Source organism: Daphnia pulicaria, chromosome 1 (genome assembly GCF_021234035.1).
Source record: "Daphnia pulicaria isolate SC F1-1A chromosome 1, SC_F0-13Bv2, whole genome shotgun sequence".
Lineage (NCBI taxonomy): Eukaryota > Metazoa > Arthropoda > Branchiopoda > Diplostraca > Daphniidae > Daphnia > Daphnia pulicaria.
The window spans coordinates 16,161,160-16,233,248 of NC_060913.1; the positions used below are offsets into that span (position 1 = coordinate 16,161,160).

General features: G+C 39.0%; 2 protein-coding genes across 2 annotated transcripts in view; both read left to right on the forward strand.

The window, feature by feature from the left end:
• Positions 1-10,694: 10,694 nt before the first annotated feature.
• LOC124326037 (Krueppel-like factor 4) lies at positions 10,695-15,908 on the forward strand. The gene is made up of 4 exons (XM_046784614.1): positions 10,695-11,683; positions 13,280-13,573; positions 14,249-15,095; positions 15,168-15,908. Exons 1-4 carry the CDS (start codon positions 11,597-11,599, stop codon positions 15,461-15,463), a joined length of 1,524 nt encoding a protein of 507 aa, XP_046640570.1. The 5' UTR covers positions 10,695-11,596; the 3' UTR covers positions 15,464-15,908.
• A 55,782-nt stretch (positions 15,909-71,690) lies between these two features.
• LOC124342749 (Bloom syndrome protein homolog) overlaps positions 71,691-72,089 on the forward strand; it is a 2,399-nt gene continuing 2,000 nt past the window's right edge. The window contains exons 1-2 of the mRNA XM_046795930.1: positions 71,691-71,726; positions 71,818-71,870. Of these exons, the coding sequence (XP_046651886.1) occupies positions 71,691-71,726; positions 71,818-71,870 (89 nt within the window). The remainder of the gene's footprint in view (positions 71,727-71,817; positions 71,871-72,089) is intronic.

Consider the following 72,089-nt stretch of genomic DNA (forward strand, 5'->3'; position numbering starts at 1 on the left):
CGGTGATTTGATTTTACGACTTGAAATCTTTTATTCTCTGATTCGTTTCGTTTGGAAATGTTCATTTTCATCAATCTTAAATAGGCACCCGCGTTGATTGTCATTACAGCTCGTTACGATCCCCGAGAAAAAAAAAGAAAAACGGAACACAGACACAGCATCAGCAGATTGAACCTGTCGGGGGGGGGGGGGGGGGATGAAAGAAGAAGACAAAGATTAATCAACGAATAACCATTTGGAGAAATGTGTTTGGAGAGATCGTCCCCTTTTTCTCTCCTCTCTCTTTCTCCGATTTCTTCGAGTTCCTCCTCCTTTGTGGTCAGAGAAATGATGGAAGTTAATTCGATTGTTAGTCAAAAAGTCGTCACTGCTGTTATATACGAGTTGCAGCCAAAAGCGTGTTTTCGCCCCATAGCCTGATGCCCGCTGCCCGCCGCCTGCCCGGCGCTATTCTAATTGAACTGACGGACCCGAGCTCGTTTACTTAGACAAATATAGATCAAACGTTTCTGAAGAGTTCCAGCTGTGCTGCTGTGATTGCTGCGCTGCTGCCCCGCTCTTTGTTATACATATACATCTACATATAATACAAAACGAACATTAGGCAATCGTTATTTATACACACGGAGGACGGGTATACATGTGATGACCATCAGGGCTGCCCAGCTCTCCATAGTTTGTATAAACAAACCGTTGGCCGACTGTCAAAATTCATATGTGATGCGCTCTCTTTTCTCTCTACACTTTGTAGACGAGAGATTTGAGGGCCGCTGTGAGACGGCTGGGGTCTAACATGCGATGGATAGACAAGACGCAGGCTGTGTATGGTCTATATATGTATATATTGCATCAGTTATTTCTCTTCTTTTTGATGTAATAAGATTACCACGGAAGAAATGCATTCATCACCTCCCGGCGATTTGTCTTTTTTTTTTCTTTCTCACTCCTCATTCTCAATTTTCTATTTGACCCTTTTTTTTATTCAGTCTCAATCCTCTTCCTATTTGTGTGTTATAAAAACTGGACTTTGTTAGACTTCTTGATGTATCTCTTTAAAAAAAATTATGTTGGAACTGGAATCTCGATATTATTTTCACGTTCGATTAGCGACTTTTATCGGCCTCTATTTACATCACTAGCGCTGATTTAAGACAAACCGATTTCGAACAAATGAACTTGAACAATTATAACTAGGTGTACCTTATTGCATTCGATATTTTGATTTTTACATATACGTTGAGCTGTTATCACGTAACTCCAGCCACTAGATGCGACACTCTGAATGCCCACAGCAGTTTGTTAATAATCTGTACTTTAACTTACGATTGATTTGATAATGATGCGTAATACTTCATGATCCTTCAGTTTAGTCAATAGCTACGACATCGGAATATCTTGACCATCTTGATGTATAGGGACTGGTCAGATGTCCAATGGATCGACTAATTGGTAGAACTTAAAGGCTGATTGTATTTAACTCATCAGGGGCTGATTAAAGAAATAATAATACCCGAATATGAATGGAACATTGGTGAATGAATGACTGGTGACATCTTGTTTATTCTTTCCCAAACATGTTCCTCACGAACGCATCAAAAGGTGAATTAAGATTGTTGAAGATCACCCACTATGTCATTGAAATATTGTTCGTTGTTCAATTTTCATACAGTAATGAGATATATCCACTATCCAATCAATTTTAAAAGAAATCTAACAATTTTCTGTCGTCGGGACAGTCACACCGGGACAACGGACACTCATTTTTTACGTACGTTTCCGCTAGCCTAACTCCGCTGTTTTATAGCCTGTGTTGATCTTATTAGTCTCAAAGTCGTCTTGACGAGGAGTATAGATTGATTTGAAAACGGATCATGTGGCGCAGTTGTCAAATGGACACAGTTCCTTATTCAGCGTCCATCAACTACAATCGACGCTGCCGAAAGATTTAAAAAATTAATTAATTGAGAAACCAGAATCCGTGTCCACAGCCGGCTGTGGTGACGTCATACTCTTTCGTCTATTTTCGCTTCGGTCGGGTTAAACCGTTACGTAATATGTCTACTAGCAGACGAACCGTTTCACTCTGTTGTGTTGCTAGTGTGACTGACTGACTGCGAATGCAAATCAAGCACAAACTCAAGTTTGCTTCATTCATCGTGATTTACCCATCTGAGTGCGACTGTCAAATTAATCCTCGTGGATAAAAAAATGCTCTGTTAGCGAATGGCGACTACAGTCGATCAATGTCAGTCGTGTAACAAAAATGAAGTTCCAATCTATGAACTTAATATTAAGCATATGATGTAACTTAGTGTCTAGTTATTAACGCAGTAATTATGAACTGATGAGCTTTAACAGAATAACGTTACTTTTCACTTTCGTTACTCAAGATTCCACATTAGTTTTATTTTTAAGTTGCGATGTGTCTTCTCAATAATGCAATTGATCGCTTTACGGAACTGCTTGGTATGAAAGCTTTCACCATTATCATTGTCATATTTAACAGTGGTGAATTAAATAATACCATTAGGTATCCGTGAACATCAGCGATATAGTTGATCATAAAATTATAAAATTTAAAATTCTATTTATCAACATTAAGTAGTATGCAATTCCAAAATAAAATTCAGTATACATAAATCTAATTATTGTCAGCCGTGTAAAAGATAGAACTGATTGGTTGATTTGATTTGCCACGCAAGGCTTCCATCAATGTAGCTCATAATTCATAAACCAAAAGAAATCAAACGCCATCATGGAGAAAACGAATCAAATACCTGCACTTACTCGGCGAAATTTGACGGAGCCCAGCAGCAGCGTCACCAACCTTACAAAGGCAACCCACTACGTAGCGCGCGCTAGAACATTAGTCTTTTTTTTCTGCATGGAAATTATTATAAATATGGAAGTAAAAATTGCTATATCCAAAAGGCGGGCAGTTTTATGAGCGGTCGATCAACTATAGAATAAAACTTATGGGATATGTATATTTTTCATCATGACAATGTTTCACTTGTCTTTAGCGAACGACTAGTCAACTGTTGATAAATGCCGCTATACTATAATGAAATATTTCATTTTGAATCCATGAACTTTACTTGGATAGCTAGTGATAGTGAATCTATCCATGCAGAAATTTACGCAATATTTCAGAACTAAGGTCAGATGTCACTTGCGTCACTTTGACACGCCAATCTAATTTTTATTATGTTCAAGTTAATCTCTCAATTTAATTCGTAATGCTATTCGGATGAAATGGTAATATGAATAATTTTATAACAATAATTTTACAACAACTGTAGTTTCACCATTTACATAATCTCAGCACGTCGCCACTTTGATGAAAAATGTTGAACGTGTGATATGAATGACGTTTTTGATTAACAATCAATTTTTTTTTTCCTTGATGACGGTGGCGGTAGGAAAAGTCAAGCATTATAAGAATCGCGTCATTAAGAAGTAGACTGATAAATCTGCGTAGGAAAAACTTGCATTGCTTTCATTGTGATAACTACATAGAACCGAAAAGCTGACACAATTTGCTACGCAAGGCATCGAACAATGCAGTTCATTAATTCAATCGAATGAAATCGCAAATGTTATGGTAGAAACACGTCAAAATATTTGTTAGCGAGACTTTTTGACTTTTTCTGACTGCATCTTCAAAAGCCCTTATGGTGATCAACTTCACCACTATCTTCAAATCTTGCTGTGAGTTGCACAGTTATGCGAAATTCACTCAATAAAACTTTGATACTTTTAAAGAACGTTTTCTAATCGAAAGCGGCCGAGAAAAAAAGGAATAGGAACTGACTAGTCTACGGCGTTCCCTGTATTTATTTCAGTATATGTTACAACTTTGGTCTAAGCAGTTACATCATTCAAATGAATTTCGACCAATATCGGATAACACTCCCATTTGTTTTAATTTTTTCTAACGAGCATTATTAATAATATTACAACGCGGTTATTTAAACTTATTTTTTGAAAAATATGTAGATATTAAGCTTATTTGACCAGGTTTTTATAATGACAACGCGTGATCTAGAGTAATGAAAAAATAATATTTATATTCTGGACTGTAACCCAGCAAAGTTTACATTCATTAATCACTAGTGTTTGGAATGTATTCAAGTTAATAAGAGGCTGAAGGAAATATTAGATTTCAGCTACATTGCCAACTCTTTTAGAACTGAACATTTAAACCAAACACTATGTGTTAAACTTAACTTAACAAATTAATTGAGTCACAGTTAAATTATACTAAATCAATACCATAATTCAAGTGGTGATAGATATAGGTTTATATCTTCAATTAAAAGAAGGCAGATGCGTGAAACATTTTACTAATTACGTTTCAACGTCAATATTATTAGCTAAACGTATAGTTCATAAATAAATATATCGGAAAAGTGCAATCCATCCGGTGAAACATTCAAAAGTGTTTGAAATCTACAGCAATTTGTCAGTGAAATCACGGACGATGCCGGCATCGAACCGCGGCCCGTTTGGCTGCTTCTGCGGCGACACAAACCCTTTCATTATTATTACGCCACTGCCACTACTAAACAGCTCCTCCGACCCGTGTTAAGTTCCGTGTACCAGCCCGTCTACATATGCTAATCCAACATTTAAAAGAGAAAAGCGCGGTCTTTTCAAAAAATCAAAATTCAAAAAGCGTGTAATTTTACCGACTATACCCCCACACACAAACAGAAAGAAGAAATAAAGAAAAGAAATAATTTAGGGAAATTTCCTTTTTACTATAAAAAATAACGAAAAATAACCGCCGTGGAGGATATCTATTAATCTCGTAATAAATGTTTCTGATATACGACGCCGATACACAAGGATAATTTACCATTCTATTCCTCCATATGGCTCATATGCCATCGACATCAGCATCACAAACGAAATCAACTCTATAAATCTAGACCTTCTTTTATACAAGTAGATTAGAAAAACGACGCACAAGAGAAGGAGAGAGAGTCTTGTACATACAAAAGGGCCTAGATCACAAAAGACACACGTATAGACATGGCCATCATGTCGGAGAGAACGATCAATATGTTTTTTAAGACATCTACTCTCCTCTATATAGATAAAGGGATATATAATATTCTAAATACGTATTTGCATATATACACTGTATAAATTTATGAATTATATAAGCTCCCATTTTCATTAGTCGAAGGTTGTTTGCGGCCGGCCCCTTTTTCCCTCGAATTTTTCTTCGTCTTCTTCTTCTTTTTTTTCGGTTGAAAATGTGCCGCCTATATGGTTGGATAGGAATATACTACGTGGGGGATTATAAACGACCCTTTGATGATATTGTCTTGGATAAATCAATCGACCCTTTGCCAGCGCGCATGTTAACAAAAATATCTCCTCTGCGCTCCTCCGTGTTTGTGTGTGATGCTGGCGCGATGAATAATTCAATCTTGATATTTTCATTGAAGAAAAAAAAAAGAAAAACAACGGCAACACAACACTGTCGGATCTATTCTCCTGTTTTATAATATAGAAAAAGAGATTTTCTGTATAGGGACAACGGTGCGGTCCAATTAAGGTCATCTCCATCTCGACAGCCTTTTCGCTCTCGTCTCTCGTCTCTCTTTGGGTCCGCGGAAAGAGTATAAAAATGTCGATTGATCCAAAAGAGATATAATATAATATTTAATATCAGAAAAAAGAAAGAAAAACAACCAAAACAACTTATACAACTTGGGCTGCTGATGATGCTATGGCGCAATAAGAAGCAAAAAAAGAAGAAAAAGGGTTGAAAAATATCGCCCTGACGAGATGGATAGTTTCGTTTCTTCTCTCTACACACATTCAATTAGCTGACGACCTACCGCCCGTTGAGCTTGGCCCGTCCGGCCGTTATATTACACACACACACGTATATATACACTATACATGTCTAAGATATAAGAGCCGCCACTTCTCCAGCTGGAAAGATAATTTAATGGTCGAAAAAAGAGATCCAACTCAATCTGAACCGTTCGTCTTCTTGTTTCTATCCATTTTTTAATACGTTCCAAAGCATTTTATAGCTCATCACGCGCCGATTCAACACACACAACAACCTGTGCTCATCTCGTACCCAAAAACGGGCAAAGCTTCTTAAAAAAAAAATTTAATAAATTTAAAAATGGAAAAGGAAAAAAAAAAATTCCAGCGAATGACGCAATCCGATTGCGTATAACATTTATAAGAAACCAAAAAAAAAAAAGAGTTAACAAATCAAAAGTTTCGGGTATTGTTGTTGTTTTGGGTTGAAACAATAATCAAAGAGCTGACTCATTTGTTTGTTCGAGTAGATAAAACATAACTGGGAGGCTTGGCACTATCTCCACTTCGGAGACGGGGGGGGGGGGGGGGGGGGTTTGATTGGGTTTTTCACCTGTTGCCACCAAAAGGTGTGATTGTGTGTAAAGAAAAAAATTCACAAGAAAGAAAAAAGTTCCAAAAAGAAAAAAAAAACAGGTCTAAATGGATATCACATGCTTCTATAATAACTAATGGCTATGCAATCACCATATCAGCAGCCAAACCCATGAAACGCTCGGCTGTGCTGTGTGTGCTGTGCATATCGAGAAAAAAAATAGAAAAAACGTCCGGAGAGAGAGAGGACCGCACCCTCTAATTTTCGCGCCCTTTTGTGTAATTGTGCACATTGAGTCTTTTGCCTTCATCATCTACAGCCACAAGAAAATAAACGGACAGACACACGTATATAGGGAGACCGGCCGAGACCGGCATAAGTTTTTCCATCCGACCTCTCCATCATCATAAATCATTCATCAACACCTTGCCCAGTCAAATAACAACTCACAGTTCAGTTTAGTCTGTGTAACACATATATATACGTCATCATCGCGGGCGAGTCGTCTTGTGTCTATGTCTATGTTTGTTACCGTCTCAAAAACCCTGTAATATTAGCCAGCAAATTGCTCTTTTATCTCCCTCAAAATGGTGATCTTTTTTTCATCCCCTTTGAGTCTATTATCCCAGATATTATAATGACAGCCTCTGCGGTGCCCAGTTGGGTTGCTGAGCAGGTGTGCAGTATCGCCGTTTGAATTTTCGCGGCTTTTGGTCGTCTAATGACAGGGGGGAAAAATCAAAACGGAGCCAGCGCGCGCGTGCGCTGGCTTATAGTTTATTTATTTTTCTTTGAAATAAACTGTTGGATATATTTCGGGAGTATATTTTTCCTGTTCTTCTTCTTTTCCATAAAAGGGGGGGGGGGATGACGGCTAAATGAATGGGCCAGCATCAAAGGGATGTTTAATCACATGCTATCGAAAATCCCTCCCCTTGTGTATACCTATATACATATAGAATGGAGAGTTCTCACAGCTCGGCTATATACATCATTTCACGTTATAGAGTTCGTTTCCAAACCGAAAATAGCAGCGCTACTAACTAATATCCAACAAGAAGCCCACATATAATATCTCCGACTCCCTTTTTGCTGGTGAAATTTCGTTTTTCTCCCATGTATTTCTTCCATCTCAGCTGTTTGTGTGCTGTATAGAAAAATCATCCATTTCAAATCAAAAGGGGTCGGATATGATATCACCGCGCATTCCATTCGATGTGGGTAACTTGATATATTGGTGATTTCACCTGCTGTTATTCTTCACCTATGGCGGAATTTCGTTTTTCTCCCGGCCGGGGTGATGAGATATCACACCCTTTTCATTTCTTTGATAGCAGGTGCTTCATATGGGCGGAATTGCTGTACCAGTTGACTTACTGCCGATATTTTTGATTGCGAGAGACCTCGCTCGGCGCTGTGAGATCATCACCGCGCGATTCTACTTTCGTGAAAAATTCCTTCGGGATCGACGCTAAATTTTTTATTTTAAAAAATAATAATAATTAGGAGAGAGAGAGAGAGAGAGAGAGAGAGAGAGAGAGAGAGAAAAAAGGATGAAATTTTTCATCTTTGTAATTTGTATAATTACGGTATTAATCAGATCGCCGAGGAGCGATGGGAAACATGCGCTGCGGCGATCGCTCAGCGCCGGCCGTTGTGGCTCGCGCTCGCCCACCCACCTCACTTTTGTAACATGCAGATTGAATCGATTACGCAAAAGAAAAAAATAGGAAAATTAGACGTGTTACGGATTATTATTTTCTAAAAAAAAAAAAGACAAAAAAAAATTATTTATTTTTGGTTTTTTGTTTTAACAGCAGTAATTGCCGGCCAGGGTTATTCTAGATTTATTATCAATCTTTTGCTCTCCATTTTGTATAATATTTCAGCGGAGAAATAAATATAATTCAGGCAACAGCCTTTTATTTTCTCCTCCTTATAGCTCAAGGGCTGAAATCATTTTTCCGTTTTTCTCTTCTTCTTCTTCTTCTTCTTTTGCTTTTTTTTTGTTTCGTCATCAATGTCCGAATAGGTAATGAGCTCTCTGCTCGAGGAGGTTTATTGGAAACGGCCGGTCCGGTCCGAGAGAGTATTTAGGACTCATCAAAAAGCCTTTTGTGAATTGAATATTCAAAGTTATAGACATAAGAAGCGGAGCAGCAGCAGCTAGCGATTTATAAATCTATAAGCAACGGTTAGTTTATAGTTATAGTAGAGGCGCTCTCCTGCCATGGGTGTGGCTCCCGTTTCTGTGGTGACTTGAATGCGCTGCTCTCCATTGATCCTCGAAAAGAAAAAAAAAAGAATCATATAATTTGTTGATGCATGGGCCGCCCCATTCACGTGAGAGAAAGAAGAGAATATGCCCGGAATGCTACGCGAAGAGTTCTCTAACTGTTTGTTTAGTTTTTCAAGTGGCGCGCCAGTTTTTTCCACAGAATCCATCCATTTGTGTGCAGAGAGTTTTTTCAAAAAAGAGAAGGTGTTCGATGAGGACTGGTCTATCCCACACTTGAGAAAAAGGTGTCGGATAATATTATTCGTCTCTTTTCCCACGCTGTTTTTTTTCTTCTTCTTTCAAAATGTTAAAATTGGAATTTTTATTCATAGAATGGGTTGTTGGGGGCGATAAATATTACACAGTAGTTGATGGTGATAAAAGACTGCAGGACACACTCGGCAGTATCAATATCAACCGATCGGTTTCTCTCCATCAATGTCTTGTTTGTTTTTTTCTTCTTCTTTTCTTTTTCTTGTTTGTGCGTCTGTCAACTGGCTGGTCAACAAAAGCTGCGGGCGCAACAGCGGGAGAGTGACGCAACTTTTCAACGTTTCCATGGGCCCTTTTACAAACACACAACACATTCATTTGCTTTTTAATATCAGATTCGCGCATATTAGACTTTCCCGCGATGAAAATCTGATTAGATTCGGGCCCACTGGGCATCGACCAGACGCCTTTCTCTCACCTTTTCGAGACAATTTATTAAGAAATTATTTCTATCATTTCAAACAGAGTTGCTTTTTCATTTTTTCGTTTCTTTTTTCTTTTGAAGTCAAATCTCCATAATATGTCGGTCGCCTTGTTATATTTCTCTTATTTCTCCTATAGCGTCTGCTCACATGTCCGTCCCAAGTGTTTTTAATGAAGTGCGGCAGGCCAGGAGCGCATCAGGGTCTCCTTCTCATCCACACCACCTGGAAGAATGAAAGAAAAGGACCCGTTTTTATTTTTTCCTTTTTTTCTTATTCTTCTTTCATCTCTGATTTTTCTTATTCGATTCCTTTTTTTTTCTATTATTTCTTTTTTTTTTGGGGGGGGGGGGATGGAATAAATGACCACTTATATCTCTTAAGGCCAAACACGCAAGCGACCGCGCTCTCCGGCTCTACCAGTTCATTTGAAGTTTTCAAAGAATTTAGTGCCCCCAGATAATCTATTCCATTTTGAAAAAAAAAAAGAAATATTTAACCATTTTTTCTGTTTTTTTTTGTTTTTCTTTTTGCTGGTCAACAGTCTGACGGCCACAGCCACTGAATGTACCAGCAGTCCATAACATATAGAGAGACTTGTGCTGTGTGGAAGATAATATTTCATTTCGTCTAGTTGGCGGGCGATTTGAAAGTTTTTCCTGATCCTATCTCGCATTTGGCTTCTTCTTCTTCTTCTCATCTTTGGCACCTTCGACCTGCCGCCCACCTGATTATAACTCAGCCGGAGCACACGCTCTTTTGATGGTATACACATGTGTTATCCAGCTCCATCTCGTATTATATCTATTTCCTCCACGCTTTATACAAACCTGATTATACAGTATAAAACCGTCAAGATCGAAATCGTTCGAAATTTTGGTTTTTTCGAAATTGTTTCGGGATTTTTTGAGAGAGAAGAAATCGACTTTTGCAGTTTGTTGTTGTTGATGGTCTTTTGATTTAGTGGGACAAAAACAAACAGGTCAAAGAAGAAGAAGAAAAATAAAGAAAAAAAAAACAGGTGTCGTGTGTGCGTGTTTAATTGAGAGTCACGCGAATGAACGCGAGAGAAGAAAGAAAAGTTTTTCGACTCTCTCACCCAAAAGTGTTTCTCTTTTTTTTTTTTAATTTTATTTTCTTTTTTTCTCTACAAAATTTGATGGCGGCGGCAAAAACCGAACGACAGTTCACGCGCTGCAAGAGAGAGAGAGAGAGAACCCCCTTTTTATTCAAAGTGCAAGAGCTCGATCGCCGATTGGCTGGAATTGACGTCATGCGCAAACGCGGATGCCCCAAGAGAAAGAAAAGGAGGCGAGGACTATTGCGACATTGGCTCCTCCTCCTCCGTCAGGGGGGAAGGTGTATAACGAAGACAAAAAAAAAATCATGAACGCACCGATCGGGAGTAAAGAGAGAGAGAGAGAGGGGGGGGGGGATCAACAACACAACAACAACACACACACACACACACACACACACGTCACAACTATTTTTTTTTCTTTTTCTTTTTCTATTTTCCACAGTTCTAGCATCTCCCTCTACCGGGGGCTGCCAATGTCTCGCCCAACAATAGCGGCCGGTCCTGCGCCAGAGCTGAAAGTATTGCCCACCTGGACAGGTGCTCCGTTGCTCCGGCCGACTAAAACTGAGACTAAAACAGCCCCACCAAAACAATAATTTTATTTTTTTCTTTCCCCAAGCTGTTCCGTTCCATCCGTTCCTCATTTTCAAAAGGATAGAGCACATCACAAGACACACACGGGAGACATTGGCCGGCCGAAACAAATAAAAAAATCCATCGGAGAAGAACAAACAAAAAACTTGGCGGCTGCTGACTGAAAGAGAGAGGACAACTTTATTAGTGTTGTTGTTGTTGTTGTTGTTTTTGGTGGTGTCATTTCGGGAGAACGCAAAAAAGAGACAGACGGACGGCACCCCCACAACAGATTCGTCGGCTTCTCTTTTTCTCTGCTTCATCACCGCCGTGCGCTGCTGGGCCAGCATGTCGGAAAAGCCTTTGAACATTTGCCCGGCTTCATTCGTTGTTGAGTGTCGACACTTAAACTCGTCGATCGCCTAGCGACCGCCGCCGCTTCGAAAAATTCATCGAACAGTTTCGAACTTTGCTCAGTTGTTTTTTTGGTTGGTTGGTTGGTTCGTTGTTTCTCTTCCGATTTTTTCGTGAAGTTTTTTGTGTTCGGGAGGTGGTCGCCGTTGTCGGTTCCTTTTGCGAGGATGGCCGCCGTCGTGCCGCCGCCAGCCGCCCACGGCCAGCCGCAACAACATCATCAACGACACAACAAGATGACCGATCTCACCGACGTAAGTGCAATCTCTTGTGTGCACATTCTGTTTTTCTTATATAACCAGCACTACGTTCTTTCTTCTTTGGCTATTATTATTTAGAGGAGCAATTTCCTTTTTTAAACCTTGTTTGTTTATGTTTGCCCCCTGGTTTTATGACAGTTTCCAGGTAGAATATAGAATAGACTGGCCAAGTGTCGGATGACCTCTGTCGCCCAGTCGGAAATCGGGAAAACCGAACGGAATTTCTTGTGTCAAAGAATTTCTTTTATTCTGATAGGCCTGACAAAATTTAATTCGATTGAGTTATGTGCAAAACAAGGAGCTTCAATTCAATCAGGAGAATATATAACAGGTTTTGAGTCCACCATCAATAGCGTTGTCCATGTATAGCTCGATAGATCCAATTTCAGGTTAAAGATTTTTACACCTAATTATTTATTACACAGCGCCAAAAATATTTCCCAACCGTTTCACACTTTTTTTCTTTTCTGTTTTTTGTTCTTCCCCCTCATCCGCTGCTGGACATTTTTTGAACTGGTTTCCCTTCATCTTATACGAGAGCGAGGAATAATATAATAAGAACATGGACCAAGATTTGCTTTAAAAACTCCCTCCGGCGGTCTCTTTAAAAAAATGAAATTTTTAAATAAGTCGCAGATGAGGAACGAAGAATTCGAAAATACCTTTAAATCAATTTTCCCCATACATCAGACATACCTGTCGTTTAGGCTTACATATTGGTGATTGTCTATACACATCATCCGATTTCATCATCATCACCGCCAAGTAGAGATAATTCTCGGAATGATGATGGAGTGATTGGGGGAACCCAAAACAAAAACAAAAAAACAATTCCGGAATTTTCTTTTTTCTCTCTTTTATTACATTTCGACATGGTCCAGTCACACACACCAAAACAACTTTATAGCCGTGAATGCATATCGCATATATACAGCCAATTGATTAGAGTTGTACACGAATAATTTAGAATAAATCTAAAGATTCAGCTCGTTCGTTCCTCTTTTGTTTTCTTGTTTTTTTTGTTGTTGTGCGGCTCCGTCAGCGCATATCAACATCAGCGCGTATCGTGACATAATAAAGGAAACACGAAAAGAAATGGCGGGATCGATCATCATATCGTCGTCAAAAGCTCAGCCATCATAACCGACGCGGCCAAGTCGTCAAAACTTTGGCTTGTTTGTTGTTTGTTTATGCACTATAGACGTCGTTAAGGATTTGTGTTGTCCAGAGCCCGTCGATTAAAGTCTTGGCACGAGCCACATTATGACTCTGTCTACTGTCATTCGTCTTTATACAGACAGTATACTCTGGGTCGTTTCGTATGGTGTCTTTTCAAAGTTACGCAATAAGATAATATAAACCCCCGGACGGCGGGCAGATGTTTTTCTGTTTTTTTCGTCTTCCGGCCGCCATAGGCTCAGCCGAGTGTGACTTTTGACGCGTCTACCTCCTTTTTTTAAATTTTGATTATTATTTCAACAATATAAGCTCGTCCGGTTATTTTGATTTTGATTTGATTAGGAGGAAAATGTAAGAAGAAACTCAAAACTGTAAATGAAATTTCCTTTTGATTTGATTTGATTCTGCCAGATGTGGCAAGATATTGAGAGCGTTTTGCTGGAAGAAGGTCCGCCGAATAACAGCAGCGCCAGCTCTTGTGCCACCGCCAACTCGGGAGCCCTGGGCCACCCTTCCGGCGGAGTGGACCCTCTCGGCCCGTCCGTCAGTGTCCACTACCATCACTACCATCCGATCCATCATCCGATTGCAGCTCATCATCAGATGAGTCTAATTCATCCAGGATTCCAGCCGCAGCAGCAGCAGCAGCACCAACACCACCATCACAACAACAACCTCAACAACAACCACCACCACCACCATCAGGTATATTATAAAAGATACGTGTAATAATAATGAACAAATGATCAAGTCGAAGCCAACTAACCAGCGCCAGCAGATAAACACACAACTGTCCGTGCTGCGCAAAACAAATCGTTTTCCATCTGATTATTCGTTACACACATCACGTAGTACGCTAGTAGCCTACGTAATAATAACAGACGATTGCCCGGCATCGTAGAAGTAGAACAGCATTTCCCCAGTCATTCTTATCTCTTTTTGTTTTCTTCTTCCTTAAGATTATGTTTTACGTATGTGTGTATCAATCAAACTGGCTGATGATGGAGTTGTCTTAAACAGCTCGGCGGCCTATATATTTAGGCCAGCCAGACAGACAAACGAATTTTTTCATTGAATGAATTCATCCATCACAGGGCTCCTATTCTTTTCATTTTTTTATTAGGATTGTAGCTATATATTACAATCCCATACCAGTAGAGATGTGTACGCATTTCTTTCTTTTATTATTATCATCTCCGTGTGAATCAACAGATCGAGCCAGTTACGACACGTTATGATAGCCTCGGGGCTAGAATGCGCACTTGTGTGAAACGACAAGACGATTAGATGACAGACGCCCTTTTCATTTCTATCCCAAATGTGTCGCTCCATTTGATTTTGACGCCATTTTTTCTGTTTATCAATTGGACCACAAAAAAGGGCGCGACTTGTTACGGGCCGGCCGAGTCAATGACGGGCGAAACGTCGTCGGCCGGCTTGGCGGTCATCAAAGACGAACCTGTCGACCTCATCAGCCATCAGACGGACGACACGAGTGGGTCGGGATCGTCGTCATCCTATTTCGGCAATAATCATCTGCAATATCATCACGTCCAGCATCCAGTCCAGCATCATCATCATCCGGGATACTATCCGGCGGCGGCGGCCTCTTCGTCGTTCCATCACCAACAGAACCCGTCGGCGGCCGATGGCGGCGGTGGCTATCAGAGGTCGGCTGCGATTTATGGGCAGCCGGCGGGAAATTCAAATCACCACCATTTGATTCACGGCAACAAGACGGGCGGCAGCGCGTCGATCAGCAGTCCGTCACCGTCGCCGAACGGCAGCAGCAACAGCAACGGGAGTTACGCCGGATTCGGCCACCATCCTCACCATCCGTCGGCTTACTCCTACCACGGATCGGTGGCCGTCCCGCTGGCCCATCACGCCAACAGTTTGCATCATCAGCATCAAGGCGGGCCGGCTCATCACCTGGCGGCCGGCAGGTTCTCCGTCCATCACTCGCCGTTTGCTCATCACCACCGCCATCAGGGCCAAGGCGGGAGGGTGTCCGTCTCGACGCCACCCTGTTCGCCCCAGGTCGTTGCTCCTCTGGAGACGCTCAACTCCGCCGCTCATCATCACAATCAACTCCAATTGCATCAGCATCATCATCATCCGCATCTCATCCATCAACCCACTCCGCAACAGCCACAGCAACCTCTGATGCCGGCCCAAACGACATCGGCCGGACAACAGGCCGGCCCTTCCGTCAAAGCCAAGCGCGGTAAATATTTGAATTTCAAATTTCTCCCGCGTTTTTTTTCTGTTTAATTTTGAAAGTTGAAAATTCGCGCAGGGCGGAAGCGATGGGGCCGGAAGAAAGTGACGACTCATTTGTGCTCGTTCGCCGGATGCGCCAAGACATACACGAAATCGTCGCACCTGAAGGCCCACCTGCGGACGCACACGGGCGAGAAGCCGTACCAGTGCTCCTGGAAGGGATGCGGATGGAAATTCGCCCGCTCCGACGAGCTCACCCGCCACTACCGCAAACACACCGGCGACCGGCCCTTCCAGTGCCGACTCTGCGAACGGGCATTCTCCAGATCCGACCATCTTGCCCTGCACATGAAACGGCACATAACGGCCTAGAAATTTGAAATGAAAAGAAGAAGAAGAAGAAGAAGAAGAAGCCTAATATTTTGATAAAATAATATTTAACATTGTTATGTATAATCTTATCTCGTCTTTCTAATCGCATTCAATGTCAAACACTAAAAAGAAACAGAATTTAATAGGTCTGATTATTATCGCTCTCATATATATTTTGGGCGTGAAAAATTTAAATGAATTTTTTGTTTTAGAGGAAGAAAATCGAGTTTTTTTGGTGGGGAATTAACTCGGAGAAAATGATGTAGCCGACCAAAGTTGTTGTGGTGTTGTTTTTCTTCTTGTCGTTGTTGTTGTTGTTGTATAGGACAGAATTCTGGACAGCAGATCTAGGCCCTTATTCCCCCCCCCCCCCCCCGACTGATTGACAACGCCCTGGTTGATTGATTCGGGATTCTACGTGGAAAAGGAAAGCTATATAAGCTAAGAGAGAGAGAAGAGAAAAAAAGAAATATTATCTATGATGATTCAAATGTCTGTGAGACTGTGTGTGTGTTGTATATCTATGTGCGGTTTATTATATATATATATACATCATCAAGTCGTCGTCGTCTCTCTCTTTTCTTTTCCATATCAAATGAATATTTATCCCGTCCTATCATCCTCCTTGTGAAATTGAATAGCTCCGCCGCGGTCTCTGACAGGCCGCGGACTGCAAACGGGCCAACTCGAGAATTTATATCATTGAAAAGAAACTGTATATATCTAATAATCATATAATATCTGATGAATGAATGAAAAATAAATAATATTCAATTCAATATCAATGACATTCTGATTTTATGCATAGAATATGTACACTGCTCAAAGTCGTCCATCATTCAAGAATTCCGCCGTGCTGAAATGAATCGTAAATTTTATCAGGAAACTTTTTTTTAGAAATATTTTAAATTTTAACTCATTTGAATTTGGCTCGCTGATTGCAATTTAACAACAAAAAAATAATAATAACAATAATGATAATAAAATAAAAAGAAGATGAATTAAAGCGGTCGGATGCCGACGGGGTTCAACGTCCCCGGAATCAAAAAATTAAGGGCTATTATAAAATAAATCCAGTTCATCCGCTCTATAGACATGGCAAAATTGTACTACGTATACACCACTAGACGCGTACTACACACACAGTAGTATAATCATATAATATAACAACTCTCGCAGCTAAACAAAAGAGACATTTTTAAAATTTTATTTCATTTTTTTCGAGCCGGGATGGCAACAGAAAAATCGACTTCCGCTTCCAACATTTTCAAGGGGAAATGGGAGGGCAGACGAGAGAGAGAGAGAGATATTAAAATGGATGGATGGATAGAGAGAAGGGGAACCCTTTTATCACAGTCGACGTTTCTTTTCCTTTTTTCCACCCGTGTGTTATATACCTGTAAAAAAACAGAAAAAAACGAAGAGTAAATTTCACGTTGGCGATGATGCGTTCGATCAAAAAACGGTCGAGACAAATCCCCGTCAGGTTCGAAATCTATCCAAATATTTTTCCGCGCCGTTTAGTTTCGAAAAAAAAAGGTCACGCCTGAATAATCGCACCTAGACGGTTGTCTGTATGACCATATATACACCAGCCAAAACTGCTGCTATACCCGCGTATTATATATCCATCATTATTTATCTTTGCTGTGTGTGGAAGAACCCCCTCGAGAAATGAAATAAAAAAGGAAAAAAAAGATTACATAAGAAAAGGAGCTAATTCCTCCATATTTATATCTGCGCCATTATTATTATTACGACGACTAGGAATGTACAGCCCCGGCGTCTCTGTTTGCTGTTATCATTTGCCACTTTGTCCGGCGTGATGATCTTGTCAGTCCGACATTGTGTGCAACCGCTGCTGCTGCTGCTGCTGCTGCTGCTGCTGTGTGATTCATCCAAATCTCTACGCCTTCGTCACGTTTTATTGAATGTTTCAACATGATTCATTTGACCATAGATCGTCGAGTGTTTAGTCGATTTCTCTTTTATTTATTTTTGTCCTTTTGATCCGCCACATTCAGTCGCACTTTGATTTGTGCTCTGCTCTGCTCAAGTCTTCTTCTTCTTCTTCTTTCTACATATAGAGAGACCCGGGTTATACATGCCCACCTGTCAGCGCGTCTAGAGAAAAGAAGTCGAGGACCCTCTTCTTTTTTCTTTTTCTTCTTTTTCTCCTACCACCAACACCCACAACCGCCGTCTCGACAGACACAACAAGTGAACAACAACAACAACAATTTATCTCGAAAGAGAGAGAAAAAGAAAGAGGAGAAAAAAAAAGCTCACGGGGCTTTCAGTTGTACACGCCCACTTGAGTGTGTTTTCCTAAAGAAATCTCCTTTTTCGAAAAGGTTTTCGAATTTTTTCGGCGGGCGATTTGAAAAGTGATGACGTAACTAATGCCAGAGACCCCGTTTCCATTCTGATATCCAATCAACACTTTCAGAACTTCTTCTTCTTCTTCTTCTTCTGCTTCTTCTTTTGATAAGTATAAATGATTTTGATGATTATGTGCTGCTGCTGCTGCTGCCGCTGGATGGGTTCGATGCTGGGTTATTCCATCCGACGCTATATATCAAAAACAAAGTTTATATCTCCTCCGGTTATTTCGAATTTCGTTTCGGAAGGGCGAAATTATTGAGTGGAAAGGTTATCTTCTTCTTCGATACAAAGTTTTTTTTATATATTCATAATATTTATGCACACAATATATTCCGAAATGCAAAAGCTCTCCAGCATATCAGACGGAGCCAGAAAGAGAGATATGTCGGAGGAGCCCGGGCTATGCGGGATGATGGTTATTCGCTTTCTTGATCATACAAAAGTAATGGACGCCATGATTGGTCGGCCAATCCAGCACCATCGACCCCAGAATTTTTGTTTTTTTTCTTCTTCTTCTCTTCGTTCGGGAGAGAGAACCACGCCCTGTATATATATCTATAAAGTTCGATGCGCGCGGCTGGCCGTGATATTCACCACGGACAATTTTTCATTATTCATTCATGAGTGTGTCTATACACACACATCCCGGCGTCTTTTCCTATTTATATATTTCCTATATCATAATGCATATAGACACACATAGACACACACACACACACACAAGAGGCGCATATTGTATCCTGTCTATATGCTATATAGGCATTCCCGGAATCTCCCGGAGAACAATTCAGGATATATATCTCTCTGGAAACAAAACAAAAAATTAAATGCAAACAAAACAAAAAATAACAAAAAAAGTTATTTAATGTCGATATAGAAAATGGGTGGGTTTATTTTTACCAAATTTTTCTGACCAGTTTATATTGTGTGTTGTGCAAGTTCTATAAATGTGTAGATGAGAATATCGCCCACACGTTATTTTTCTTTCCTTTTTCTCCCGTTGGAAAAAACGTGATGGAGCCCAACAACAACAGCACCAACAACTCTTTTCTTGTTTACACGCAAAAGAGACTAAAGCCAGTCTCAACTTATACATGTATAAAAGAGGACCCTGACGTCATCTTGGCCGATGCAAATTTCGTCCTGACGCAGAGTTACTCCGTCCACACAGCGTATATATGCTGCGTTTTATATATATATCTATTTATATTTATATACCAAACAGCATCGCCCCATTTTACAATAATCTATATATTTCCTTGGCTTTTGGTTGGTCGGTTTGGTTTCTTTAAAAAAGAATGATGTCAGCGCCGGGATATCGAATAAGAAAAATAATATTTTGTATAGGAACCTTTCGAAGAGAAATTATTCATCACTCTTCTGCAAGGAGAGTTTTTCTCTTTTTTTTTCCAGCCGTCCATGTATGGACGAGGCGGGGTTTCAACTTCTCCGAATAAAAACAAAACAAAAAAACTCCGACCCAGTCTCTCTCTCTCTTTAACTCGATTTTATTTTATTTTTTTATCTTTAAATTTTTTCCTTTTAGATTAGAATAAAACCTCTATAAGCACATATAGTTGAATATCCTCCATCGATTGGGGCTTCACAACATTTCCCGCGGAAATTTGAATTTTTTCCCCCTTTCTCTAAAAAAAAAATTTAGACGCGCTGTAAATTTGTATTAGTGCCGATTCCGGAGAGCTGTACATTCTTTTCCACGTGTCACATCCGGTACCGGTAATGTTTTTTCCTCGGTACACACACGTATGTATGTGTACAGTATATGTATGTATGTGTGTATATGTGCTGGAATCCTTTAGTGAGGGGTTGTCGCTGTAAAAAATATTTAGAAAAAAAGGTACAACAGCAGAGAGGGGGGAAAAAGAGGAAAGAGAGAGAGAGAAAAAGTTGTTTGTACATATCACGCACATACAGTTTCTCTCGTTATTTTCGAATTCCACTTCCTTTCATCCAGTTCCTCTCTCTTTTTTATCACTGTGTTTGTTACATGTGTTGTAATTTGTGGATTGCGTCATGCGATTTTTGTCTGTTTGCCGCCGCAAAGCAGATTTCAGAAAATCCGTTTCAAAATTTCATTTTAAAGGAGGGAAATTTGAAAGTTGAAAAAAAATAGGCGTCCACGAATTTTGCGCCGAATGGATATCGTAAAGAATAATTGCGGGGCGAGTGACATCTTCGACTTTTCAGAGCGACACTCAAAACCATTTTTTTTTTTGTGGGAAAAAAATGGACAAGACAACGACGCCTCAGACCCTCCAATTGCGCCAATGTTGCCGCCAAGAAATTTTTATTCCCGTTCAATAATAATTTCACCGTCGAAGGAGAAGAAGATTTTTTGTGTGCGTCTCCGGCCGGCACAATCCGGCTGGCACCGTTTCACCGTTTCACCGGCAAACGGGTTGAAAATGCTGCGGTTCATGTTGTCTCTCTCTTGTTATTCACCATGGAGACGGACATATGTCTGTCTGCAGGTCTCTCCTCTGTCGGTGGAAATCAAGCCGAGCCCCACCCATGATGAGATGCTGATGTTGATGTTGGCCGGCAATCAGCAATCAACGAGGGTCGCGGGTCACGGCAAAGAGATTGGGGTCTGCATCAAACCCGGGCCAAAGGCTCGATCGTTTACTATTCAACGCTCAATCAGCCAATGACCAAAAGGGAAAATGAGAAAATCAAACTTAAAACAACCTATTTCGATTTCTCTCTTCTTTTTTTCCCTTTTCTTTTTCTTTTTCGTGTGTGTGCGTGGGGGAAATTATAAATCTACACGATACCCAGGTATATATACGTAGGTAGTCTCTCTCTATAGCTCGTCTATAGTATACCCTTGGCACGTCAATCTCACGGGCTGCTAACTAACTAATATGAGAACTCTATTACCGCCGCCGCGTAGTTGCTGCGTCTATCGATTTCTAAACCCCAAATAAGCTCAATTTCAATCAGACGAGCCCTTATTTGACGTTGATAACATTCTCTACAAAACAACGCAGCCGATATCTTAATTTTTTTTCTGATTAGAAAAAAATCCGATTGGTTTTATTTTCATTTCATTTCAAATCACAGCGCAGGTAGTATATTTTAACGGCGGGAGTTTGTTACACTTTGAAAAAGAGAAAAGACGAATACATAAATATAACCGTTAACAAAAGGTGGAAAAAAGAGCAGAGAAGCCCTATGTTATTAGAGAGACACAGCACTTGTGTGTGTGTGTGTGTATAATAGACATTGTGTAATAAAATTTGGGGGTGGCGAAATGAGCCGACGGTGGGAGGTTTTGAGGTTGTTGTGTTATTGCGGTGAAAACAATTGACCTCTTCCGGCTCGTACAATTCCCTCACCGGCGGAGGAGAAGAAGAAAAGGGTGTGGCACAAGCCACACACTATACGATTGTACACACACACACACCACACACAAGAGTTTTGAGGGGGGGGGGGATTTATTATAAGGGGCCACACCGACGGCCGCGTTATACATCATCATTATAGCGCCCATTTGTGGGGGGGGGGATGATAGAGAGAAGAATACAATTCATATAATTCAATTCAAACACTTTGTTTTGGCGAAAAAATATAGACAAGACATTGTCTAAATGGCGTGAATGTTTCGTGACGAAACGCAATTAAGTCGATAAATATCACAGTCAAATAATATTACAAAATTATCTTATCAAATCGACGATTAGATTTTGTTTAGAAATATCCCAATTGAAATGTTATATTTCTCCGTTTCCCGCCGCAAACATTTCAACGATGTGTTGATATTTCGTCACGGTCTCCAGACGAAGAAGAAGAAAAAGAAGAAGAAGAAGAAAAAGAAGAAGAAGAAGAAGAAGAAGGGAAATAAAATGTTAAGAGAGTGTCAACTTGTTAAGTCAAAAGACAAACTTCCGCCGCCCGGTTTATATACAACAGCACACTCTCTCTCTCTCTGCCGGGAAGAACAGGCGGCCCTTCGTCTTCGTCCGCGTGTCTCTTTTATTTCTTTCTTTTTCTTTTTCCCCCCCTGACGTGTTGACTGTGTGTTTGTCGTGACCATTTACAAATCAAACACGGGCACAATGGTATAATAAGAGGCATTGCAGCCCGTTTGGCAGGTTCCTCCAGCGCAGTTGTATATATGTGTGTGTGTGTGTAGGCTGACGCTGTCTAGACCACAACAACACACGGACGTCTCCATTCATTTATTTCACGCAGGCTTAAATTTAAATTTCTTTTTTTCTTTTTGAGGGGAAAAAACAAGAAAAAATAAAAAACAAAAAAAAAAACAAAGTGACAGTATAGGGAAATTCGATTGAACGTTGGGAATGATTATACATTCGACTCCTTTTTCTTTTTTTTTCCCCCCAGCAGCCCAGCAAATGTGTCCTCTACTTTTACCTGTGCATGGCATAAATCAATTCCATGACAGCCACTTCCGGATGACCTGCGCTCAGGTATATAGAGGGGGAAAAAATAAGTATAAGAGGAGAAACAAACAAAACAAAAACTCGTTCCCCCCACGTCTGAATTCTCATCGGAGCGAGTGGAGAAAAAAAGGAAAAAAAAAAACAGCGACGCCAGTCAAAAAGTCGGAGGTCCTTTTTCTATTTTTTGTGTTTGTGTTCATAATGTAATAGACACGAGTGGTGTGTGCAGCACGCCGTGACTTCTCTCAAGTCACTAGTTAAATAACAGAAAATTCAATTATAGCAGCCAACAAATCGAGACTGCGGATATGTACGCGCGGAAATCAACCGGAACGATGATGGAACCTTTTTCAATCACTATACTCGTCGTATAAAATATCTGGCGACTCCACCCTATTAATATGAACCAGCAGTTGAAAATAAATTTGTCACTTGATTTTTTTAAATTCTTGCATAAATTGCAATTGAATATTTAAAAAATAAAATAAAATTTGATTCGGAACTTTTTCGGGGTCTTGAGGTCAACGCGGACATGGCGGAGAATATTTATGGCATAGTTGAAAAGGGAGCCCAGGGGGGAGAAAAAACGGCGAGCAAACAAAAAACAAGGCGAATAAAACACGGGAAAATGACTTATTGATTCGGTTGATATTTCCCCTAGCTGGATACAACGTTTGAATGTGTCCAGCGACACACACAACAGCACCGGGCCGATTTTTTAATAATTCATCGATATATTCTCTGTCCAGCGTCGGATATCGTCTGTCTACATACTATAGACCATAGCAAAGGCATACAAATCAGCTGCCCAGCAGTCATGTAATGCATTTTCATTGTATATATCCAGGCCTAAAAGTCAGGAGCAGCACTTTAGCGCACTTCAATAATATGAATGAATGATGAAGGAGCAACTATATTTATCGGACAAACACCATTTACTTGATGATGTTTTCAGACAATAAAAGGTCATAGAAATTTCCCGTTGATTGTATTAATCGGCCGTCATAAAACGACATTATCGTTCGATTATTGTGTAGGAAATGTGGAGTGTTCCTTTCGTCGTTTACTGACCAGACGGTCGTATATGTGGTGGATGCCCTTGGAAACTCGTAGAGGATCGATTCTATCTATCGACTTCTTCTTTTTATACCGGGACTAAATAATTGATCAAGTTTTTCGGCCGTCTCGCTCTACTAACGACTCTCCCGTACCGGCCCTCACGGATAAAGAATAAAAATAAGGAAAGAAAACCGAGGAAAAACAAAGTTGGTAGTCCCTTGACAACCGATTAAATCGTTCAAGATCTTTGCACAACAAGAAATCAACCTATAACTCGGCAGTTTATTACGGCAGAAAAAAAAGACTATAAGCGCAATCTAATAAATCAACGAATTTTTTTGATGCTGTGTATATGTATATATATACGCTTGGCTTTTTATTATTATTTTATATCTATGTAGAAGCGCCCGGTTGCATGCTGTGGGGGGTTTGGATGGTGACCTATTCAACCAGTGGGCTATATCACCGGAACACAATGGAACTATCAAAAATTGTTTGGGATCATAAATAATAAATGAATAAAAATATAAGAGAAAAAAAAAACACAAAAAAAATTCAATACGCCAGAAAAAAATATTATATATAGAGAACAGAAGAAAAAAAAAGCCTACCAAATCATAATAATAAAATAGATATTATATTTTCGGGGTGGAGTTAACGATAGGGCGAGATCATCTCAGTTCTGCTGTTTTTTACCGTTTTCGACAGAAGCGGTAAATTCGAATCTAAAACAAAAAACAAAACAAAATTGATTATGATTATACTCCGCTCTGGTTTCACCTGAAAAAAAAGTCATCGCTCCTCTATATCTAATAATGGCGAAGTACCTTTTTCCTTTTCTTCGCAACATCCTGCATCCGGCCCCGAAAAATCATAAAAGTCGTTTGTAAAATCATTTTATCGCAACATTTGACGGTAGCCACTTTTTATTCCTTACTCCTTTTCCATCAGCACTTGTCTACTACTACATTGAAAAATCTCTGCTGCTGTTGATGATGATGAGAGGGTATATTATACTATAGATGTAGGGACGACAACCGGAAAAGCCCGACCTTATATTACCGGAAGCTTTCTCTCTCTCTCTCTCTCTCTGTAACATTCGAATAATCATCTCTATACAATGCATATATAGTCTATACATATACAGATCGGCACGTTTGATAGCAGCGCACATAAGAACATGCATGCAACAACCGAAATATTCATTTTCTTTGGGGGGACAAAAATATATGGCAGCGACCAGCGTTCGTTGTAGTACAATAAGAGAAAAGTTGATGATGCGGATGTGTCAGGTGAAAGAAAGAAAGAAGAAGAAGAAAAAAGGTTTTTAAGCGTTATGACAATCGAATGTAACGACATGTAGCGCCGGCGACATCCTGTGTGGAAGTGACGCTGCACAGTGTGCCGGTGAAAAAAAAAAATCACGGCCAGTCGGTTTAAATGGTTCCCTTTTTTTGTTGTTATTTTGTCTTTTCTTCCCTTTTTCTTATTCTTAGTGGTTCAATACTGAAAATAGCCAATTGTCTTCTCTCCTCTTATCTTTTTCTCTCCCCCGCCATTTGGCTGGGGGTTTCACCTGTCACGATAGACAATTTAAAAATCCCCCCTTTTTTCCGTGGTTTAGCGAAAAAATCTAGAAAAGAAAATTAAGTATCCTTTGAACTGCAAAAGATTCTTTTTATTTTTTCTCCCTTTTTTTTTTGTTATGCCATAATGCTTCATTTCCTCTTTCTCTCTCTCCATTCATTCATTTTCGGTGTGGAACTTCCACACTCTAACCTATCCCTCAAACCGCCGAGAGAAAAAAAGAGAAAGAACTTGTGTATAATATTTCTCTTGGTTATAGACTGGCGCTTGCTTGGGCTATTTCGTCACGGACCTTTAAACCGTCGCCGCCTTATTTTTTCCACATTTTTTGTTTTCTTCTTTTTATTCTTTCCGTCGTCGTTGCATTATAATAATCATCGACGAGCCCAAAAAGAAATGCCATTCACATTTCCTTTTTTTATTCTTATTATAGACAAGAGTTAACTCGCTTTTGATTTCCATTGATGGAATAATTTACAGTGTAGAATCATTAACGAAACCCACACAGAAAACACAAAATCTCCTCGTCCAAAGCGTCCTGCTGATGGATTGAATTTTTTCGTTGACTTTAAAAGGCTCGTGACTGGCCGAGCTCGTCCATCTCAGCTGGAAGTATGACAATTCAACTTTATACATATATTTTCGTAGATTAAAAAACTTCGCCCTTATAACGGACAAAATACGGTGGGGCCCCCTTTTTGTGTTTTTCGGTTTCGCTTTTAATTGGGTGTACAGAAATGATTGCTTTTCTCCTTGTTAAGGTAAACACGGGGGAGGAGGCAATTTACAGTCAACGAGAAAAAAAAAAATTATTCCAACAAATATTTCCATGGGCCTGTACACAGAGAGTGAAGAATAAGATTGACACTATCTGATTGAACCGCTTTTCTATGTCTATAGTAGCTCTTCTCTCTAGTCTCTACTTCTACACTTCCTAATTAGTCCATTGTTTGTGCTCCTTCAGGTTCCTCTATAACTGGGAGCTGCTGCTGCTGCACTCCGAGATGCCTTGAGCTAAACACTAAGACATCTTTCTCTTCTCTTTTTTTCTCCGGCTGCTATATAGCTGCTGCTCATGTCTCTATCGGTCCTCAAAATCAGGAGTCATGATCGTCCTTTTTTTTTCTTTTAGTTATATTTTTTGTTTTTGTTTGTTTCATTATTCTCCAGCTTCTTTCAACTCCATCACGGTGACAACGGGGTGAACAAAGAAAATGTCTTTTCTTTTCGTTTTTAAAATCAAAGGGGCTCCTCTTGCTCTCTCTCACATACTTAACGTGTCTTGATTATTTCCTGATTGAATTACTTGTCTGATCCGACATGGAGACAGGAGCCCCTGACGGGAGTCCCACACGTCTATGCAAATGAGCTTTGAACGCGACCTGCGTGAACGCGGTCCATTCATTAATCACGCCTCAGCGAGAGAGGCAGCTAGAGAGAAAATCGGTGAGGGGGGAAAAAAGAAAGAAAGAAAGAAAGAAAAGAAAGAAAAAAGAGTGTCGCTGCTGTTCCGTGACGCGCCGTCCAGCAGCGGAGAGATGATGACAACCGAGAACCGACGCGAGTGGCTGCTGACCGCTGCTGCTATGTCTATACACATACACACACACACACACACACACACACACACAACAGTTTCCTGCTCTATGCATGTTACATCTCGGCCAGGCTAGCAGGCCAGCGGCCTTTTATCGAATGGAAACTATTCCATCGCTTCGTCCTCATTCTGCCATGCATATGCATTTATATATTGAGAGGTGGAGAGATAGGGAGAGATCAATTATTAAATATCATCGATCCATCATTTTCGTAGAGGGGGGAGGGGAGGGAGAGAACAAAGGCAAATCACACGATGGCTCCTATGACAACCGAAGAGACCGCACTCAAGACACGTCATATCACCCCAAATGGTTAGATCTCCCGATTACTATTAGGTGCGCGCCTCGTCAGCTCTATAGTTATAGCTTCTTTTCTTATTTTGATTTTTCACCGTTCAGAAGGAAAACGGTCCCGAATTATCTCCAACTGACGATCGAGAAAATCCTGTCCGGCGATATGAACTTCTTATTTTTATTTAAAGTGCCCCAGTTCTCATGATTATCGATGCAAACGAGGTTGAGCGCGACCAATCAGAAAAAAAGGTAAAAACATTAATTTGAAAGAGAAGAAAAATCGTTCGGGAATCCGGTTAATTTTTCATACACGCAGTAGTGCTGCTTCGATCTCATATTCAAATTTTACTGTAAAAGCGCATAGGCAATTAGACAGCGACGAAATTCCGTGAGGAAAAAAAAGGGAAATTGATTGGGAAAAGCGAACGAAATATGTTTTCGTCACCAGCAAACGAGTCGAGAGATTTCAGCACCTGCCGTGACTCGTTTTTTTTCTTCCGCGCTTCACTTCATGATCAATGCGAAATGACAACGTTCAAAAATCAAGTTTCCTTTTTTTTTGGTTTGGAAAATTTACCTGTTTTCTGGCAGGCAGTTTTTTTTGGGGGGTTTAAAGCGCGTGTCTTCTAGTTGATGTGGTCGATACACAAATGTTTTGTGACACACCGTCCGTCCATAGTCAGCAGCAACAGGATATGATGATAATATAGAGACGCGGGGGAAACAAGTTGATTCGGGACAGATATATTTGCAACGACACTGGTACGCGCTCATCTACGTGTATATACGCGCTGGCCGAGATCTTATTAGGCTACTACCTGTAATGGAATACTAATACGAATGACATCATCGCGGACATGTCCAGTAATGTCGTCGCTACTGCCTCCACCCTTCAGAGTTTCCTTTTACGTCCATTAAGCGACTCTCATTAATTTAGAAGGACAACTATATAGACGCGGATACGTCAATCGACTCTTTATTTTCTTTAAGATGCAATCATCAAATTTTATTTTTTTTTAAATGTTATTTACTTTATCAGAAATTTTACTTTGAAAAGTTAGAATTTCTGCTGTTTAACACATGTGACATCTAGCGAGGGAAAATGTTAATGGTGATTTTTTTTACTAATACCTGCTGACCTTTTTTCATCATTTGACGGCTGCATCTTTTATTACGTCGTATAAAATCGAAATGGAGCGACTTGTTGATTCGCCGACAGCGTCAAACGTCAAACCTCGTGAACCCGTCGATACATAATCCACAATTGATGATGAAAACAACCGAACCGTCATTCTTTATTCCTATAGCAAATAAGGGATCGATCGTAGATCTTTACAACCAAGATTGGGTAGTGGGGAATACCCTGTCCTGGGTGAACGTAATTACGTGAAATTTGTATGTGAACTTTAACTTTTCACGTCTAGTTTAAATGCTGCCGAAAATTTCAACAATAAGGGCATTGCTGCGGCCCGTCAAGCTTGTTTTGACGGGACCGAACGCGGTCATCTGATTATTACGTCATTTGGTGACGACCTGGCGTTAATCAAAATTTTAAATGTCTTATTTTCACCTCCCTTTCATTAGTCAAAACGGGTTCTCACTTCTTCGTGACAAGAAGTTTGACACCCCATGATATATTACACACCAATGTATAAACGTCCGCAGAAAGTTCGAGCCAGATTTCATTTCTTTCCAGGTAAAAGTGTTTCAACGTGCGAGAAATGGCGAGCAGGTTTTTTGTGATTTTGTTTGATTCCTTAGATCTACTATCTCCATCCTCGAAAAATTAAAAAATAATGTAAGAGTTCATGTCGCAGTTGAAGTTGGACTACACTTTTCATGTTTACTTTATAGATGTTATTCCAACTAAAAGTAGTCGGAAGTCAACCATAGTTGTTGCATATACTGTGATACGCACGTGGTGGCTGGTGCCCTACTGCGGCCTTTCGCCATGCTTCCCATTTGTCTTTACTGAAAGACGTTATAACTACAAGGAAAATGGGTCTGCAGAAATGGAAGGAAATAAACGTATACCTTCTATCAAGCACGACACCATTTTTCGTTCTGCTCTCGTCCGCAGTGGTGCGCATCGGCGTAAACTGCGCACGACTTTTTGCTTGTCTGCTTGTTTTAGTTGGAAACAGCATCTACACTCAAAGAAAAAACGTCGCCATGCCATCTAGCGGTCAAATTGCCAACCATTTCTACCAATTTTTGCTTCTCAATTTACAACAAAACGGGAAAAAAATTTACAACGTTCATCTATTCATTCCATTTTCCAGCTCTCACGGAAATTCGTCTGTAGTCTGCAGTCGCAATATTTCTTTTTTTTCTTACGAAGCTGATAGTGGAGTCATTAAGTTATGAAAATGGGGGGTTACCGGAAACTAACTGCAACATCGGATTTGTTACATGAACTTTGTTTTTTGTGTTAATGCAAATCTTCGTTCGGAACCCTCCTCCTAAATATTAATATTTACTATGTGCAAAATACAAAAAAAAATCTAAAATTAGGGAAAAAGTAGCATAATCAAATGAATTTACGTGAATCTGCCGGGCGTTTTTGGCAGTCTTAGCCGGCTAGGTCTCATCGTGACTTCTCTTTCACCCCTTCTGTTTCTTATTGGAATGTAACATATTTATTTTATCGAAATGAAACAGAAACAGTTTTCATTGATTTTTACAAGCGTTTGTATTTGTCGCACAAAACACAGGTTACAATTATTGTTGAGCTGGCTCTTCGACCAACTCAATAATCTTGGCTGCTTCCGCGAGTTTTTGCACCGCCTGATCTCCTTGCGGAAGGGTGATTAGAGCTGCGTTCTTCAGCGCCTCCTCTTCGTCCTCTGCCGTAAGTAGCAGCTCTGGCTCGGACTCTTATGCTGAGTCAATCCGTTGCCTGTATCGCCGTTGGATCAGGCCGGGCAGCTTTGTCATCGCTGCTCTGGTTTTTTCTCCAGCCACTGGTGCTGAGGCCTGACTCGTCGGAACGGGAATTGGGGTTTCCTTGAGGAGCTAGTCCTCTGCACTGTCAGTATCGGGTACTGTTATGGTAGCGCTATACTATCAGTATCTGGATACTATCAGTATCTGGGTCGGTTAACTCCGAGGTAAAAAAAAAAAAAGAAAAAGAAAAAAACGGCAAAATTTTCCCCGAATGATGAGTCTCTCTAGTGGTAGGCATAGCAACTTCTTGTTCAGAGACGAGAAATTTTGCCGTTTTTTTCCTTTTCTTTTTTTTACACCCCTAAACTTTAACAAAAAAATTAATTTAATTACTTAAAATGAAGATTGGCTTATTCTTCATCTTTTAGTAAAAGTTGAAGTATAGCCTTTGCTATAGCTAACAGTGCACTTGCAAGAATTGGTAGTTCTTCTGAACTCCTTTCACGACATAAGAAAGATTTTTCAATGGAAGTGTAATTGCATGAATAAAAAAAAAACTGGCCACTTGCTTTCTTTTTCTTCGCTCAGCCATTCTGTTCCATACCACCAAGGCTGAGAGCTGACCAGTGTTTGCGCTGATGCCCCCGCGAAGCCAAATCGGCTTGATTCTGAATTTCTGGGCAATGAATCCACCATTCTTTTTCGGAGACACTATGGATTGTCTCCACCTGATTTCTGACGAATGATTTCCTTCTACTTGCATCTCCTCGGATCCATCTGATCGTAACTAGAGAATCTGACCAATAGGTTATTTTCAAATGTTCCATGTGGAGTGCTTTCCAAGCAGCTTTTCCTTATTGGACTGCTAAAAGAGAACTTAACAACTGTAATCTTGGTAAAGTAACATTTATTTTGGGTAGAGGTACTACATCTTTTGTTTTGTTGGGAAGTAGGGAGACATAAGGCTTTTCATTTTTCATCTGGAGGCGAGCGTATGCAACGGCACCGTACGAAGCTTCCGAGGCATCTCCAAATACGTGTATCTCTGCTGCTATTGTCTCGTTGCCATACCCTATCTAGCGTTTGCCATACCCTATCTAGCGTGGAATTTTTAGTTGCTTGAAGTTGACGATACCTTTCATTGCCACCTTCTAGGATTGTTGAACTTATTCTGGGATTGTTTCATCCCAATCAATCTTCTTCTCCCAAAGTTGCCGATAAATTATTTTTAACAACAGGACAATTGGGGACAAAAAAACCTAGTGGGTCAAAAATTCTGGCTGAAATACTACTAAAAATTTTCCTTTTTGTGATGTTTTTTCCTATTTCTTCTTCTGCTTGAACAATTAAAGATGGCTCGAATGGGAACGAGTTGGATCCATTATCTCACCGGATCCCGAGCTCCTTTTGCTGATTGTCCAAAGAAGGGGATAGGGGACCAACTGCTTGGTTTTCAAGTCCTTTTTCAAAATGCTGGAGGAGCTCTTCACTATTCGTTACATGTAGCTCCTCATGTTGAGTCGTACTTCGGGAAACAGATTGTTTGTTTCGTCGGTTCTTGTCTTAGGCTGTTTCAACTTTGTCCTTACCTCCTAAATAGTCGTCAACGTACAGCTGTTCCATGAGTTGGCTCACTCTGTCTGGAAAATGTGACTTAACAGCCGCTCGAAGCTGTTGTTTTTTCAATGGCAACTACTGTTTTATTAGAGTTATGCTGTATAGAAACATTTGCCTGATTTTGTTCTTTCACCCTTGCGTCGTCTGCTCGTCTGTCTCTTTTACGTCTCTGTTCCTATCAGAACTCGTGTTAAATTCTCTCAAGACTTTACAAGTTCTCTCTCCAAGCATAACAAGAATATACATCTCCATTCATCGGTATATTCCCTTTAGCAACATAAGCAAAAATGACTGGAGCTGAGACTAAATGGTACTCTTTTCCATTTAAAGACAATTAGAGAGGAGACAATCTTATTTGGCTCCATGGAAAATAAAAACCTTATTGCTTCTGCACCTGCGGGCTGTAGCGCTATGTTAAAAAATGCTTTTCGATGTCTGCTATCCAGGCATAGGGATTCATCCGGAATCACATCGCAGTTGAAATGAGATCTCGGTTTAAGTTCGGTATAGTCTCCAACACTTCGTTTAAGCTTGGTCCATAATTGCTTTTTGCTGCTCTTTAAAAAACTGGAAGAATTTTTTTCGTGTACTTGTCTCTTCTGTAGATTGGATGGTGTGGCACATACGTATGATGACCTTCAAATTCCATGTATGCATTATCCACAAGCTGGCTGTCAATGAGCTGTTGGATCTCGTTGCTGTAGTTGGCGAGATCCTGTGGAGTTTTTCTCATTCTTGCCAGAGGGCTTTCGAGTCTACGTGTGGCCAATTAGAGATTCTTTTTCAGTCTCCATTTGTCTGTTTTCCATGGTGTCGGGGTGCAGTAGCGACCTTCTGGAAGTCTTGTGATTTCTTCTTCAAAACAGTTGAAACGATCGTCTGGTTCTACTTCGTCTGTTCCATCCAAGTTTGCAAAATTTTCAAATTTCCAAAAGAGAAAAATATCTAATTTAACAGCATTTAGTTCGTGTTCTTCCATCCTTTTCTTGTCGCCATTTCCTTCCGGTCCATCTGCGTCATCTGAGGGTGATGTTTTTTTATTTGGGATGTGGAGACTGGATTTTCTTGTCTGCGAAGGAAATTTTTTTTTACTGGGCTTGGTAGACTTTAGTTGAACTGGCACATACCGTTGTAAATGATGTAATGACCTGTGCTGATGAATAATTGTTGTTAGAGATAAGGTACGTGTTGAATGATTTTTTTACCCGTTCGAGATGGCGTTTTTCTTGAAAGACCGCCTAGCATGATCCCAAATGCAGTGGTGTAGTCTCTTAATCCACACAGGCTTTGAATTGATGCTCCACTGTCGATGATCAAGTTGGTTTGATCCATGCCAACCAGAATTCCAGATGGTTGTTCTTCTTCCTTTTGAATCCTATAAAATCTGTCGTCTGCAAGTCATTCGTTTTTCAGCCGGAGTTGTTCTGCAAATATTGATTTGATGTCTGGACCTGTATTGGCGATACATTCTGATTCAAAAACAAAAAAAATTGATTATTAGGGCTCCTTCCCAGGTGCCCCGCACTCTCTACTCCACCAAGCTATTCATTTCTGGTGGCTTCTCTTCTTCTTGTTGGGACTATCTGATTGAGAGATTTTACCTGTTGTTGTTTTAAATTGAGTTCTTTTGAAATAGACTTAAGCACCCATTACCTGTGGCTTCCTTTTTCAGCGAATATGATGGTTTTGGTTTCTCTATCATACGATTACTGTTACTGTTTTCAACATTATGTTGCCAAACACAAATTTAATTTTTCTTGATATTTTCGTCGTTTCTTCGAGTATTGATCTTATTAAATTTAAACAGTTTCAACCAAAAATTTCTTTTCTTGTGGACCCATTCCATACATATCCTCAGTATGTTGTTGAATGCTAAATCAATATAATATTCTTGTTGGGAATAGTAGGTTAGAAGATAGAGAAATGTAGGATTCATCCAAGAAATTGTGTTTCCACATCCACCTACTTCTTTGAAACTATCACTTTTGTGTTGAATACTAAGTCGTCATCATTTATCAGTATTAGGCGTTTGGGGGCACGCTATCTATTTGATCCAACTGGAAGATCACTGTAGGCAGCGTACGTACGCCGCAAGGTACCCGAAGGGAATGTTAAGGGTATTCTAGTTGGTATAGTAGTATTGGTATAGTTTTACAAAGACAGAGCTATAGAATAGTTATAGAATAATAAAAATATTCTGTTATAAAGGTAGGCTTATTATTAAGATGGATTAATAACATTTAAAAAAAATTTATGCCCTTAGTTTCCGGAAGATTGTAATAAGCAAAAATCGAGAAAGAGATTAAAAGAATATTTCCGCATGTTTCTATCCAAACATTAAATAAAAATTAAATTCCAAAAAAACCTAATATGATATGGCGCGGCGTAAGGGTAAGGCGTGACTTTGGTGCGGCGGAGGCTTCGCCCCGCCACCCCACGTCACACCGGATCTTGTTAAAATTAAATTTAAGTAACTACCTATCAGCACTTCTGTTACTGGAGATTGATAGCGTTCGGTGATAACATACAGTGACTTCTATTCTATCATACAATAGTAGTCGATTGTCACGTTACGTTTATATCCCTGTCACATGTCTCTGTATTATCGTCTGCTATAACAGCTATTGAAATTCTGTCAAAAAGTAACCAGAACTCCGTTTGATCAAATGCCTGAATCGATTGCAGCCAAATTTTCAGAATAGATGTAAAAAATTGTAAGCTACCGATTACTGCCATTGAAATGCAATAAAATTGTTGATTACAATCAATAATTGCCAAAAACTAGTGCATCCATCTATGTAGTGTTACGAGAACTGAGGGTGCCCATGTAAACCATACTGCAAACGAAACTTTGACCAGTAACCCTTCGGGTAATTCACCGTGAAAAATATAAAATGGGATGATACAAAAGCAGAATTGTATCAAAAGAGTTTTTCCAGTTAGTATTATATATCTTCAATGATATTCCTGTATTTATTAATTCAACTATTTAAAGGAAAGTCGTTATTTTTGGCAAAAGAGTAAAACGCAGACTCCATTTCATTTTCACCATCAGAAAACATATCGCTGAAATTTTTTAAATCTGGTCATGGTTGGTATGTGTTAAATGTTACTGTTGAAATTGTACGGAAGCACCATTTCTCTCTTTGGTCCATTCACATCTTCATATCTATGGGTGGATTAATGAAACAAAAAATTATAAAATTAGAGTTAAAGTTAGGCTGAAAACTTGTTGAGTTCCCTTGAAAACAAATGGAAAGGGCACTATATAAATTGAATACATAAAATACATACATACAACATTGTGGGCCTTCTAGCAAGTATATGCAAACGTAAAACGATTAGGCTGTGCCTTCCCTTGAACTTAAAAAAAAAAGTTTAGTCACATTATCACTCCAATTCCAAATCCTAAAGTTTTGTGCAGACGTCGTCTGCAAGTCATTCGTTTTTCAGCCGGAGTTGTTCTGCAAATCTTGATTTGATGTATGGCGATAAATTCGGTTTCAACTTAAATACTTCTCTTCAACTTCTTCCATAACGAACATTAGAAATAGGTATTCCTTAACTTAAAAAAGGCTAAACATATCGACATTGATTTGCTGGAAAAATTCTTTCGAAAACATTAACAATACCTAGATTTAGCTAGGTATTTGACAATTCGGTCACCAGAAGCATGGCCCGTATTCTTTAAAATAATTTTGACCAACAATAATGCTGAAGTCTGGCTCAAAAAATTCAACAACAAAGGAGAAGGCACTGGACTGCATTTCTATAAACTTGTGGAAATAATCAATTTGAAACCCGGGTTTGTTGAGGTTGAGGAGGCTTATTTCAAGCAAAATCAAATGACTCACCTCACGAGACTTGATCGGAATTTAATTCAATCAAAACTTTTTCGTTTGTGGAAATCTTAGGATGATAAAGATAGAAAAATCCGAGAGTTAAAAGTTGCAGAAAAAGAAACACTTCTTTTCACTCCAGAAACGTGGCTAAATGTTAATTTTAATTTCGGTCTATCTGTCGGCTAAGTTTTTTACACTTCCAAGATGCTCAAATTTAAGCTCTATCGGATGCACCTTTATAGATTTGCCCAAATCTAAAAAAAAAAATTTCTGGCTAAAAACATGTGCTGACCAAAAAAATGATGGCCGATTTTTCATCTAATTATACATATTTTATCCTGCCACTTGCCAAAACACAACAATTTTTATGTTACATTCCGAAGTTGGCAGAATCATATAAATAATTTGCGTTGTATTCGGCCAAATAGTTTCTGGACAAATCTTATTAATTTATTCAACCAATCCAACTATTGTTACCATCGTGATCTGTATGGTTGCCATTAACAGATGAAAAATTTAGTGTTCACGTCCATCTAATTATTAAAACCTGTCATTGCTGAACACAGAACTTAACAGAACATGAAACAGGAAAAAGGGAAAACAATCGCGTTATTTCAGGAAATTTTATAATTTAATTTAATTTTACTCTTTAAAAATCTTTGAATACTTGAAGAACCCCATCAAATAAAAGAAATTTCAATAATTAATTGGAGGAGGGATATGTGAGGCATTTTTAGAATTACCAATCAATTTTTTAAATGAAAAAGTGTTCAAAACTACAGGAAAAAAGGAATTTACTAATCTAGCAATAAGAGTTTTAACCATATTTAGACGAAAATACAAATCTACGAAAATAATTATAATGAAGTTGAAAGTCTGGCCAATACTACAGATGAACTGCCAGCTTCCTCCTAATAATAAGAAAGAAGAGAAATAATTTAAGTGAGTACATAATGAAACATTTTCACCTTGATCCGTCATTCGTAGCCTCTTCAAAGTGTCAGAATTCCGTTAGTGATTTTAACAAACCAAACTTTTACTTAACAAACACAACTTTTTCTGACTTTTTTTGGATTGTTCTTGAGATGTCATTTGGATTTTTTGCCAGCTGTGCGAAGATGTAGCTTTCCTTGGTGAGAAATTCAGAATTTATTTCAATTTCAAAGATTAATTTACGTAATGAAATAGACTAAATTATCATTTGCTTATTGCGAATAGTAAGTTATAGGATAGAGAAATGTATTGTTCATATATTTAGTTAAACTTTATAAACTTCAACTTAAAATAAAACCATATAGAGCAGTTTGCCTGCTAAAGAAACTTGCAGGCGTGACTGTATATATTTTCAAAATGATAATATGTCAAGGAACCCAGCGCCGAAGCAAACACGCTCGTCAATATTGCTCAAGTTGAACTAGATGCTGAGTATTCCGAAAACGTAATATTGAAATTGTAAGTTAAGTTTACAACTGGAGTCCTATTATTTCATTTTTTACAGAGTCGTTCTGAAAACAAGTGTAGCTACTCTGGGTCGGGCATTACGCTCATGCAATGTAACGCCAGATATTTCTCCCATGCGTAGTCCTGGACCACGGAAGACTCGAGGGGGTCCACCAATTTTGAGTCCGCTTCATCGCAGTCCCATGCCTTCCACTTCAAATGATTACTGTGATAGCATTGCATCTGTAAGTACCTGCTTGTATAACATTACAATTGGAACACTTACCAACACACAAATACCGTAGGGAGGTCCCGTCATGGATACCACTGTTTTTAGTACCGAATGTTTCGCCCAAATGAAGCAATCGCCCGATGCTCTCGGAAATCCAACTGCAGTCGAAAGTATGTCCGTCGCGTTTTTGGAACCCCCGCTTCATGATTCTGTTGACAAAATAATGGTGAAACCGTAAGTATAGTTTGCAAGTTAGCATCAATTAATTGAATATAAATGATAAATTATGTATAATATGCAAAAAATGAAAAACAGATATATTTTCGAAATGATAGATGTCGACGACCCCCCAGCGCCGAAGAAAATCCCAGCGCCGAAGCAAATACGCTCGTCCATATTACTCAAGATGAACTTCATGCTGCTGATTCCGAAAACGTGAATATTGAAACTGTAAGTTAAGTTTATAATTGTAGTCCTATTACTTCAATCTAAATTATATATAATATGCACAAAGTGAATCATGTTTATTTTCAAAACTATAGATAACAACGATCTCCGGCGCTGTAGAAAATGTGCCCGATTCTATTATTCCTGATCCACTTCCGGCTACGGTCACCGTAAATGTCAATAGTGAAATAGTAACTAAAATTTGATACTTAAGTTCCATTAATTTAATATAAATTATATATAATATGTACGCATTGAAATATAAGTATATTTTTAAAATTATAGATATCGTCGTCGCCCACAGCTGAAAAAGTACGCCATCCCCTATTCTTGATGATCCACTTCAAAATGCCGTCTCCGAAAACGTGGATAGCGATACTGAACTCATGGTATTACTATTAATGATATATAATAGACAGCAGTCATTATAATATGTAATAATATTACATGAAAAGTAAAAAAATACAATAAACATGGTTTATTAGCTTGTTTTCCAATAGCGTGTCACTTTTGATAATGTGCAGGTAGAGAATTTGCTTCTCAAACACGTAAGGCAAAATGTTATTTCAAGTGTTATTTAAATAATATATATATTTTAAAATTCAACAACTTCAATCCGAAAACTTTCAATTGAGGGACGAACTAGAGATGGATATGATGTTGAGGGAAAAAGAAAGGAAGTTGCGAAAAAGGATATCGCTATTAAAAAGTGAAAGAGAAGACAATTAGGAAGCAAAAGAAGATGAGGAAGGAGAAGGTAAAAATGAACAAAACGGAAAACAAAGTAAAGGAAATGGAGGCAATGCGAAAAAAGATGAAGAAAACAACAAAACGGAGAAAAAAATTGAATTTATTTCTTTTAATGAAAAATAATTGTTTTGTAATTAATTGAAAAAACCGTAAGTAAAGCTGAATGCAATTGAGTAACTGCACGGGCGAGGAAGGCGCCTTCATCTGCAATCAATACGCATTTAAACTGCAAAGGTTGCAATAAATAACTATTCATTACTTCTCGCAAGAGGAACCTCCTGTTTCGTAAGATTTCGCCTGATTCTTACATCAGTTGTTCAAAGAATGCGCAATAATAGCAAAATAGCAGGACAAAATTAAAGAAAAGGGATAAAACCATTAGACGCTTAAGAAAGATGACACTACTATAGGCACTTCTATACACACTTCTATAGCCTCCTGGAGCCTATAGAATATAATTGAAATGAGTCTTTTACAGACACTTCGGTTCAACAAAATGGATGACAGCAAAGATGCAGTAACTTCACAATATCGAGCTGCATTACAAAATCACTCTAACAAGTAACCGGGAACTATTACTGAAGTTTTAATAGACAATTTTTCCGAAAGTTTCGCAAGTGAAATATTGGACAACTTGAATCCAACTGAAAATGTTTTGAAATGTGTGAGGCGAATCGACGATAAACGGATACTGAATCGATTAATTGAAAACACTTTGACACCCAGTTGGTTGACTAGTTATATAAATTATTACTTTCAGTTAATTTTTAAAAATCTATTTAGGGGATGACGTACGGATGGATTTTGATCACTAAAATGTGAAAGGAAGAGAAAAAAATCCTGGAATCAACAGGAAAGAAGTCCCTCTTCCGTATTGTCGATTCGTTTCTCCTCGTCAAACCCGGTCTCCGTTTGCCTTCACATGACTGCCTATCTGCGCTGGTTGAGCAATTCAGCAGCTTCTTTCTTCGTAAGATCCAGGATATACGAACGAGCCTTGATACTGTTGCTGATGGTTCGGTTCCTGAGATTAGGAAATCATTCTCATCATCATTCTCATCATTCTCTCATCATTCCTACCTGTATCTGTTGAAGAGGTTTCTGCTCTGTTACTAGCCTCCCCGTCAAAGTCGTCTCCACTTGATCCGTTGCCTACTTCAATCCTGAAAGAATGTGTGACTATACTGGCTCCACCCATCACTGATATTGTAAATCTATCTTTTTCCTCTGGTGTATTCCCACACACAATGAAACTTGCTTTAATCACTCCTCTGTTAAAGAAACATGATCTTGACCCTGATGTTCTTTCTAACTATAGACCTGTATCAAACCTCTCATTTCTATCCAAACTTCTTGAGAGACTGGCTGCTAAACAACTGTTAAATCATCTTGAACTGCGATCTCTTTTTGTCCCTATGCAATCTGCCTACAGAGCTGCACACTCTACTGAAACTGCTCTTCTCAAAGTCTTGAATGACCTACTATTGGCAGTGGATAGAGGTGATGCCGTAATTCTTGCTTTACTTGATCAAAGTGCTTCTTTTGATACGATTGATCATGACATTCTCCTTGATCGTCTATTAGCTCGATTTGGTATCTCTGGCACTGTTTTGTCCTGGTTCACATCCTTCCTTTCTGATAGGAGGAAATCTGTCAGTGTTAGTGGTTTTTCTTCCTCCCCATGTCCCCTTCTCTATGGAGTTCCACAAGGTTCTGTGCTTGGCCCCATTTTGTATGTCCTTTACATATCGCCAATGCATGATATAATTGCCTCAACTGGAATCTTGGATCACTACTACGCGGATGATACCCAAGAATATCAGTCATTTAATCTCAAACCAGGTGCAATTGACCAGCAACTAGCCTTCTCTTGTCTCTCGGCGTCCATCACGGAACAAAAGAAGTGGCTATCAAACAACCGGCTGAAACTGAATTCAGAAAAGACCGATGCTCTCCTCGTTTCATCACCATCCAATGTAAAGTCCTTAGTATCCTGTCCTCTTGAGCTGGATGATGCCCTTATCATCCCATCACCTGTCGTTCGAAACCTTGGAGTACTGCTCGACTCTCATCTCACAATGGATCTTCAGATACGCTCCACCTGTAGGAAGGCGTATTTTCACCTCCGACGGATTGCCAGAATAAAGAGATTCCTATCGCGTCCCGCAATTTGTCAGCTGATGCGTGCGTTTGTCATCTCCCAGCTTGACTATGGAAATTCCTTGCTCGTTGGTCTTCCTAACTCACAACTAGATAGACTTCAGCGTGTGCAAAACTCAGCAGCTCGCTTAATTTCTGGTGCTCGTTGCTTTGATCACATCACTCCGATACTTCGTACTCTTCACTGGCTCCCCATTAAACAGCGGATTACATTCAAGATAGCTGTACTTGTGTTTCGTTGTTTGATTGGTGTTGCCCCCCCAGTACCTCATTGATGCAATTGCAATTCGTCGTCCCTGTCGAGAACTCCGCTATTCATCCCAACTTCTTCTTCATTCTCCTCCCTACAGCCTTCTCCTCCTTACAGCCGAGGTACTACTGAAGTTTGGGGCGGAAGCCAAAGCAGAGAAAGAACAAGGGCTAGAAGAATGGATCCCACTGTTCGGAATATATGACAACGGCTGTGGTAATTCATTTATTACAGCAGACCTAGTACGGAAATTGAACGCTAAAGTCGTTGGCAGGCAACGTATCAGAGTCTCGACGTTTGGATCCCACACACCCATCGACGAGTACTTTGATAAAGTCAAAGTTACGATAGCCGGCAAATCGAAAAAGTGACGGAAAAATTCATAGTCCGAGACTACATTCAGAATCTAACACCGTACACCGAGACGAAGCTCGGTCAGAGATTACTCAATGAAGGTGAAACCTTGGCAGACCCAAGAAACCGAAGACCGTCCAGGGCTCAGATGGTAGATATCCTAATAGGAAACAGCAACGTGTACGAGTTCATGTTACTGGAAGCCCCTCGCAGACATCGAAACTTAATGGCACACAACACCATCATCAGATGGACAATCTCGGGTTCCCTAGGAGACCCAGCGGGTGCTACGATGGCGTGCACAACACGAGTTTAGATCGTGCCTGAGGAGTGCGAAATAAAAAGTGTCAACAAGCACTTTGCAGCCTTCTGGAGCCTCGAAAAATTAGGCATACCGAACAACGAACTAACAGATGCCGAATTCATTCAGGCTTATATCGATAGCATCCAGATCGATGAGGACGGGCGTGCCGTCATACTGTATCCGTTCACTCAGGAACGACCTGACTACGACTCTTGTAGATCCATTGCCGACAAACGGCTCGAAAACCTGTGGCACAGTGAGTCGTTTACCGAAGAGAAACGAGAGCTATATTACGAAGTTATCATGTCGTACTTGCGTGAAGGGGTTATCGACATCGCCAACCCAGACTACGACGGTCCAATGGCATTTCTACCGAACAGGCAGGTCGAACGGCAAGATGCAGATACCACGAAAATTCGACCAGTCATTGACGGTTCAGTCCGCCATAAGAACAGGCGTAGTTTCAATGCGAATCTGGAAGTAGAGCCGAAACTGAACCCAGATATTATGGAAATTCTGATGAGATTTTGACGGAATCTTATAGCTTGGACAGCTGACATAGAGAAGGCGTTCCTGCAGATCAAAATCCACGAAGATCATGGGCAGATCATGAGATTTCTTTGGGTCGAAGAGCCCAAAGCGGCCAATCCAAAAGTTGTCGTCTACCGATGGAAGCGACTCACGGGCGATGCAGATTTCATGGCTGGCCAATGACAAATGGGACCAGATAGTAAACAACTGCACCAACGAGAATTTAAAAGAATTTATCAAAGGTCTTGAAGACCTGCAGCTCATACGAATCCCTCGGTGGACGGGCATAGATGCAAAGGAGCCTAGCGAACTCCACATCTTCTGCGACGCCAGCGAGATAGGATATGGGGCTGTAGCCCATGAAAAGCAAGGGTCAACCATCGCCCTAATTGCGGCCAAATAAAAGGTGGCGCCACTACCTAAAAAGGCAATGACCATCCCTCGGCTCGAACTGCTGAGCAACCTGATGGCGTCGATACTTGGCAAGTATATACGAGACCAGCATCGGGTAGATCATAAGGCGCATATCTGGACCGACTCCCAGATCGCCACATGTTGGATAACAGTCACCAACAGAACCCAAGAAATCTGGGTGAAAAACCGAGTCTCAAAGATCAGAGAATTCGGCGCAGAGAATCACTTCTGCGAAGGGACTCAGAACCCGGCTGACCTCCTCATCAGATCAGTGAAAGAAATCCAGAAATCTAACTGGTGGAAAGGCGCCGAATGGCTTCCAGAATACGAGAAGTATTAGCCTATTTAGACCAAGGCAAACCTCATTTGGACGGACATGGTCCGACCAAAACATCTGGCGGAAAGAACTGAACAACACACTGGACACACGGACAACACAACGGACTGGCGCAAAGAATATAGCGATTGGGATAGAATGGTCAGAGCCCAAAGCTATGATTCAGAAAGCGGCCTTAAAGGCAGGGAATTCCGACCGTTTCTTATTACCAAGCAGATCCTGTTTGAGGTGAAAGATTTGCACGAAATAAAGATCGGAAAACCTGGAGCGATTAACCAGCGTTCATTCAAACGACTCACATACGGAGAGTTGCTTACGGCTCGATACGCCTTATTCAGACATGCTCAAATGGAGTCATACCCTGACGACTACAAAAGAATTGCTCGGGGAAAAGTCCCGAGAGACAAGATGTTCAGGAAATTGAGACCGGTGTTCGACACTACGAACAGAGTAATTTGTTTGGTTTTGAGTACATAAGATGCTGCTTTTAGTCGCCATTTCTTTTCGTGATTGCAAGAAAGTTAAATTGTTGTTGGTGTAGAGGACGCGCTCAGGCACTTCTGGCAAGATATAGCCTCGACGCGCTGATCTTAATTCCACCGGATCACTATTTGACCACAGTCTTGCTGTGCAAGCTTCATAGACAGGTCGGATACATGGGCATTAACGCCATGACCATGGAAGTCAGGAACGAAATAATTCTGGCTGCCCAAACACTGTCGAAAAGTGATCAAGGACATACTCGACCGATGCGTAAGATGTCAGAAGGTCAACGCATCGGCCTTTAGCGAGATCCCGGCTCACTTGCCAATCGAACGGCTTTAGATAGCCGATCCGTTCTACTAGATAGGAAAATTGCAGGTCTTCAAACAAAATTTATTGGATTTTAGCTGAAGAAATGGGACAAAACTCAAAATTCTAACGACATTTTTCGGTAATATAATATAAATTTAATGTAAATTTCCCCTTCTAGGGAACCACCGATTCAAAGTTCGGACTTTGGAGGGTTAAAAGTCATTGGCATCAATCTTGCCGGCTGAGGAATAAGTCTGTTGTGATGTTAGCCTGAAAGCATTCTGGTTTTTGTGTGGGATTTGTGCCTGGTAGTTTACTTTGTATTCCCTTTTATCTCACATTTAATCGGTGTTATACTGATTTAGAGACCAAATATGGATGAGTCCTTTAGTTCCAGTGACAGTCCCGCAGATGATAATCTAGAACAAACGGAACCTTTAGGTTCTGCACTGGCCACGGAGAAAGAGATGAAGGATAGACAACACCTTGTTAAAAAAAACGACTGATTCACCAGCCCCTTCTAAAAAGTTGCCAGATTGTACTCGCTGACCCGAGGTTTCCAGATGGGAGAAAATAAATAGTCACTGGATTTCTGTTTCTGTTTAGCAGTCGGTTGTCATGACATTTATTTTTGACAGTCGTCTTCTGCTTGATTACACATATTGGGCGGGGAAGACGTTAGGCAGACGACACGATGACTGTCGTCATGGAAGCAGAATATTCCAACACTTTTACGCAAGGCAGTGTTTTTAAAATTGGAAATCTCAGGTCAGCGAGTCTAATCTGGCAACTCTGTAGACTCTGTTATGGATGATCAGCAAAAATAACCTTATCGTAATAAAATTAAAACATCAGAGCAAATTGAAGTAATTGTTAACAAAAAGTATGTAACTCTTGGATAGACTTGCTGTGAGACAGCTACAAACAGGATTGCACATTACAAAGTGAACGAAAAAGGATTTATCCACAATTTGTTTTGAAAATTTTATGTTGAACCGCCGGTTCAACATAAAAATTCATTGCCAAAAAGCCATTGCCGGTTCAGAACCGGCAATTGCCGGAATGATGATGATATTGAGATTAAAGCGACACAATGCACGCCTGCATGTCAACCATTTTCTGCTATAAAGTGAAAACAGTGTTAGAAACATAAGATAACAAAATTATTTATCAAAAACAATATAATTACTTTTTAATTGGAATCAATGATGTCCAATCCCTGTGCATTTTGTGCTGAAGTTCAGAAACGAGACTTTGCATTGCTTATATGCTCTTTGGTTTCTCGAACAAAGGATTCGTATTCTATTCTAGCAAAATTTTCGTTTGAACGAATACTATCTAAATATTTTAAATGATTACAAGTTCAAATTCTGAAATGTTATTAAATTTACCGTAAACTGCCTTCGTGATACGAATGCGATACGACCGATGCTTGCGGATACCTCTATTCATTTTCTCCTTTCAGGTGATACGGTATCATCGGTCGGGTTATCCACGGCTTAGTTTCATGCTGAATTGACTCTTAGAATGTCACTTAGATATACAAATACAAATTTAAAATTGTAATTTGATAGAAATTTCAAAATAGATTAAATGAAATCAAAATACATCTTGGCAACGTGCCTGTATCAGCACCACCCATTTTCAAAATGTGCAGCCAACACAGAATAAACATTAAAATTCATATTTTGACCTATCTTACTATGTTGCTTCATCATTTTGATAGGATATCATTTCCATGCAGTTTGATCTGGTAAATAACTTAAGTTCATGAATTTTCTAAGGCTTTTCTTGTCTCTACATTTGGGAAGCCACCAGCAATTGTATCCATCAAACCATAATGAAGGGTGAAATCCACGGATCATCAATCCCTTCGCAAATGATGCATGAAAAATACAACAAGGATTTATATTTAAAAAACAAGAAATATTGACGGGAAATGTGAAACGGCTATATTTTCTTTTATAATTGCTTCATTTCCCTCACACTATAGACACATCTTTAAACCTCTGCCTTAAATATAATTTTAAAACGATTTAACAACAAATTATATTATTTCTTTTCATGTTTAACAATAACACTCGTTTAACAGTAACGTCTACAATCATTTAGTTTCTTTGTTTTTTTTTGCACCACAGTCCTGCAGTTTGTAAGATTTATATCTTATGTCTTTCCCCCATAAGTAGAGAAAACACAACAAACGTACCATCCACTTCTATGGAGCAACCTACAAAGTTTGAAACTCTTACCACTTTAGATTTAACATTAATAAAAGGCCAAGATTATTGCAAAGAATCACTCAATAAACTCGAAATATAAATAAACTCGAAATATAAATAAACTCGAACATAATAAGAAGTTGACGGAATTGAATAAGTATATATATTTCCTGTTTGGGGATACCGTAGACCATAAATAAAATCTCCACTCTCATTCGAAAAAATATTTAAAATTAAAATAACTGATAAGTCTTTTATATGCACACAATTACTTGGCTCCTTACAGCTGAGATACCAGGGATGCATTCCTTGTATTGTTTTGTAGATTGAATCGGATTGTGAAGATCGAACAGAGCCGTATCATATTGTAATTTAAATTGATATTGCCTCGTATCATACAGAATTGTTTTATAAGCTGCATCAATATGAAAACAATTCATCAAACAGTTAATCATCTTTTGTAACGTTTGATTTGATTTGCGCAACAATTTTTTAATGATTGGAGATAACATTAAAAGGGTACGCAGAAAACTAAGGCAAAGATCGGAACTGCATGACATCATCACACAGATGAATTAAAAATGCACGTTAAAATTTAAAACGTATGGATCATAAATGGTTTCACAGTCAACAACAATTTTCTAGCGCATTCGTTTTTAGTACAGTGGCGGTCCAGTCATCGGGCCACCCGCTCATCGGGCCAACCCCGTTATCGGGCCAGGTAAAGGGCTGCACCAGGTCAGCGCCATCAAGAGGGAGCTATGGGAAATTGGGTGAATAGAGAGGTATAGAGGTATAGTGGCGGGAACTTTATTTGGGAATGCATATGCGAACTTCTTTACACGAAACTTTCAATTGTTTCATTGTTCAATAATGGAAGGGGTGGGGTAATAAAAATTTGATGTCTGTCTAGAATTTTCAGTCTGGTATTTTTAGTCTGGAACGATGACGACATGTCGAAATTAGTGAATCCGCCAACGTTTAAGAAACCGAGAAAAATTCGTGAGACTCTAACACTTGAGAATAAGTTGAATGTTATTGAATTGCCCAATGAAAATAAAAGTGAGAGGTGTGTTGCTCAATTAATGGGCGTTTCTCTTTCTCAAGTAAACCGAATCGGGAAATCACGAGAGAAAATTGAACGTTTTAGTAAGGAAAAAGTGTTTCAACCAACAGCCAAAGTAATGGCCAATAGATCTCTCATTGCTGATCTCGACGATTCTATTTACAATTGGTTTCGTGAAATGAGGAATCCTCTCGGCCGTCGTAAGCCTCTTTCGTTGTCCCGAGCAGTAATTCAGGCAAGGGCTTTACACGAAGCAAAAAAGATCGGGCTAATAGAATTCAAAGCGTCCGATGGATGGTTTAGAAATTGGCGACGAAGATATGGAATTGGCCCGAGTATTCGTCTCTTTGGAGAAGCTGGTGATGTGAATATCGAGGAAGTAGAAAAATTGATCCAGGTTATTTAATTTCTTAAATATAATTTTAGAAAGACTCCCTACATTTATTTTTTCTCTTCAGGTCATTCGAGATAAACTTAGAAAGTACAATCCTAAAATTATTTTTAATATGGATGAAACTGGCTTACTGTTTTGAGCTCTGCCTACGAGCACTTATGTAAGCTTGGAAGAGGGAAGCAGGAAAGAAATTAGAGGGAACAAAGTGCTTCGGGCAAAAGATCGTGTCACGTTGGTGCTTTGTGTCAACGCGACAGGAACATGCAAAGTTTAATCGTTGGCACCTCCAAAAATCCACACTTTTTCCGTGATTCGCCCTGTCCGATTCCGTATGTGAATCAGCGGGGCACGACCCTACGCTGACTGATCCAACTGGCCAAGTGGAGATCATTTTCTTGCCACCAAACTGCACGTTAGTATACCAACCTTTAGATCAAGGCATCATTTCCACTTTAAAAACACTTTACAAGAGTGAAATGTTGAGTGAGTTCGTGAACGCGTACGACAATTTCGACGAACTTCAAGCTAAAGCCAGCCAGGTAAAATAAACTCTTTTGATGTTTGCGTTATAGGCCTATGATCTTATTTCTTACTACGTTCTTACGCAAAAAAAGGTAGAAAAGGCCTTCGCTTTGGCTGTCCAGCAAACGTTTTAGACGCTGCCCGCTTGGTTAAAAAAAGCTGGGATTCCATCACCGCCCAAACAATAGAAAGATGTTGGGTTCATGCAAAATGCTTGCCCCATCTCCCAATGGATATTTGTTCAAATGGAGGCCTAGAGTATAAAAAACAAGTTCAGTGACAGGCTGTTCACGACATCTCTTCTCTGTTTGCTGACTTGTCGATTACTAGTCGTGAAAAATTAATTTCAATCATACCCGAAATCAAAAATGACCGTGAAGGAGAGGCCATTGTTAGCAAATGGTTGGATCTAGAAACAGACCCAGAAGTTTTAGCTTCAGAAGAGCTAGAATTGTTTGAAGAGATAGAGAAGAATTTGGATTCTAATTCACTGTTGAATGTTGAAATGTCAGAATCCACACCAATCGATGATCTTACTCTTAGTCCCACCCGCTCCCTCTCTCTCCTCGTCTCTGATGATGTCAATTTTAATGTTTCAGAAGAGACTACAAAAAATATGTTGCTAAAATACTCGTTATCAGCCATTAAAAATGTAAAAGATCCCGTGTTGTTGGCAATGGCAGAAGGAATGCGATCGTTTTTAGGTCAGAAATGATTACCTTTTATATCTACCAATTTATACTTCTGTTTTTTTTCTCAGTTATGTTTTCATTTTAACGTTTTCTACACCATGACTATGACGCACTACTATCCGTTGTATTAAGTCTCTTTCGTATTTGAAAAGTATTACACGGCCATCTATATATAGTACAGAGCGACATGTGTTTCCCTCATTCGCCTCGTGGTGGCTCTGTGATCGGGTGCTCGGTTATAGAGCCACCCGCTCATGGGGCCACTGCACCAGGTGGCCCGATGACTGGACCGCCACTGTAATGCATTTTCTACAACCATATGTATAGCTCAAATCCTTCCTTGTCCAAAAAATGTGGGTTCCAAAATTTGAAGTTCAGTTGTCAATAATATTTGGTCCGAAAAATTTGAAAAACCCCAACAAAGTGTAGTATAGTGTAGACCTGAATGCTCAGAATGCTCTCTTTTTCGCTATTGGGTGATATTTCCTCTCCGAAAGCATCTCTCCTCTTCCTTTTGGATTTGTATTGAGGGATGGCCGAACAAACTTTTGGGAGAATTAGTTTTTTTATATGTTCGCTTTTTCTAAAAAAGCGATACCAAAGACCCCCCTAAATTTAAGAAATTAGAAAAGACCCGAACTTTATATTTAAATATCTCCCGAACGGCAGGGAATTTCTGAAGTCTGAAAACACAGGCAAATCCGGAGTAAAAAACTGTATAACGTCCCATAGTGGAATAGGAAAAAGGGGGTCCGGGGTTTTGGTGCAGTTGAGTGGTGAATTGCTTGTTATTAACTTGTTCTTGATTGCACTCGATGAGAAAGATACTAACGCATTTACAATCTCGTCTGTTCGATCAAAGGTTTTAAAACATAGAATCGACCTGAGTAATGGTAAAAATGATTGTGCTTTAAAATGTTTTAATTTTAGCAATAGAATTTTGTGTCCTTCTCGTCCAAAAATCCACAGTTTGTATTTCTGACCCCTAGATGGCAGGGAAAGCGAATTTTGAAATAGATGTATCTAATACATCGATATTTTGATATATCAATAAAAAAAAATTAAATCAGTATCAAAAGTCTCATATCTACACCACTATCCAGAAGGTCGATCGGCCACAAAAAGGCGTTATTAGGCTGAGTTTTGAAAATCCCATTTCTTAATTATGGACAAAAACCAACATGTGTCCAGACAAAATAAAAAGTGCCCCGACCTCCGCTATTAAACATAAAAAATTGCAGTGGAGGTCGCAACCATCAAATACTCCTTGGTTGATATTTCATATCATTTCTCCGTAGAATTAAAAATTATGAAGAAAATTTTATTATATTCATGTTACTTGCAGTATAAATTCCTTTTCTTATTATATTAATTTCGTGTATACCTGAAAAATGATAGACTGAGATATACTGACCAAAAAAGAGGCTTACCTCAAACTAATCAAGTGGCGAGAAATGAAGAAATTTTAACAGGGAAAATAGATCCATTTCCTCAGCATTCTGAATCGGTGTTCCACTGAGAACTCATCGGTTGAAAGACTCTAGCTTGAAAATAGCTTCCGCTGTTTCTGTTTTATGATTTCAGATCTTGTGACCCTTGTTTTAAACGATTCGATCAAATTTTAATTGCAAAAAAAATTGACGAACTGGTCACAGCCTTACCACGTTCAGAATTAATGATAAATGATCCTTTTGAGGAAGTAGTGATCCTAGAAGAACGGACATCGACATTTTCTTGGTTGATTATTTCAGTTATTAAATTTTGGAATGGTGCACAAGCTGATTCTCTTGTACACCATTGACCTTTAAAAACAATAATGCAACACAATTTTTTATTTTTTAGTTATTAAAGTGTAACCAATCCTTACCTTGGTCAAATTAATTAGAGTCTGAAGCACTGCCAAGTAAAGCTCTTTGATGCTTATTAATAAATGTTTTGGCAGCATGCTTCACAGCTTTGCGAGTCTCCTCCTGAAGAGTAGCGTTTGATACTTGTGCAAATTCAGGAGCAATGCAAATTTCGGCTAAAAATAAATTATTATTTGATAACAATGTAAACAAGTAAAACCTTAAAATAACTTGTTGAAAATAGCTTCTGTGACTTTTGATTTCCCTAATCCATGCTTTGGTGACTTGTCCTTTCGTTTTTTTCCACCCCAGTTAACGACAGCTCTATAACTTCCAGTGACAGTAGGCCTACTCTCTCCCAGGCCCGTTTTACAGCATCACTAAGTGTAAGTCCACCAATTTGTTTTACCAGCCACACCTAGAATTTGAAAAATTAATAAATTTCAGATTCAGCACCATTTGTCTCTTACGTAATAATTCCTTATTCTATCAAAATTGAAATGTAAGAAAACAGTAAAAAATATCCTTTACTTCCCATTGAAGACAAACAATGAAGGAAAAATTGCTGAAGTAGGTTGAAATGTGCTTACGAGTTTTGAAAATTTATCAGCATCGGTAGTTATAAGTTGTTAATAAGTCACAAGCTCCTCGTGGGTCTTTAACGGCAATGCCGGTATATCCACATTATTTTCCTATAACCTGCCTATAACCTGCAACGTGCTCTTAGTTAGCCCTGATTGCTGCCTTATAATACCGAATTTGCCACCCGGGTGGCCAATTTGTTGGTTGTTCCTATCTCTCAAGATATTTCGAAACAAAAAAAGGTCATCTGACAACTTAGAAGATGAGCTACAGCAACAGAAGAAACCACAGTCTGACTCAATTGTAGTTGACTCATCTCCTTCTTCCTATGGCGATGAAGGTTTGTTAAATAATAGCCTATTCAGAGATATGCAGAGTTTAGTTCAATATTCGCTTCAACAATTTTCAACAATAGAATCCATTGCTCACCAAAACCGGTATACAGAGTGTTGTCCCACCCAGCGTGTTTCGATGAAATCTATGACAAGAACGGCGTTATCATATACTCAACAATAGCTTTTATATCAAATGAAGTTTTTTTTAAATGTTTAGATCAATCGACAGTCAATGGATTCATCGAAGAAGATGACTGGCGTTGCGCTATAAATTCCTCTCAGCCAGGTGAGGGCACCAGTGCTAATACTGCTTTTGCTCGAATCAGAAATAAACGTGATGTTGCTGTTTCTGTCCTCAACAAGATCCAGCGATTAGCTACAACTAACAAAATTTGCAAGGGAAACTACAGTTTACTTTTCCTCCTACACTTCCATTAACAATTTCTTTCTTTAGCTCAAAAAGAAAATGTGAACCACTATTTAAGACCTAACAAAGGAAGCGGAAAAAAACACCTCAACTTGCGACCCGTCCCTAGCTAGCTTCAGTCGAAAAAAATTAGTTCTCCAGGAAACAAGTGTAAAGCCGATTCTCGTATTTATGGGGCATGCATTTTTATAAACAATACGTGTTTACAGGTAAAAGCATACGCGAGGTTGATTCTCAAGCGAAAAAGGAATTTTCCACACAGCACATTTGTGATAAAAAAGTCATCCCTAAATTTAAACCATCTACGAGTTCAACAAAAGTAAACAACTTAATAGCATAATCACAGAGATGAAAATTATTGTACAATCGTTCACCAGCCTTCCAACAGGGATCTTTTGCAATTGAGGGACGTCAGCCCCCCCCCCCCGCTAAAAAAATTCAAAGCTGACTCTGTTATGACGCCTCAGTAACCCGTCAAGACTTTTACAGCGAAAATATTTGCAGATAGCTCAGAATCTAGAGGATCGTCCAAGAAGCGTATTGACGACATATATGGACATATGGACATATATACGACTATATGGAGATATGGATATATGAGGACCGATGATAAAATCTCTGTAATTCTTATTTTAATTCAAACAGCAGCATCAGTTACCATATAATATTCTTATCTTCTAAAACAGGTTCTAATACAGGTGCAATCATTACACAGCCACGTCAAAATATTGTGATGGACAAGTGCAACTGTAGCGGGGTGAACAAGTTGATTCTAAAAAACTGCCTTGCTGAGCTCTTTGATAACCCAAAGACTTTAGCAGCCGATGTGAGAAAGCTGTTGGAGCACATATAAACAGAAGCAAAAATTCCGACGACGACACAACAGGACATCGTTCAACTACCTGTGACTTGTGTTGCAGAATGTAATATTCTGATGCAAGTTCTTAAATCAGAATCAAATAAGCAAATCATCGTAAGTCCCACTATTTTTTTTTTCATTTCCTGCTTGCGCTAAAATATTTTTTTCTCTCTCAAACTGAAGGTCAATGATTTTTCAAAGCTCGGTGGAAGTGACCTAGCCGACATTGCGAAACGCATTATGAGGGAAGTGGTAATGGGTGAACCAATATAATAGTGTCATCGTTGATGACAACACAGTTATTCGAACTTTTGGAACTTAATTGTAATTTTTTTAAAAAAAGCTTTGTCATATTGCAACCTATGAATACCAGGAAACAAGGGTACACCCGAGTCCATAAATATCAACCCCCCCCCCCCCAAAAAAAAGGCGCGAAAAATAATAGTACCGTTACAAAATTGGTTGTGCGCTTACTGTCATCTAGAAATGCCTTTTTTCAGCGCAAAATAAGTGGAAAGGATGGGTGATAAGCATATTATTTACAAAAGGTTTACAAAACTAAAAAATAATTTATTTCCAAGTGAACCAAATAAAAATTGCGATATTTCAGAAAAATAATGAAGTCAAGTAAATTATAACTTAATATTATGGTATTTGGCAGACATGAATAAGGGGAACCTTTAATAAGAATTTAGTCCATCCACCTTGCGCATCGATAACAATTTGAAGACGAATAGGCATACTTTCAATCAGATTTTGACGATACGCTTCATCAGTCATCAATTTTCCCCATTCATAGCTAACCAAATCAAATAACTGATTTGCATTATTTGAATCCCGGGCGTGAAAAGGCATTCCTTCAGGAGTCCTCGATTTTGTCAGTTTGCAGACAAGGTATCGATTGTTTCGATACGTTTTCGATTGGGTTCATATCTGCCCCTTTCGTAGGCCAATCGAGAGCAACTAGCCTTGGGTGTTGAGCTAACCAATTTCTAGTGTGAATTGCGTTATGAATCGACGAACTGAAATAAAGATATCATATAAATAGATAAATTATGTGAAATTTTTATAGTTTTACTTGTCTTGCACGAACGTGACGGGCTCTACGGCTCGGAAAACTTCTTCGACACATGGAAGTAAAACTCCCTCCAACACGTTTGTCACGTATTGTGCGGATGTCAAGTTGTTCATAACACGATACAATGGAGTAAATCCACCCAACCACATCCCACCCCAAACACTGACCGTCGTTCTCCCACTTTGCTTGATTGAATAAATGTTTTCCCTATCAAATCTTTCATTTCGTAATCGACGAACTCGTATTTGGCCGTGCGATGCTGACAACCACGATTTCTCATTCGTGAAAACCACCCAGCGCCAAAATTCCAATGGATAATTGACATATCGTCTCGCAAAGTGAAGTCGGCAAGCTCGATGTTCATCCGAAAGAATATCCTTTATTGCTGCAATACGAGAGTGTATTCCTGCATTTGATAGACGTCTTGATATAGATTTTTTTGAAAAGTTGCCAAGACCAACTCTTCCAGCAATATCCAGAGAATTTTAAAATTTTTTCATGGTCGCTGTTATATAAAGAACAATTTTTTTTTTTTAATTTTGATAAAAGAATCATGACGCGTTGTAATAACCTGAACAAGCAAGTAAGAAGTTTTCGTCTTCTGTTGTCAAACTTGGCTTTCCGTCTGCATTCACCTGGGGTTCTAAATTTCTCTTTTCGTTGTATCGTTTTATGCAAAGTTGAACCGATTATGGATTGATATTTAAACGTCGATTAATTGTGTCCTTTCCGACTCCACTTCCATGAAGCCGAATAATTTCAATGCGAATGGCTGGAGTTAAACGATAAGTATTTCGATGAAACTCGGGCAAAGGCCCTATAAAGCGCTCCACGAAACGTGCCATTCTCGAAACAATTGCACTGGATTTAGTCTCAAAATAACCATTGTCAACCATTTTTAATTTTCTAACCCCCACCACTTATTTTTGTGACGAACAAAATTCTATCTCTTTGTTTTCTCGTTAAGCTTACAACCATGTGAATGACAGTAAGCGCACAACCAATTTTGTAGCAGTACTATTATTTTTCGCGCCTTTTTTTTTTGGGGGGGGGGGTAGATATTTATGGACTCGGGTGTACTTTTGAGTGCTCGCCAATCAGCTTAATCATATCTTTATTTTTGCAAAAATTGGTTAAAGCTGGTGGGTTTGATCGGTTTTCCATAATTATATTTACTAGCTGGTAGCTACTCTAAAGGTTTGGCACTTTTTTTTACCAAATTTTTTAACGTCCCAAGGTGCATTAAAAACAAAACAACTAAACATTTCCGGACCACCCAAACGACGACATTCTTCAGATAAATGACTCAAATTATGGTTATTATAAGTAATAAATGCATCCCCAAAGATTCCGGGACTCTGAATTATAAAAGTTGTTTAAAGACTGTTGGCGTAATCCGTCCTTCATTACGCACACTCTGATCATACCAAAAAATTTGAATGGCAACGAAAAGCAACATAAAATGTTGGTAAACTTCTTCAGGTATCATATTCTTTATCCCTAAAAAGGCAAAACATAAAGAAGCAATAAACGTTATTCAGTGGCTTTGAAACGCGAGAGTTCATCTAATGTTCGGGTTTTCCTACTAAATTCAACGGGAATAAGTTTTTCAATGGCAACGCAGATATTTCAGCAATTTGCTGGTAAGATATTTTGCTACGCATTCCCTTTCTCTCGTTTACCCATATATTGAGTAACTTCTTCATGTACGTATCCTAAAAACACAAGGTGCATTGGATCGATAAAAAAGAGTCTATCATATCGATTAGAAGACTTTCCAAAATTGATTATCCCATATGATGAAAAATCTGATCGCGATTACGAAATGACTCGTCCGTTCGATTCAAAGCGTCAATTATTGGAAATGTCACCCTCCAACCTCTCCCACTGTCATTAAAAACATACTTACCTTCGGTCTCTCACTTCATGCAACAGTAGTAAGCACCACAAGATTTTACCAATTTGATAAAACTTAAGGCAGGCGCGTCACAACATCAACCTGCTATTTCGATTTTGAGGTTACTTTCTTTGTATTGAAAACTATTTTCAATGAAGTTTGTGATCTCGATGTGAAAGTGTCTTAGATAATCATTTGGATCATCAGGTTTGGAAGGTCCGTAATAAAACCCGATCTTGAAGGGCTTAGCTCCTTCCATTACAATAAGTCCGAGAATTGGCCAAAATTGGGAATTCGTACTTTTGCTTAAAGGCATTCCTTCACATCCAATTTTGATTTTGAGAACGACGTCGCGAGATTCAAAAGACGCATTGACCAAGTCTGAAGAACTAGTGATACCATCAAGAACATTAAACTTGAAGTATTCCCCGGGGCTTACTTCAACGGTGTTCACTTTCTGTGGAGTTCCTAACAGTGTCTTGTAATTTTTTTAAGAGCAAAAACAGAGAGGGATCAGTTCTAAAGACGGCCGAAAGCTTGTTTACACTGTCCCTAGAGAAGTTCGAGTCCGCAGCACAATGGGCAATACGTTTTCGGAACAATTGCTGCCTAGCGATGACACTTAAACCCTCGTCTACATCTTCAAGATACAAATCCCAATCATTCCAATCATCCTGATCATAATCGCCGTCTAAGTCGTTCAAACTATAAGAAACCTCTTCGCTGGCTCTAAATAAAACAGGCTTGAGTTATCATAAAAAAAAAACTATTATCACCTTCAAGCCCAGAATAATTAGAATTATATTAGCATCAGTAGCCAAACCAACTGGTGCTCCCTCAAACAGTTGATCTTGACTCGCAAGATCACTACCACTAACATGCATACTTCCATTTGAATTGTCTGAAGTTTCAATTTAAAAATTAACCAGTTCCTCATTTTCACTCTAATTGTCATTCTCATTTAATTGTTCATCAATAGTTTTTCATGGTCTTCACTCACACTTCACGTCTCACAAACACTTTATCCTTTCTTTTATTCATTGCAGTTGGCAATGATAGTAGTGAAGAGTGATACATTTATATAGTCATCTAACTGGATTGGAGGGCGGGATGTAAGAAATATGTTGCGTTCCATTGCCAAGCAGTTAATTTCGAAGGAATCGTTTTTTTAAATATTTTGTTATTGTTTTAAGACTAAACGATTTATGTCCGTCATGATGTATTCTGAAAACGCTCAAACCTTTCGTTGTTTGAAACGACATTTCAAAGTTTTTTTAGCAGATCTATCAAATCATGATTTTATTGCGACAAGATTAACCATTTAGATCTTCACTGCAAGCTTCGTATCCTGCTGGGAGCCGGATTCTGGGAGAGATTGCTAGTGTGAAGCGTAAAAGATTTTTTTTTAATGCTCCAATGGTAATGCTTGTCTAGAATGTGATGAGCTGGAAGTGAGTCTCATCGAAACCGAGACTATCATTAACGCAAGACCAGTTAATTATGTTGGAAAAAGAATCGAAGGCCTACTCACAATAACTCCTTTTCAATTCTTGAATAACAGGCCATCAAATTGTGCTACTCCAAAGCCCTCAATCAACTTTATGGCTTTGAATTCTACCAGTATCACAACAGTTGATCGAGACAATAACAGGAGGAATTATGTAAGCTATATCTTTCCACGATTCGTCAAGGACTATCTTCTCCAACTAAACTCCATTCAAAAGGGAAATCTTCATGTAAAATTTGTGTTAGAGAAGTCGTTGACACACGACGATGTCGAATGTGGGAGGTCGTAAAAATTCATTGCCAACAGAAACAGGGATTTTTCGTTCAGTCATGGTAAACACATAGAATGGTGCCCTAATGCGGCTATTCAAAGTCTTCCTCCCTTAGAACTGCGTAAAGATGAAGACGTGGATGTAGTAAACGGATCGTCAGAGAGGATACAGCTCCAATTGATCGAGCATATACTAAATCCGTCGGTGATCCAGTCAGTGGAGCACCATATGGGCTCTGATGAGGAATAAATACATGCTCCTTTCAAAGGCTCTTTGTCTCTTTTATAAAAAAAGTTAATAAACAAAACATTTTAAAAATGTGTCAATATACTTATTTTGAAGTTTCAGTTAATCCTGCTATGTACTATATGATATATGCCTGATAAGCAAGGGAAGATCTTGCTGAACTTACAGACCAAAACCCCAGTTTTGACGTAATCAGGGAGCATTTGACCGAGCAGGATCAGGTCATGGGATATTCTTTTGTTTAGGCGTAAGTCACTATGGGGAAAAGGGATGGCCAGATATCTTTATTGCGGATCTGAGGGCCAAGTAAATTGAGTAGAAAAGATGCTGGGGGTAGCTTACCATGCTTGATGCTACCATGTAAGATTAAGCTTACCTTACTTTATTGTTTCTTTTAATAAAACTCAGAAGAAAACAATGATCACCACCAACATCGATGTACAAGTATCACCTGATATTAAAGGTCTAACTGCTTCTGCAGCTTTCTTTCTGCCATAATTCCGTTCTGGATCGTACTAGTACCAGCTCTCATCAAAGGCACTACTTGTTTTCAAATTGCTAAGTTGTTCCAAAGTGTAAGAGCCAAGGTTGTATAAGATGCTAATTTCAAGTTGCTCCATCACTGATGCACCATGTAACTTCTTCAGAGTTTTTATTGAGTTTCTGCATAAATACTGTATCCAACTTGGAGAAAACTCCTGGGTTCTGACATCATCCGCTGGAGGATCATTCATTTCTAAATAATCTCTCCTATCGGGCTTTAATTCTTCCATTTCAACTATCTTTTTATATAGCTCAGATGTCCCATTCTTCTCTGTTGCTTCATTCTTGTTCTTAAAGATATCAAAGATAAAAGAGATATGTCAATTGAAAAGGACTTTCCAAATGCCTTCCTGTGAACATGTTGAACATATTTCCCCATTTCATTTCAGTTCCATGTATTATGAGCTCAAACCCTCTGTTCGCAACAATTGTTTACATGGCAGTAAACAGTTTTTTTGGTATCCCAAGACTGTAGTCTGCTCCCGATAATTAAAGGTGCCTTTTCAAGCATCTTTTGGGGCTTTGGGAGTAATGGGTAAGACACAAATATCCTTCCATGAACTCAAATCTTGATAAGGTTATCACTTCTTCAACCCGAGTTTTATCATTCATGAAAACCAACATGGAAATGAATATCATCCTTGAGGCATCATGTCCAACTTGAGTGTTCATGCGATTCTTGAGTACATATCTGGATCCTTTAATGACTGAAGTCGAAAAGGAAATTTGATAAAATTTCATCCAGTAAGAAGTAAGTAATCCAGTAATCAAGTAAGAAGATCAGGTTTTCAAGCTTTGATGACATCACTGATGTGAAAGCAATCCAGGAGATGATGTCATTGGTCTTGGTTTCTTTAAAAACAGTTGATACTCCAAAAGGTAACCAGGTCTTTGATATAAACAAACAGTGTGAAAAACAGATATCTAGTGGAATCGTAGAAAACATATAAGCATCATGGTGTCTCATTTTTTTCAGGATCATGGTTCCGTGTTTACAATGTTGCCTAGACTGATGGACAACTCAGTAGCAATTGCAGTAAAAAATCCTGATCCCACACCTTAGGAACTTGACACCAACATCCTCCGCATGAGTCATCCATTCATTTCCCACAGAAGATCCGTGAATTGAGAAGGAATTTCTTATCATCTTCATGACTTCTGGTTTCTCTGTGGATGTTACTACTGAAGGCTGCCACAAGGCTGTTATATTACTACAAGCTCGCAGGATTGATCAATATCGTCGGTGAAGGCAATGATTTCTTGGTTTCATTTCTGTGTGCAGCAACTTCTCTCTTGCTGTTGTCATCTGGTTTTAACACTCCAATTTTCATCAGCTCAGTCATATGGCTCTGTTGTAAAATCACTGACACTCTGTGGTACGGCATTTTATGCGGTTTATTTTTATTGCAGTTGTCTGGACCTAAAGCAATATTTATTAGAGTTTTATCATCTTCTTGTGGATACAAGGTTGGTTCCATGTCCACAGAATGGTTTGCAGAGAAAATTGCTTGGAATGTAGCATCATTACCACCAATTGGATCAAATTTTGACATCCCAGCTTCACTTGCCAAGTCAGTTGTTGGTGTGCTTTGTTTCACAATCCAGAATGGCATGCAGCAGATTGATTTTGTGGAATGGGGATTCTGATAGAGGTCTTCATTGAAGAATTGCTTTTCCAAATTCATGAGTGAGATTCTTGCACGCATTAAGATTTTTGTCATGTCGTTCCTTCATAGTTATGTTTGAGCCTGTTGTGAAATGATTTCTAATCATTTCCTCTCTGGACTTAGCCATTGCAAACTCGATACACTTGCGAATGTAATCTTCATCAATGGGGGCAGCACGCCATTCATTGTACATGTCTTCGGTCATATATGGGAATCTTCTAGAAGTGTTCTCCCAAGTGAATCCAATGCTTTTCAGCACTTATTTTGTTTGTTCTTGCAGTCTGTTGGCTTCAGAGGTTAGAGGGCTCTCACCAAGACCTAGTTTAGTTTGGATGTAAACAATTACTTCTCTTGAGACCTTGAATCTGAAGCAAAGCTCATCCACTCGTTCTTGCTTGAGAATGACATTGGAATAAATCCCAGAAGGTCCACAGACTAGAAAAATGTAGATAATCGGTTTTTTATTGATCCTTGTGAGTAGTGGTTGAAAGTATTTAGTTCGTTTGATCAAACCAACTTGTTCTTCTAACCTCATTCCATCAGACTTGGTTGTTGTGAATTCAACGACAAGATAAAAATCATCTCTTTAAAATACCAGGTCAGGAGTCAGATTGTCACAATCATCACCCATCCTAGGAAAAACATTATCCAGTCTCTTATCAAAATCTGGGCCAAAGATGTAAAATGTAAAATCACGAGTGAATTTATATAGGTCAAGTCAATTACTGGATATGACATATTCACTATTGATGATCCGACCATTTTATCTTGACCTGGTGGCATTGGTTCAAAATTAATATCAACTCCTCTTTCACTATGGGAGACATTGATATGCCAGGGATATAACTGGGACATTAACCATCTCCTGTAAAATAAATCCAGGGCAGATGACCCCTTGTATAACAGGCCTTAAAAGATCTGAGGCAGCAAGGCCCAGTTCTTTCGAGTAATTCATAGTGTTAGCACGAGTTGATCGTAGCCGGTGAGCAAGTACTAGTTGGTAACCCGAATTCTATATCAAATTGTGTTTGGCCGCTTTGAGTAATATTGAGGAGTTGTTACAATGATCAGATTAAAACCTTCGCTCACCAAATTAAAACTAAATTAATAAGACTAAACATACAAGCAATGGATCGACATATTAGGTTAGGATTAAGCACTATCTTAACCACCAGATTGTTTTTTTCCAATCTTCAACACAAGTGTGTTTAAGAAAATATTTTGCCATTAAAAAAAAATTTAAGTAATACCTTTAACCACCAATTGGAACTCTTTTGAATTCTCCAGCATTACCAGCTCTACATACGCAATTTCCCTGATAATCCTGCTGGTTCCTTTTATGGTGTTTACAAGTCCATCCGTCAGGAATGCCTTCGCAAAACGTTACTCTACTGCGACCGGTGTGTTAACGGAATAAATAATTTATTTTTAACTTTTTCCCTATGACAATTTTAAGAATGTGCCCCGCAATGCCAAAACAAAACAAAAAATTGTAAGTAACCTAGTTTCACTTTTGCTCATCTTCATACTTTCCACCATTTGGGATGTTACGCAGTGGAAAACATCATCCTCCCTGAGTTGGCTGGATTCCTCAGTGTTTTTATTAAATTTTTTTTTTCATTTCTTCCATTTCGAATCTTTGGTCGATGCAGCACTTTCACCAGTTGCGAAGGGACCCCCCATAAATGGTATTTTTTAAACGAACCCTTTTCGGGCAATTACATTCCAATTGATGAGGGAGAGTTTGTTTTCGTCAGAAATTTAAATTTTTGCGTTCCCCATATCCATTTCTAGTTTACGTTTATAATGTATAACTCTTAATTAATTGATTTCGTCAAACAATTTTTTACTTACTTTTAATTTCTTCGACGATCGGTTCCAGATACTGAAGGGCAACAGCTGTTATAGCAATGCCTCTTCTTCTGCCTTATTTAATTTACTTTCTTAGTACAAAGAATGTTACATTTGATATTGTCATAATATGCTACAGGGAGATAGTAGATTAGAGGAAACTAAAAAAGTTAATTATACTTATATACGACTTTACTCATTTATTGTTTCCAACGGTTAGAAGAAGCCTCGGGAGTAAACTACGAATGTTAGTAAAAAATCTTTCTTTCATTCTCTCCCTTCTAACAAAGAAAATCTTTTTTTTTATCAAAATTTTTAATTGATAACAACGAAGGATTTTGAAGAAATTCCAGAAAAGTTAAGTGCCTCATCTTGGTTTGTCAATTTGTTGCCGTTCTAGTCTTGTATCTTTTAGCTGTAGTTGTGGATACTATAGTACTTACATACGTATATAAGGATACTATTTAAATTTCTAAAGATAAGGATGAGTAAGACCTAACCGGTATTAGAGGATTATAATTGAAACTTTTTCCTTTATCAATAATTTCTGGCGTTTTCATAAGATTTGGCGCCAGCTGAAATAAACAGTGAACGAATTCTCCATTATACACCATGATATAATTTAATTGAGAAAGGTGTAAATAGTTTCTTTGTGATCTCTTGTTATAAACAGACCACAGAAATTTTTTTTGTTGAAAATACAGATACGTTTGTTGCTGCTAGCCACCAAAACATGGTACACTAGATGGCAAGGTGATTTTGCCACTCTGTCGAAGATAATATACACATGAATCTGCATTACAATGGATAAGACCAAATTTGGTCAGGAAGGCGTCCAATTTCTCATTTCATTTGCGAAAAGCTTGTTTCAAGCCGTATAGACTTTTCTGGAGAAAATACACTCGATGTTCTTGTCTGGTTGCCATATATCCTTCAGGTTTCTCTAGATAGATTTCTTCTTTCAAAGCAACATGTAGCCTAGAATTGGGGTGGTAACGTACAGCTGAAACAATTCTAGATCTTCATCAGCGGTCACCGCTAAAATATTTCGTATAGAGTCGTATTTGACCACAGGAAAATAGGTTTGAAAAATTTATACACCCGGCCTCTTGAAAAAAACCTTGGAACCAAACGTACTCTGTATTGCATAGGCAGTATTGTCAACGTACAAGTATGGTTTCGATCTAAAAGCCCCGACCATTTTTTTTTTCCCAAGACAGAGTATCCAACGACTTGATGGGATCATCATAATAAGTTAGTGGTTGATCACCTTTGGTCTCAGATGTTAAAGCATGTAGGAAGCTTCTAGGCACTGCTTGCTTATGAACCTTAGCTGGATATCGATGTAAACGCTAATCGAACATAACACGTTTCTTCTCAACTGGAGGCTAAATAAAACTGGCGTATATTTCCACTTTTGAATGAAAGGAGTCATCCTTCCCTTTTCAAGAAAAATTGCGTCACGACTGATGATAATTTTTTTTGAGGTCACGTTCTAGAAACGATAAGCCTTTTCTGTCTCGCTATAACCGACAAAAACAGTTCAGTCTTGGCATCAAGTTTCTTGCGATTCACCACAGTAATATGAACATAAGCCGCTGATCCAAATACAAAAAGATCTTTTGAACAAATAGTAGTACTAATCACAAAAGGTCACCATTAATCAATATTGTAAACATACTATGACAGCTAAGCGTTAGTTACCTGCAGACAACCAGGTAATAGTCTAACTGTTTTTTAGACAATCCCAAACTGAAAAAGACTCCACTTGTCAAGAATAGTCAAGACTAATCGTAAACGCATCTGACTGATCAAAATTTAAGTTGATATTATAATCAAGTTGAAATGTCACACATTACAACACCCACTGATGTTAGTTTCAGTCTCTTTCACTGCTATTATTGTTTACACTGTAATTCAGAAATAACTCCACACTACGTTCCTGCGTAAAAAAATATTGAAAAAATTAATCAATAACCTCTCCTTCGTCTAAATAAATAAAAATCCTTGGTACACTGTCGAAACACGTTTGTTTTGCGTAGTGAACGTCTCCGTGTGAACGTGTGACGTGTGGATTTCACAGTTGGATTCTCTCTCGCGGACACTGCGTAGTGAACGTGTGACGTGTAATCGTGCAACGTGTGAACGTCTGCTTGCGAACGTCTGCGTAGTGAACGTCAGTGCTCAGCAGACTTATGTTTTTTGTGTAATTTGGACTATTCGATCCCGGCCGTCGTTGGTGCAGGATTTTTCTTCTAATCTTTTTCTACCGTGATTCCTTAACTTCGCTTTGGGTTCCTTGTCGCCTCTTCCGCCTGGAAATTAGGGTTATATTATTCCAAAAACTGTAAGTCATTTTTTCCCCAATTAGTGCTGGTCTAGCCAAACACAGGGGTTGGGCTCAATTACAGTGACCAACACTGTTAATTAAGTATAAGGGCATTGTTTGTACACCTCGTGTGTGTACCTTCAATGAGCACGGGTATCGGGACTATTACAGTGTCGTCGTGATAGTTGCTGACTCGATCTAGGTGCATTCATATTTTGTAATAAAAAACAAGGGATTAGTTTATTGTGTTAAGAATAAATATTATTAAATGTAGGACTTATTTTTTTCATCCGCACTATTTTTGAAACTCGATACATTTTTTAAATCATTCCCTTCCTACATGCGCATTTATATCTTTATATTTTTTAAAGTAGAGTACAGTTGAATTATTTTTAAAATTCTTCAAATATCTTCATTTTTGTGTTTTTTTTTATTCATGAATCGTATGGATCATCCGTCCGGAATCCGGATGAACGATTACGACTCGTTTGCTTTCCTTGCTGCTGCTGTAGCATTGGAGGCCCCCTTTTTTTGCTCCATGTAAGAAGTATTTTTTTCTTTTTAATTTTTTTTTAGAAAAAGGATTTTGAGGAGAAGGAATAAAAAAGAAAAAAACAAGTTGTTTATCTCTCGCGGAGACTGCGTAGTGAACGTGTGACGCGTAAACGTGCGACGTGTGAACGTCTGCGTGCGAACGTCTGCTTAGTGAACGTCAGTGCTCAGCAGACTTATGTTTTTTGTGTAATTTGGACTATTCGATCTCGGCCGTCGTTGGTGCTGGATTTTTCGTTTCGTTGGCTTCCCTCTGATTTAGAAAATAAAATTAGACAAAAATTCAATATTTCTTCAGAACCAAGCAAGAACTTTTTAAGCCAATTACATAAAAGGGTAGCAAATTAACAAAACTAAAAAAATCGATGTAATTGCTTACAATACAATCTTCAATCATGGTTTTATTTTTTTTCTTCGATAAATAAATGAAACCCCTAGTCTATGGGTCACATTAACGCAGATTTCAGGTGTTGAATTGTGAAATTTTAAATTTGTTAGACATAAAAGTGAAATGCTACTTACCCCAAAAGTAGTTACTAAAAAAGGTAAGACAGTTGTGGAGCTCTGTAAGGTACAAGCAGGATAGAGAACGGATGGGGGGGGGGGGGTGTGCACACTTTGCAAACTTCTCCCCGTACAGTTCGCCAAAAATGGACGGGAGCCAAGAATCCATAGTTGATCTTCTAAAGTTGGCTTTTAGCAGCCTTTCAAAGAAATTTCCTGGAAGTCTTCATACAGAATTAATTGACAATATGTCTCAATCATTCGCAAGGGAAATTATTGCAAAATCTGATCCAAAAAATACGGTACCCTTTTCAGATTTTTGAGGAGAGTAGCCCTCAAAATTATTTCAATGGATGAGAAGATACTCGATCGTCTACTCGACACGACTATAACACCAGGTTAGTTAATTAGTTATCCAAATTGTAATTTCCAATCAATTCTTTAAATCTAATTAGGCAGTTGGTGAAAATGAATAACCAAAAGTGGATTCTTATAGTACTGTGGAAGAAACAAGGCCCAACTATTTCCTTAAAACAGCATCACAATTATTGGGTGAAGATGTAATTTTCAAAAACAAGCAAGGTAATTTCTTCAGGAAAGAAGATGTGTTAGGAGATTTTTAAGATGCTAGGCTGAAGAAACACAACTAACAAAGAAAAAAGAACTCCCAATTGTTCAGCCAGAAAAAGTAATATATTTTTAAACTGCTATAAAGAAAGTACCTCATTTAACAATACAAAACTAGCCCGTCCAAGCAGATTTTTCCATTGTCAGTGACAGTGCCACTTTCAATTCATTATTCAAAGTTCGGCCCTTCATGACATAAAAATATTTTATTTTTTGTTATTTCGCCTTTCATAATATTGTTTTGTTAAAATTTATTCAGTCCCTATACAATAACCTGACTTCTCTGGGTTTTCTGTACGATTGATCGACAAAACTTGAAATTATGGACGGGGTATGAAGGGGTAAGGAAACGGGAACGTTGTGGCATTTTCTGATGATTAAAATGTGTACACCGTGGTATATAGCTATTATATGCTATGTATCAAGTCCCATCTGTATCGATATACAAGGCTTTGATACATAGAAAACAGGGAAAAAGCGAATGAGTGGACAGAAAAGGGGGAGAAAAGCACATATACGGCAATCGGCAACGCCGAATAAAATGCCTGAAAAATGTGTTGAAATTGGGGTCTCACGAAAATCGTGATATATCGGGCATCTTACAATATTTCGATAAATCCTTTTGGATTCGGAAAAAGAAATGGACGGGCTACATTTCCTATCAATTAGTTTTTTTTAAAGGCCGAAGATACGGCGAAAAGCGATGTAAACGGGGGGGGGGGGGAGTTCGGGTTTTCGTGATATTTCACGTTTTTCAACCATGAATATCTCATGAACGGAAAAAGATAAAAATACGGACTTTATTCCGTTAGAATCGCCTTGCGATTCTGAACAAAAACCTAGTCCGGATTTTTAGAGTCCTTTTCCGGATTACGATCCGAAAAGTACCTCCACCAGAAAGGGGGAATTTCGGTCCGCTTGAGTGGGAGATCGCGTGTTAAAATGGATTTTATTATTTATTTCTATAATGTTTAATGAAATTCATCTTTTATCTAAAAATTAATTTAATTTCTGTCGTTTCTTGTTCTTCCTCTCAATTTCAGTGAAAATTATTCAAAATGATGTACGCCTTAGCGTTGTGGGTGATTGTGATGGGAGTTCTCGTTGTTTTGTAATTTGTTTAATCATAGTTATTAGCACTTTTGAAGTAGCAGTCTATCGTATATTTTATTTTTATCATAACATATTTTGACCAACTTGACAAATAACGTGAATGGCGTTAAATCAGAACCTGCTCACGAGAGATATTATTCGTCTTGAATCTTAAAATTGGCTTGGATATACTTTAAATCGTTGAACGTTTTTATAACTAGATAACACAACCTTTAGCTAATATTTCTTATTGCCTTCTTGAATAAATATTTAAATCCAATTGTTGTTTGTTTTGTTTAATTTGGGAGAGGGAGGTTTGGGTCGTGAAACCTTCAGCAAGGACATTTAATTTCGGTTTTCCAGTCTCCTCCTCAAGTTTCAATTGTTTCAATTTGTGTCTTTTCGTTATTTGCAAAACCCAAGTTTCAAAATGGCCACCACAAGGTGGTTCTGTTAGAAAGTGCGAAATTAACTTTACCTCTTACTGTCTAGTTTAAAAAAAAACGACACCTTTGATAATAACTTGAGGGCAAGTGTAATGCAAACAGAATAAAGTCTGGAGAGCGGAGAACACTACACGCTACACGAAAACTGACATGGCAGAAGACAAAGCGGTATAACAAGAAGCCGAAGAGCCGAAGTCTCTTCTTTCTATTATTTTCATTATTTTTTGTTGCAAGTTATCCGAACTTTCGGCTTAACAGAAATGGCTGAATTTTTACCCCTATGCTAATTGATGTACGGCGCAACAACTGCTGTACTGCCAACGGTATACCAATCGTCTTTAAATTGAGATACGTTTAGACCTAGACCAAGCTCTTTTTCGGTTTCATTACAATTTGGATATTTAACAGGTCTATGCTCGTTGTTTGTTTGCGTAATTTACGTATCTCGATAACGTGGGAACTGTACGGCTTAGACTAATTGTTATTGTTGATGCTATGTTGTAGGTGCCACAAAGCACGTTGGTATGAGCCGTCACCACGTTTCTTATTCTCGGCTTCCAATACTGAATCCAACTCCAATCCGTTTCTGACGTAGGAGTACTAGGATGTGTTAGTTTACAAACCTCAAGGGAGAAAGGGCTTCCTTTTATTCTTACATATTCTTTCTTAATTGTCGTCTCTACTGTCAAAGCCTTGTTAGCCTTTTCTCCTGCCCACAAAGTCGTATAAAAAGGCAAATGGTGTTCTTATTCATTTCTCTTTCAAGAAGATACTGTTTGTGAATAAAGGTCAGCTATTGAAGTTCTGTTTCTCTTGCTATTGTTTTTTTTTCTTACCGGTTATGGGCCCAGTTAAATAGCAAGTGGAACAATGGCAACCTATTCACTATCGTACAAAGACATAGCACATGTTCTTAAATTCAATGGGACCAATTTCTCCAACTGGAAGTTTCAACTTTTTCTGGTACTGAAACATTCAAAAGTTTTAGACATTGTTTTGGGAAAAGAGAAGAAGTCAGTTCTTATAAGCGTTACTGACCAAAATGGCATCAGCACCAACGACTCAGCTGAGATTTATCTTTGGGTAGACAAAGATGAAAGTGCAAGTATTTCTAACAGCGGTACGGTAGAGGTAAAATGGCAGAACTCACTCATCAATTGCCAGGCTTCCCATGACATGTAGAAACGGAATTTTTGCCCAACACGAGCAAACTGTTGAGGAGTTTCAATATCATCTTCTGAAAAATTTCTTTGATTATAAATACCAGAATAACCACAATGTCATGGATCATATCTCTGCTATTGAAACCTTAGCAGCTCATCTTGCAGATATTGGTATTCCTCTTTCAGAGCAATTAATCATTACGAAGATTATCTGCACTCTCCCTCCTTTGCCTTCGTCCTGTTTGAAATGCCAACACTGCAACTGCTGACCACTTGACTCCTGGAGGAAGAAAGCTACAATCGAGAGTATGAAGGTGCCTCATCTGATTCAGCAATTTTTGCAAATCAATCCAGTACATCATCATAGGCAGCTAGAGTGGTGAGGAAGAAAGATATGTGACGTGTGACTCCTGTGGCCGAAAAGGCATGTTGAAGACAAATGTTTGGAGAAAGCAAGACAGGTGAGCGGAACGCAATCTAAATTCGCTCATTCTGGAAACCTCCAACGTCAATCTCAACCCGAGCAGCAAACATGGTCTTCTGATTATGCTTTTTGATGTTCATTGTCTAATCATTCTGGTCCAAGAGATGCAAATTGGCTTGTAGATTCCGGTGCCTCCCAGCACATGTCAGACCAGAGATGGGCTTGGGAGATGGGCCTTCATCAACTATCGAGTAGTGAAACCTGAATGCTGGCCTGTCAGCCATATTGGAGAAGATAAAAGTCATTACAAGTGCATGGTTAAGGAAGCATACCGATCTCAACCCAAGTATATGGATCTTGGCATAATGGAATCCTTCAAGAGGTGATTCACGTACCCAAACAGGGAACCAACATGTTCATTGTCCATTCTGCCACCAAACATGGTTTCAAAGAAAATTTCCTTGGAAAAGACCTTTAAATTATTAAGAATGCAAAAATTGTTGCAGTCGGGTCCAGTACTAAAAGTAACCTTAATCGTTTGAGCATGTTGTCTGGACATGAAAAGATTAAGCTATTTCGACCGCAAGAGTCGTTCGCTGTCCTAGCAAGACAAGACCAAGCTTTCATCCAATCCAACTGTGGCATCAAATACTTAGCCACGTCTGCGTCTCAAAAATAAAGAAGATGGCTGCAAATAAAATGGCTGATGGTCTCATGATAGGCGAAGATAACAAGGATAATTTTTGTGAAGGATGCGTCTTTGGGAAGCAACACCGCCTTCCTTTTCCAACCGGTAGATCCAGTGCAAAGAAAATAGGCCAACTTGTTCATTCGAACGTATGTGGTCCAATATCAGTTCCCGCCTTTGGTGGTTCTGTCTATTTCGGAGGATCGGAGTTTACAAAGAACCGAGGTGGAAATTTGGAACCCGGTAGTCACTCTTCGCAGTGACAATTGCAGTGAATACATCGGGAAAGTGTTTGAAAGCTGGCTGTTAGAGAATATAATCTGCCATGAGACGACCGTTGCCTACACACCTGAACAAAATGGAGTTGCTGAGAGAGTTAATAAGACCATTCTCGAATCGGCACGCAGCATGATGCATTTTGCTTCCCTTCCACTCAAGCTATGGGCTGAGGATTGCAACACCGCGGTCTATCTTCTAAATCGGTTGGTCAATAAATCCGTTGAAGGAAAAACTCCATATGAAATCTGGAAAGGTATATGAAGCCAAACCTCTCTCACATTCGAGTTTTTGGTTCAATTCTCTATGTCCACATTTTAAAAGAGAAACGCGGCAAGCTCGACCCAAAATCTATCAAGTGTTGACATATTGGATACAGCAAGACACAGAAAGCTGTCAGAGCTTGGGACCCAACGACCGTGAAAGTTCTCATTAGTAGAAATGTTGTTTTCCAAGAATTCTGCAATGGTGTGGTTGGTGACCCCCCTTGTGGTGTGACTGATCTTATCTCCGATGTATTCAAGTCTGATTTGTTAATGATCGATTCCTTTCCTTCGACTAACGCGATTTCAGTTATACCGTCAATAGGCAAAGCATTTGATTTGATCCCTGTTGTGAAAGTGGAAAAAGGAGATGAGCCAAAGACAAAGACAGTGAAATTCAAAATTCAAAAAAAGAAGGTGCAGTGGGTGGTATGGAAATAGATGACAATCCAGTCGGTGTTCCAAATCTAAAAGATGGTCAAGTTGCTGAACTAGTAGCAGGAGACAATAAAGCAGAGAAATTGAGCCTATTCCTGAACCTTGTGTTCAGCCTGCATTAAATACATTGATCCAGTCGTGATTGGTGGCCAAGAGCAAGTTGTTCTCGGTCCGAGAATCAGGAAAGCTCCCGTGTCGAATCAAGTTTCCCGTTTTTCCTGTTTACCAACAAGAGCTCACTGGGAGGCAATCTAGAGGATTCTTTTTCTCAGCCTATGGTATTACCTATGGAATCGACACCGGTAATGGAAGAGTCTTGCATGCTTTTAGCGATGCTGTTTTTGAGGACGAACTGGACGACCGTCGCTCGACAACAGGTGTTGTTCTTATCCTGAATGGCGGACCGGTCTCATGGAAAAGCCAACGCCAAAGCTGTGTATAATTTTCCACAACTGAGTCGGAATACATGGCAGATGCTGAAGCACCCCCAATATGTCGTTTGGATGAGGCGATTGCTGCAAGATCTCGGAAGTGACCAGACGAAACCCACCCTATTGTTCTGCGACAATCAAAGTGCCATAAATGTGGTGCGCAACCCACAGAAGTTTCACCAATTCACGAAACATATTGATGTTAAGTTCCATTTTATTCGTGATTTACAAGATGAGGATGTTGTCGAGTTGAGAAATGCTATCGGTGTTTTTTCATAACATGTTTTTCGGTTTAAGTGGTTGTATTAGTTTGAAAAACCTCGAGTGAGGAAGGGCTTCCTTTCTTACATCTGCTTTCCTTATTGTCGTCTCTACTTTCAAAGCCTTGTCAGCCTTTTCTCCGTCCCACTAAGTCTTATAAAAAGGCAAATGATGTTCTTATTCATTTCTCTGTCAAAACTTTACTGTTTTTGAATTAAGGTCAGCTATTGAAGTTCTGTTTTCCTTGCTATTGGTGGTATTCTTACAGGATTCTCACAACGCCGTGTTTCTAATTGGTCAAGCCCCTTTATGCCGAACTCATTGTTATCACCCTTGGCCAAGTTGTCACGTTGACGCTCAATAGCCATCAATTGCTTCCATCAAAAGCCAGATTTTTTACATCCCGTCCGTGGTACACGAGTGTGTCTAGCTTCGTTTAGCTGTGACGTTAGTTGTGAAAAACACGGGGAAGTAATTTTTCCGGGGTGACACAATCGGCTGTACCACGCGAATAGTGAGTTGTCTATTATAATAAGCGAATTTTTGTTGGAGAAATATTTTGTCGTATGTTATTGATTTACATAATTTAATTGAGAGGGCGTGGTTATCAGTGACGGACAAACAGTATTCCATGTTTTTTGCAGTGACTTTGCCGTGAAACGGCATATAGACTCAGTCTATAGCTCTGGTCTTACAAAATAATCAAAATTTCTGAAAAATTTCCAACAAAAGATTGATGCTTATTACCGAAACAAATACTTTTGTTGTTGAATCAACAAAGCTAATGTTATGATTGTTGAAAAACAAGTCTGTTGAATATGTCCATAATTTTTTTCCATTTTTTATTTTTATGTAAATTGAAAATGGTTAAATAAACTTTAAATTTAGAAGAAATCAATATTTTTTGGCGAAGATTTTGTTTTCGCTGTGTGATTAGATTATACTTAGCAATGTTGTCTATTGCGGTTAAACAGTTGTTGTCATTTCATTCAAGTTAATACTCTTTTCAGATGTGTTAGCAATGGAGAAATATAACAATTCTCGTGTGCTATCACAGGTACACTTGTTATTAAATGGTTTATTAGAGTGATTTCAATTTGCGTTGTCTAATTGAAATTAGTTAATGGTTAAATTAATATGTTTTCTAGACTCATGATGCAATACGTGCTGCTTCAGACTTGTACGAGTCAATTTACTTATGGTTAGACACTGTAAAAGAAAGTCAATGTACATTAGATGAAGTATTAATTTGTTAACATTATTTTAATAGTTTAAGTTATTACAATAACTAATTTGTATCTTATTTACTAGGACTAACAAGTGATGAATAGAACTATTGATCGTCACATATCAACAGTCAATGTTGCTATTACCCTGTTGAAGACGGGAAATTTGGGAAATATGCAGTGGAAAAGGATCT

What these genes read in the sequence shown, in the direction of transcription:
- LOC124326037 (XM_046784614.1), top strand. Translation starts at nt 11,597, where the DNA reads ATGGCCGCCGTCGTGCCGCCGCCAGCCGCCCACGGCCAGCCGCAACAA. An exon ending in AGATGACCGATCTCACCGAC is followed by an intron (nt 11,684 to 13,279) that starts GTAAGTGCAATC and finishes TGATTCTGCCAG; the next exon opens with ATGTGGCAAGATATTGAGAG. An exon ending in TTCCGTCAAAGCCAAGCGCG is followed by an intron (nt 15,096 to 15,167) that starts GTAAATATTTGA and finishes AAATTCGCGCAG; the next exon opens with GGCGGAAGCGATGGGGCCGG.